Genomic DNA, 60,577 nt, shown 5'->3' with positions numbered 1-60,577 from the left:
ACCACTGGTTTAAATAAAGTAATTTGGCAATGGAACTAGTACTGTTTACATCAATATTAAGTAATTTTTGACTTAAAAATAGTTTATATATCTTGCTGAAAAGTTACATGTAAGTTAGTTTTCTTATTTCAAGTGTACTAAGATATTTGCATTAGAAACTTGGTAAGAATTTGTGCTTTTGCAAGAAAGCAAAAACAGAATAAATTTGTTAGTTATTATTTCACAGTACTTTACAATAAAATAGTTCCCTCTTGTGAGTCCTACACCTCTCATACCAAGAGAAAACATTGATATCCGCCATTTTTGTATGTATTCAAAGACTGTAGATCAACAGAATAAATAAAATTACCAGTGGTTTGCTGATTTATTATTACATAGCTCCCTTGAATCTCTCCTTTTAAAAGCAAAGCCATTTTAGAAAACCAACTTTCAAACACTCAACAGTTTATCACAGCTTTCCTTTGGAGAGGAAGAGGGGTCCTTTCAGATGAGTGATTGCTATGATAAGAAGCAGGCTTCCACTCCAGTATAGACACATGGCTGACAGCTCCAGAAGCTGAAAAGGCCAACAGCCTACAGCAGAAACGCATGGTGTGCCTCATGGGGACAGGTGAATTGGAGCGTGTTAACGCTGAAGCAAAGCACTTGTCAGCCCGGCAGAGGATCCAGTCCCCATCCTTCGTGGTAATTACAGAGGTAAATTCAATCAGCGAAGACGGTTGTCACCAGTAACCTCCTTCAGATGCTTGCTCCTGTTCTACTGGTTTTTTTCCCCCTGTAATTTACTTTTTTTAAAACAGTTATTCACATCTAAAGAAATGAAGAGACTTTACGTAGTTCTGCTGCTTCTTAATGCCACTCCCACTGGTCTCCTGATGATCACGGCTCACTCACGTCAGGCGTTCCTAGTCCTGCTTTTGCGGGCAGATATGTCATTGATTTAGTGCCATGCCTTGTTCTGATACAGCAGAGAAATTTGTTTAGATGTAGGATTTTTATCTTCCTTTCAGTTCAGCTAGATGAGATGATTTACCCAACTAGATACTGAACTCGAGGCATATTTTATTTTTGATCTCCTGTTACATATTTTCCAGCCACAAAGTGTGATTTTATTGCACCATCAAGAAACCACATTGCCTTTGGTTGTTATGGAAATGCTGCATTACGTATTATATTATTTTGACAATATAATAAATGTAAAGGGGCTGCACAGTTGGTGGAGCTGTTGCCTTGCAGCAAGAAGGTTCTAGGTTTGATTCCCGGCCCCGGTCTTTCTGCATGGAGTTTGCATGTTCTCCCTGTGCATGGTAGATTTTCTCCAGGTACTCCGGTTTCCTCCCACAGTCCAAAAAACATGACTGTCAGGTTAATTGGCCTCTCCAAATTGCCCGTAGGTGTGTGTGTGTGTGTGTGTGTGTGTGTGTGTGTGTGTGTGTGTGCGTGTGCGTGTGCGTGTGTGTGTGTGTGTGCGTGTGTGTGTGTGTGTGTGTGTGTGTGTGCGCGTGTGCGGGTGCGTGTGTGTGTGTGTGTGTGTGTGCGTGTGTGTGTGTGTGTGTGTGTGTGTGTGTGTGTGTGTGTGTGTGTGTGTGTGTGTGTGTGTGTGTGTGTGTGTGTGTGTGCATGGTTGTTTGTCTTGTGTGTGTCTCTGTGTTGCCCTGCGACAGACTGGCGACCTGTCCAGGGTGACCCCGCCTCTCGCCCGGAACGTTAGCTGGAGATACGCACCAGCAACCCTCCCGACCCCACTGAGGGACAAGGGTGTAAAGAAAATGGATGGAATAAATGTTAAATTTGTCAAAATTGTTTTATTTATTCTTCAAATTCATTTTTGTTTAGTCAAAAAGTAATTTTCTCCTGACGTTGATTGGTACATAAATATTGTTACACTGCTCTTAACAGTTGGTGGTTACCATAACGACCAGAAACTGACAGCTCCTCCCGTGTTTTCTTTACAAGTATTATATTTCAGCATATATTTTAGTCAAATTTAATTATATACAGGGTTTCATGTGTAATTTTGCCAAGTTTTTTATATGTTTTTTTACTGTTATCATAATTAACGTTGCATATTTTAACTATTGAATTTTACAATTTGTGGCAGTTCTGCTAGGAGGAATTAGGCAAAATTCAAGAAAAAATATTTCTAAGACAAAGCATATAAAACTCTGAATTTTGATTACATTTCAAAGGAAATCTTTACAAAATTCTGTCTGTATCTTATTACTCTTGCATATAGTAAATATTAATAAATTTAGTGTTACTAATTGATCCAAAACAAGAAAGGTCTACTGGAACAAAAACAAGGTATTTGCTTTCGTACAGTAAATACAAGTAGCCATTTTCAGCTGCAACAATAGATAAAGTTGTACAGAAGGATTGTAATTGTTTGTATTTAGTGTATTTGGTATCAGCTGGTTGTGGTTTGATGGTATTATGGCCATTCAGGGTCTAAGCTCTCCGCCGCAGATAAAAAGCTGATTAATTAAACCCCCCAGAGACACATTAATCAGACTCACCTGGCACTGTTCCCTGAACCTTGGTCTCAGTTCTCTCCCCCACAGCTGAACCAGAACCACACCAGACTGCTTCTCATCATCAATACACAACATTACGCATGCTAATGACCCATTTTACCACATTAAACAACAGTGAAAACAGCAGGATACAGGCTGAAATATGTTGTCTGCAGGTTCATATCCAGGAATCTTTTACAGTTGAAAAAATGAAAATAAATTTTTTTTAAAATTGCAATAATTGCGTCTTTTATTCTGATTTCATTACTTTTTCCAACTTTGTCATGATTTAACCACAAACCTTAATGAATTATATTCAGATTTTTTGTTTTGGATCAACAAAAGACATAATTTTGAATAAGACATAATTCTGAAGTGGACAAAAAAAACTATTTTTTCAAAGGTTTTTTAATGAATAAAGTAGGGGTGATTTGTATTCAGTCTTCACTAGTCAGCATAATGTAGAGTAATATTTCATTATATTTCAAATTGAAAGTCTGTTTGTGTTTTGTCTCTACCAGCTTTGGACATTCAGAGAATGAATTTTTTGCAAAGTTGCTCAACCTGTGATAAGGAGCTTCTGAGGAAAAACTTTCAAAGCTCAGATTTTGAATTGAATTCAGATCAGAACTTTGACTGGACCGTTCCAAAATAAATATACTTGATCTAAATCATCCAGATTTTTAAGAGCTTTCAGCGTTATTGTATAAAACCACTTACAACCTCCAATAGATTTTATCTCTATGTCATGTATTCACATTGTGGGAATTCAATGTATTTTAAAAAATCATTTTATTTCTATATTGAGGTTTAAAAGCAAAGAAAGATGCCATAAAGTGGGTGGATACTTTTTTCTTTAATTGAAATTTGTATAAAATGCTATAAGAAGTCATTTAATTCCTCTAAATTTATATATTTATGACAATTGTTTGTACGCTTTGAGCATTTGGCCAGTAAAGCTGATACTGAAACATCCCATAAAATAGACAATGAGATATAAAAACCATTTCTAGTTGTGTTGGAGTCATTATTTTGTGGCAAACCTGCATTTGCTAACATTTTTATTTAAATATATTAGGTAGTTCTTTGTTACTTTTTGCCAAAGTTATTAAGAGCCACCTGTGGATCCTGCTTTACATGTGTTTTCACTGATATTCATACCTCACTTCCAAAGTTTGACAGACATTACAAGTTTGATTTGTTTGACTGTTGGAGGCCACATTAAACAGTTTATTTTTTTTAGTAGATATGTTTTGGTTTAACGGGAAAGCTGGTTTTTATTGGGTTTGTTGGACGTGAAGGCTGACATGTAACTGAAAAATCCTGCAGGTGGATGAAAAGACTGCCAATGAAGGTCAGACATGGAAAATATTCTATTGAAGTTTAGGGAGTGTTGCCATGGAGACCCACATGTTTTGACAGTGTAGGGAGGCTGCTTGTGAAAAAGAGCCCTGGGCAATATAGAGGTGGTAAGGTGGTAAGGAAAATGGATGTGATTATTTTTGATGATGACTTCCTCACATTTTACAAGAACATGTTTGCCATGGATTTTTTTTTTAAATTCATGTTAGTTTTAAGTAAACTTCAGGTTTTTAATTGTTCTTGTTTTTTCTGTAATTGTTACCAAATGTAATACAAACAGAAAAGCAAAGTAAAGCAAGATAATTTGCAACTTTCACAAGCAGGATGAAAGCTTTTTATGAACTAATGAAGAAATTACTTTGCAGTTTGCTTTTCTCTGATCACTCTAAACACAATCAGACATGATCTAATGTGTAACTCTTTCAGACTGCATGTTTAATGGTTTGTTTGTAACATTCCAATAACACATAAACATGTTATTTAATAAAATGTATGCTTTTATGTGGTCACAAATACTAGGATGAAAGTGGCGTATAAACTAGTCTGACTTTACATCAGAGAGCAAGTGAATTATAAATGAATATTTCTGATTCCATCTTTTGCCATTTCGCTCCTCTTCCTCCATTTTGAGCTTAAAAGCAAATGCCCAGATTACTTTATAGACTAATGCTTTGGTTTTGACACAGTGGATGTGTTTTTATCAATATGTTTGCCTTGATAGTCTTTAATGTCATGTATGCAGTTGTCTACAAATGTTCACTGAACATTCATGGCGACTTTCAGGGGACTTTTTCTCCAAGTTTAATGCTAGCTGGGAAGCCACTGCACAGAAGAGGATGATGGCGTCACATACAGCTTTTGCTAAAGTGAATAAAAAATTCTATACTTTTCAATAAAAATAATGCATGTGGTGTCAACTAAATCAAGTTATAGTCTCTTTATTTCTTCCTCAGTCCACTAAAATCCATGGTTGACAGACGACTCCATGGAAAGGCTCATTAGACAGAAACTCCGTCTGTTTGTAAAAATTGACAGAAGCTGAAAATGTCTATTAAACCCTCTTTTATTGCCCCCAGATAGTTCATCAGGTATGTGGACAATTCTTCAGAAACTTTGAAAAAATTTGTTTTCTCTTATTTCAGAATTGAGTACTAATTTGCCTTGGCCTATTACACACAAATCTCTCATAAAATACACTGAAGTTTACAGCAATGCTACAAAAATATAGAAATATTTGAGCAAAAAAACACTGAAATGTAAAAACTATTAAAGAACTAAAAACAACTTGTTTTCATTTTCTCTGTTCTTGGACCTGGTTCAGCATAGCAGCTTATATTAGTGTGTAAAACTTAAAATGCTAAAAATATCAGAAAAACGAAAGAAAATAATTGGATTTTGGAAATGAATTAACCTGCTTGTGAAATGAAAATAAATGGGTTTTAACTGATGTAAACAAAAAGTAAGACACCAAATCAATTAGCCTGCAGTTTGGCCTACTTGGATCGAAATGATCTGCCACTGAAGCGGCAGAAACCCGCAGAAATGAGCAACTAGCCCTGGTGGAGGTTTGGGCACCGATGAGCTGCATGTCACATTAATTATGCCAGATCTGGGTGGGCTGTGTTTCTGGTGTCTCACTTCATCTATTTGTAATAATAAAGTAACAACGAGGCTTCCCGCTAACTGGAAAGCAGCTCTTTGTATTACGCATGGCTGGATGTACTGTAAGAGCTTTCCAGTACAATGCTGTAATTATAAATAGCTCTGTAGGCCTCTGTGGGCTAACAGAGTGTAAACATATACACTGATGTATCCTCAGTGCACATGAACTCCTTTACCTTTTTCTAACCAGCAACAACACAGAGGAATTTAACATCGACAAAAATAGTCAAAAATATTACATTTATTTTCTCTTTTATATTTTTCTGTGCTTGTTCTCTTCCTATCTGCACCTGGAAATAATATTCAAGGCTTCGGCATTTATTGAGACATCAGTGTCAGCGTCTAATCAGAATTTGTGTGCATTTGGTTTATTAATTACATCAGCTGGTAGGAGCTCAGAGCGCTTGACAAAAAAAAAAAATCAAAAGCTGACGCCTGTGTCATGATTAATTTCGCAGTGAACAGTCCCCGCGATGTCAGTGGTAATTAGGCATCACCCATTGCATAACACACCATGTGTCAGGGTGGGTGGCATGTGTGTGTGATTGGGAGCGAGAGGGAGAGTAAATGAGGAATGAAAAGGGAGAAAAAAAGAATGAGGTTATATATATATATGTGTATGTACGTGTGTGTGTGTGTGTGTGTGTGTGTGTGTGTGTGTGTGTGTGTGTGTGTGTGTGGGCGTGTGTGTGTGGGCGTGTGTGTGTGTGTGTGTGTGTGTGTGTGTGTGTGTGTGTGTGTGTGTGTGTGTGTGTGTGTGTGTGTGTGTGTGTGTGTGTGTGTGTGTGTGTGTGTGTGTGTGTGTGTGTGTGTGTTACAGCTTTTGAGTAAAAGTGATGAATTCATGAGAAAATTTTAAATGTGGTCAAATGGACTCTTACTGATTTATGGAAATGACATCATAACGTAATCAATAATGCATTTTTTAATATATTTTATGTTCCAGACCAATATAAAGCTTATTACTATGACATCAAACTATGTGTATTAGAATTTTTTTTACCAGTAAAATTCCAAATATTTGGTTTGCATTTATATTCAGTCTCCTCTGAGTCAATACTTTCCAAATGTTTTAGTTCGGAATCTAAAAACATAAAATTTCATTAATTCTTCTGCAAAGTTAGATTGGATGGGGAGTGTATTCAGTCATATTCAATAAATTACAATATTATTCAAGTTTACTTATTTCAGTAACTCAATTCACTAAACATTTTTGCTTAGATTAATTACACAGACTGATATATTGAAGACAGTCATTTTTTTAATTAAGATTTTCCTTTTATATTTGCTAACACAAAACTTTAAATCAGATAAATAACAATCACTGGAATACATGTTGTAATGCATTGAATATGAATTTTCAAAATCACTTAAAAATTAAGCAAAACATTTCCTTGACTAGCTGCGTTTCCATTGACCTTAAAACTGCGCAAAATGAAATTACAAAAATAAATTTGCTCAATAGAAACATGACAATTTTGAAAAAAACTAACATTTTCTTTGATAAAATAGTTTTTGAGTTAGAAATATTTGTTTTTTTTTCACTCTATCAAAATTAGTGTATTTCACAAAACTTCAATGGAAACAGACATACTTATCAACAACTGAATGTTGATACTGGTGGAAAAGACAAAGACAGCGACAGGAAGTGGCAGGACGATGATGATGCAGCATCTTACTGCATGAACAAACTTATTCACATTTGATTTTAACTAAATTTGTGATTTAATGGAAACACCACAGTTGCAAAATTGAGCTTTTTCAACATTAGCAGAATATTGACAAAGTTTTGTGATCATTTGTGATTGAAACACAGCTTCAACACAGTTGAATTCCCAATAAGATGTGGTAGTCTGTGGTCTGAGATGTATAAAAAGAAAAGGTTTTACGAGTATGAATATGTTTGCAAACCAATGTAACAATTTCAACACAAAAAACATTTACTTATTTGACGTTAATTTAATTCATAAAATGATTGCATGTATTTATTAACATTGTTGCAGTTGAAACACAGAGTTTGTGGTCTCGTGGCTACATGAAATCTTCATTTTCATGTAATTTGCAGTGACCTGCAGGGTGCCTGGCATCCTGCACGTCTCCAAAAACCTATTGGGAAAAACAGAAAATTCCATGAAACAGGCATAACAACTCTGGGTGCGATATTTTCCCGCTTTTTCTTCTTCTTCTTCTTCTCCCCCCTCCCAAAAAAATAAAAAATAAACAATGGCCCATAACACTCAAATTAACACAGATTGGGATTTGATGTGCTTTGCAGCCAGATGGCTTGCTCACTCACTCTCTGGCGGCTGGCAGAGCAGCTGAGGACGCAGGCACTTCCAGAGCGGATTTGAAAGAATCTAGGCCAGAGAGAGCGGGGCTGCTCTCGGAGACTAGCCGACAGTGCTGTCATGTTTTAGTGCACATTTTCTATTTGAGGAAGAAGCTGCTACATAGAAAGTTATGCTCTGTGTGCGTGTCTGTGTGTGTGTGTGTGTGTGTGTGTTTGCGTGTGTGTGTGTGCATTGCATATTTGAGTGGTGACTGGAAGAGAAGGAATGCCTTGATAGAAATGCAGAAAAAAAGAGCTTGTCACGGAGCCACATAAACAAGCTTAAAAAAGTGTCAATATAGACAAAAATCTGTGCAAACACAAATAGTTTGGAAATTTAGCTTTAAGGTCTGAAATCTGAAAAATTGCTTGTATTAATAAATCCACAATCAAATAAAGGTTAAGCAAAGTTGAGGCGGAAGCAGGAGGCCGATTACTAAATATAGAATATGCATCAGTGTTTAGTAACTCACTTATGTGGAGATCAGCATTTTTGTAAACACTGTAGCACAAACATTCTAACGCAACCTTTAGAGCTAGTCATTATTCAAAAGCCGAGCCTCCATCTGGAAAGTGGCAAACTTGGCTGTTTTCCTGGCGTTGCTGTAGAGAAAAACTGGGTCTGTTAGAAATTGCAGGACTTATTGGCTGAGGTGTAAATTTGTCTGGCTTCGATGATCATTTTCTTCACAGACTCACTTCTGCCTGTGGGGAAGAGCTCGAGTTTACAGAAACTTCAGGCTGCGAACACAAGTTCTGTCTCCTGTAAGGGAATGAGGAAGAGCGAGTCCACACAGGAAGGCACAAAAATCGTTCTGTCCATTGCTCTCCTTTCACAGGCAGAACTCTTATTCATGAGGTAAATTGAATTTCAGTCCTTGAGCTCTTTTCTGTCCGTGACGGTATTTCCACGTCAAAATAACTTTATCGCCCCTGAACAGTTCATGTTAGCTCAATAGCAGGCTCACACTAATTACAAACTGGCAAAGTTGTTCTTATAGCTCATGCTATCAAAGCCAGAAGTCTGTGGGAATGACCTGAGGTGCAAGACAACACCTTCTGTTTGAATTGATGCCCCTCAGCATTACACTAAAATATGTACGTGCTCTTCGACTACCTGAAAAGAATCACATTTAACTAACAAACTTTTTCTTTGTTTATTACTGCTCTGATTCATTTGCAACCTCATTATCTCTGTCTTTATGAAAGTCTGCAGATGTGCTGCATCTCCAGGGGATTTCACATATTTATAAGGCTTGGATTAAGGGAAATGAGTAAAAAGTCAACATTTTGAGGGATTCTTGAATTTTTTTAACCTCACTCTTTCTTTTGTCTGCATGGAGTTTTTATAATATGAACTCCTTCATCCAAGTGTTCACTGAGCTACTTTCACAGTAACATTGTAAATATTCAGCTAATGTCAAAAAAACACAATTTCAGAATTGTGGTGATTCCGTTAAATAAGAAAAACAATTAAAATCACACATGAATAAATTTGTTCCCATGACAAGTCATTAATGAACATGCAGCACAATGATCCTCCTTCTACTTCCTGTCATCTTCTTTGTCTTTTCCGCCAGTAGCAGCATCCGGTTGTTGATCATATGAATCATGATGCATTTTTGCAAAATACACAAATTTCAACCTAGTGCAAAAACTTATAGAAAAACAATGTTTTCAAAATTTTGTACTTCCTTTGAGCAAATTTATTTTCATAAATAAATTTATGAAAATAAATTTATTTTCATAAATAAATTTATGAAAATAAATTTATTTATTTTCATAAATAAATAAATTTGTTTGGTGTGTGCACATTTGGTGTGTGCAAATGTGCACACACCAAAAATGGTGTGTGCACATTTGTATGGTGCACACACCATACAAATGTGTGTGCACAATTGTATGGTCAATGAAAACACAGCTAGTGTTACTTCCTGTTTTGCCATGTCAGTAAGTGTGGGGGACCAGTTACTGGAGACTTTAGATCAAATATGTCATTAAAATATGTGATTCTCTTTCCTATAAATATTTTGTTTTGTTTTGTAATTAAAAAGCACAATCTTTCCTTTGTCCATGTTAACCCCTTCTACTCTGACAAATTGAAATAAAATTCAGTTTGGGGTCGAGGATGTGATGCTTGACCATTATGATCGATCGATCATAATGGCAAGGCATTTCAAAGTACTTTACATAATTAAAATAAAAACAGCATGTGACAGTGAACAAACAGAAAGACAAAGAGAATAAAAAAAAGGTTAAAGATAAAAACATTAAAACTCTTGTAGGACTTCAGTTAAACGTCTCACACCTCAGAGTTTTAGTTAAAACGCCATTTAACATAGACAGTGTGAAAGAGAAATAAAAAGGAGTTAACAACTAGATGAAAAGTAAAGATAAAAACATTAAAAATCTGCAACTCTAAACAGGTGGGTTTTAAGTTGAGATTTAAAGGCACCCAGTGTTTCAGCTGTTTTACAGTTTTCTGGAAGCGGAATGCTGCTTCTCCTCCTCCTGATGGAAGAGATGGTTTGAAATTCCTCCTCTCTCCGCTCTCTGGTCGTGTGAGATCTATGGCTCAGGTATTTTTTGAGCTTTAGTGATGCTAACCAGCTGCTCCCAGTTGTAAAAACAATACCATGTTGCCACAGTTGAACATTATAGAACAACTGTCAGAGAGGAAAAAGTAGTAGTACAAGTCCTTCCAGCTGCACAGCATCCAAACCAGAGGGAATAATTGTCAAGGGAAAAAAAGTCTACAAAAGGAACAAATCAGAGCTAATGTAACAGAGCTACATCAACATGTTGCCAATTCTAGAACATGAAAAGCAATGAATAAATGTAAAGCAAGTTTATTTTAATGCTTTCACCGTATGAAACTAGCCAGAATGCAGGCATAGGTAATAAAGGTTTTATGACGATATTTTGTGACAACAATAAAAATGAGGATAAAAAAAGTATCTATAGCTTCTTTTAAGTTGTTTTTTGGTACCTGTAGAGTCTGATTATTTAAATAGCATAACCGTTTTGAAACAGGTCCCATGACATCAGTTACATAAAACAGTGTGACTATTGTCACCGAACTGTACCCAGTGACTTAAAAATAAACAAATAAATAAAAAACAACTCTGACAATACAGTCAGTTTTGTGGTTTTCAAACATCAATTGAAATTTAGAATCATCTTTCTAAGAATGCCGGACTATCAGGTGTGAAAACACCAAAAATCCAAATTCTTCCAGATATAAACATATTCACGATGATGATAAATGATAATTGTAAATGCAAGGCTCTACTGCAATGACCTGGTGACCTCCTACAAGCCTGTCTGAAGTCCAGGCAGTTAAATACCAGCGTTTCTGATAACCTTTGAATTCTAGTGTAAACTTCTTCCTGTACTAATTTATATTACGTGGTAAATGGACTGAGCACATACAGCACAGTTCCAGTCATACCTGACCACTCAAAGTGTCTATACAACAGACAAATTCACACTCCTGAGCGTTTATACTCCAATACAGAGATCTATAGGCAACTTAAAGATTTCAATCACAATTTTTACAGCACTTGCTAAGTAAAATTATCCTCCACTCATTTGGTTTGTGTATCCTCACTCACTTTTCAGCCTACAGGAGCATTTTGCCATATGAATTATCTTTGTTTACTTGTGTGGGAGGAACATTTACTGTAACAAGGAACCTGGGAACAGGATTTACTGTTCCATATGCCCTCAATGACATTACTCCAAGTTATAATGATGATAGCAATAAATTGATCCTGATGACCCACAACAGATAAAAACTACAAAAAGGGGTTTATTTTTGACGCACTGCTGGCCAACAAAGCATTTTATTAAACTGTTTTATCATGTTCAATCAAACCTTTGCTGATGGACTTCTGTGATAAAACATTTTTACAGCAAATTGCATTAAAAAAAACGGACTGGATTTTTGTAAGGCTTGCTTTGTCCTCTGCTCTGTGGTGTTGTTCACAAACTGCCGGTATGCATTTCTCATACAGACATCATTCCTCATCTACTGTGTCATGGAAGTACATGTTCCATTTACCACGCATTAAACTCACTCAGCTTCACATCAGCCCCTTGTCTTTTCCCTCGGGAAGCAACAGCGCATCCACCAAATCTGCCAAATTACAATGTAGCACAATAAAATGTGTTGATCTTAATGAAACTAGAAGAAAGCGTATTGCTTTCAAACACATGCGGAAAGTAATGCACACAACTCCAGTGTTAATAAAACTTCTGAAGAAGTGCAAAAACATGGGAATAACCAGGGTAACAAAGTGGTTCGGTTTGCATTTACCGCTGGTGCCTTAAATATATATCTGATGTATTTAATATTTCTATAGTTGGTCACGATGCTTTAATTCGTGATGCTTTAAAACAAACCTCATTATGCTGGGTTTGTTTGTAGCATTATTTTGCAGTCTACATCTATGCACATGTTTTCAGTTAAAGCTAACACTTCTAAGTCATTAGATGAACACCAAAGTCATTTTTGTCTCATTTCTGGTGAATTAACTGCTTTTAATGTGGGCACAAGCTTTTTTTTTTTTTTCAAAAGATCTCAGTGTTTGGAAATTTACAGTTTACGTTTTATGCAGCTAGTCATTTTATGACAAGCTGGGTTTTTTAAATGTGTGTTGGTGTCTGGAAAATGACACGTTACAAACACATCTTGAAACCTAACATATCAGCAGGCACTGCACCGTTACTTAGCAACCCCAACTAAGCCCAGCCTGTTACCTAGCAACCCCACCAGAGCTCCAGCACGTTTGTTCAGCTGGTTTTATGGATGTATGTGCTGTACAATGACTGCTGGAAAAGAAAAATGTTTATATAGACTTACCATCCAGAAAACCACTTGCTTCATTTTTGTTGGTTATGCAGGAGACTGAACAAATGCTTTTCAGCGATGTACGGTTGCATAATTGCACATCTTTTTGCAGCCATTCTCATGTGTCAGTGTAACCGTTGAGTTGTGTGGGGAGGGGGTGGTGTGGGGAGGGAGGGTGGGGGGGGGTCAACAGCAGTTTATTTGGATTTAAAGTGACAAGTTACCCTAAAACAACTCAGACTAAAATCTCATCAACTAAGATTTTATGCAGAAAAAATTAGTGAACGTATTTTGTATAGCCCATAGATCTATCCTAATCTGCTCCAGGAAGCATAATAGATCAGCTTTAATGAAGCCACTGATAAAAAGGTGTACTTCTTTGAAACGACCTCAGCGTTTGAAAATTTAAGATGCTTGTCCAGAGAGGCAGCGTCCAGGCAAGACCTGTCTCAGAGCTCTTGAACTAACCTTTTGATAAGCCCTCCGGACAGTGTAGATTAAAGGTATTAAATCATCGTTTGGTGGTGTGGAGGTGTGCATGCAGAGACTTCCCCTTCACAGTCTAGTGGTCAGGTTGGAGGTGCGAGGTGGTCGGTGCAGACAGGCCATCCTGCTGCAGTGACGAATGGCTTTCATCAAGGGGCCTATAGGCCCACCAGGAAAACATACATGGAGACTTCTGGCAAAGACGAATATTTACCCACCAGCAGCCCCACTCGGCAGGATACAGAGTCTGAAAGGACGTGTTCACCTCTATCAAAGGCTTTCATTAACCCATTAACACAGACATTGTGCAACTTTGCAGAGAGATGAACCGTCTGGGTGTTATTTCTCCATGAAAACGTGTATAACTGCAGCACAACTCACTGCAGCTCCTTGTTGCTCCAATTCAGCAGCAAATGGAGACATCCTCAGATTGAAATGAGGCGAATTAGCACAGGCACAACTGGTTTTAAAGCAGTGATTAAGGGAGATGTGCCACACTGAATCTAGGATTTATCCCCTCCCCCACCCTCTGCAGACTTGCCTCTGCTCAGACTGCCATTAACATCCCATGAGGCATTGGGGCAAGCTCCTGGCCAGCAGCCAGATTCCCAGTTATCTGTTTAAACAATTTTGTAGGCTATTTCAGGAAGTGGAAGCTTGCTGTCCATGTCTCTCGCCGTTGTTATGGCAACAGCTCAGCTCATTTTAAACACAACTCAGAGACATGACCCAATATCTAAGCTAAGTTAGATAATGTGAGTTCAATATTTTTTTAGAGAAACCCAGCAAATTGCAAAGTAACCATCTCATATGATATAGAAATGATACAGATTTTTATTCTATTAACAGGCAGCAGCAAATCTAGGGTTAAGTCTCTTTTTGGTTTATCTAGATATTCACTAATTTGAGCACTTTGCTGCCAGTTATCATATAGTCATTACAATAGAAACTTACTTGAGTGACTTTAATTTGAATTTGTTCAGCCTCATATAAAATAACTCCTTATCTCTGTAGCTGCTCCTAAATATAGTGTCCCTTAATCCTTAACAAGTGTGTAATTGGTGCTGCATTAGTTAGGCCAGCATATCAAAGCATATGCATATGCATGCTGGAATGTTAATGAATGGCAGGGAGGTTAACAAGAGCTGAACTTCTCTTTCCTGTTTTAAAAATGACCAAAGTGACTGCATTCAGATTTCTGACCTTCTAATGATGCAAAATCTAACATAGAATTTCAATTTATGAACAATTTAGGTTTATCTCACAAGACATATGAGATAAACCTCATATGTCTTGATACACAATACTGGGTTCACATGAATAAGAAACAAATCTGATTTTAGTAATACAATACAAGAATAAGTTTTGTGTTTGTAGATTCCAAAAGAAGGTTTTTTTTGTGCTGTTTTTATGCTTGTTTAATTCTATTTGCCTAACTTTGAAAGACTCCAAATAAACAAAGAAATTCACATGCAAAACCAATACAGTTATTATTTAAATAAGCCAGTTTACACCAAACTTTAACTTCATTGCATCATTTCACTGGTTCTATTATTGTTACTTTTTTAATGTTTTACCAGTTTACTCATTTTCATCATCCTTTCATATTTTACTTAGCAATTTAGTTGATTGTGACTAGCTTAGTGCATCTGTTGATTGAAATATTTAACTGTGAGGTTGACATCTTTTTGTTAATAAACTCTTGTATTTTGAAGATAAGCTGTTTGTGTTTATTTCATATCTGTAATGTCTGGTGTTGGACTTATACCTTAATCTGTGATGCTAAATAACACAATAATCATATTTTACAATTTCTATGAATAATTTCTGGATTACTGTGCTTTTATTTATTTAAGGGTTTTACATTTTTGACCTCCAACTACTAACTGCTTATGACACCACTATGCTTATCTTAGTACACTTTATGGATTTTATTTTATTTTATTACTTTTACAGTCAAACCTGGGTACACGCTGTTCTTCCCAGAAGATTTGAGACTTGGGAGTCAATACATCAACAGCATTGGCATAACCTCGGGCATAGACCTTTGATTTATTGCTTCAATATATCCTTCTGGCTGAGGTTACCATTTTGATCTAAACAGACTCTGATGAGATGATTCTCCCATTTCAAGTATATAACCTAAAAAATGTTTCAATTGAGAGCAGTATGCTTAAGATTACTTTTGGTCATATTAAAGTGTCTTTATAGAGTTAGTAACTATTAAGAAGTTACAAATCCAGGGGGGGGGATAACTTAACGAAAAAATATATAGAGGAATGAAAATATAAAGTAAGGCCTTTAAAGCACCAATAACAAACTGTATATGGCAAAACCTGTTGAACATTAATAAACACAATGAATGCCAACACTGACTGCACACCTGCCCAAGTCAACGTTTACACTCGCACATGAAAATGTCTGCAAATAGATGAGCAATTCTACAACCATACATCATTGAAAAGCAAAAGTGGAGCCTCCTGCACAATCAACAAGAATGCAGCAAGTAGTTTCTGGATGGTTAGTCAACAACAAAACACTTATTTTTTCCAGCAGCCATTGTACAGCATATACAGCGATAAAAGTCAACGATCAGGTGGTTTTTGAAAAGGCTCATTTTCCAGACACCAAAAAAATATTCACTTATTGCCAAAAACTGTCTGGATGTTTTTTTAAATGTTTGGGTTGTTTTTAAAAGCAGTAGAGACCCAAATGGAAGTATAAAAAGTCCAAAATGTGAATTTTGCAAAATAGGTCCCCTTTAACTAGTCATGGTCAACCATCCAAAGCAGCAGGGAGTGCACAAGATAGGTGAAGAAGATGGCAGGCTTGGTTTAGCACATGTTTGCTTATATTATAAACAGCTGCACCCAATTTCACCAGGCTGTAAATATGGGTGAAACAAACAGAGGCTCACAGTTAAAGAGGACATGCAGAAATGAGGTAGAGAGTGGATAAAGTTTTCAAGAGAATCAATAGTTTAGTTCCCTCACAATTGGTGCCGAAGTTAACCACAATCTAATGTTTCAATGAATATTATGAATGTTGTTTTATACTCAATAAAAGGGCAGCAATACTGCATTGGTAGAAATTTGAGTTGAACAGTCAAACAATCCAATCTGTGGCAGCAAGGTTAAATTCAATTTTCATTCCTAAAACTGAGTTCCAGCAGCCCACACACGCAGAGAAATAAAGTACGACTGATGCACAGATGGGCGAGAAGAAAGTGTCTAAGGAAGGGAAATAAAGGTTTAGAGACTCCATTATTCAGATATTTAAACATATTCCTTAAAACAGAGCTCTAATGATAACTTCTGACAACCTTGAGATGATTATCTTGTTGATTTTATAAAAAATTTAAGGAAATACATTAAGCCTCCAGCAAAGTGCCTGAAGAAGTTTACCTAAACTTAGGTCCATAAGTTCTTATAGATTTGACTGTAAAAGTACTTTCATGTAACCCAGAACTTTGTTAATCACATAACACAAATATCAATAGATAATGTATCTGTTTATTAAAATTTCTTAAAAAATAATACCTTCTCAATAATCAATGGTGAAATCTTTACTGATCATACCAATAAACTCTTTCTTATAGTTTCTTAACTGCTGTTTGCAGGTTTCCTCTGGAATTTTGACAATTTGTTTGGGGATGAGGCTGGATGCCATCATTTTGGCTCCCTCCACAAAATCTCTGTTAGATCAATTAGGGTCTGATACGACTTTTCGTCTGAACAAATATTTTGGTAAAATAAAAAAAAACATACTCCACAATTCAATTCAAATTTAAAACTACATTATTTTTTCCCAAAAGGAAATTAAATATTGTAACTCATCATCCAAGTACCTTCCAGGAGTTGTTGTAGACAGAGATGCTGCGGGCAGGGAGGATCTCCTGTAGCAGTTAGTCTTGCAGCAAATCTAAAGAGGCCTCTGACTGAAGACAGTAATCTCTGTATTATTTGAGCTTTTGATATTCTTCTTAGCTGTCCCCAGTTGTAAAAACAATACGTTGTTGCCATGGTTACATGTCAGATGGTAAAAAAGCACGAGTAAAAATCCTTTCAGTTGCACAGCATCCAAAGCCAGAGAGAACAACCATCCAAATGTGCAACAAATATTGAACAAAAGTCCAAAAACAGACACAAAGAACTAATAACATTGAGCTACTGAGCTACTCTAACATGCTGATGCATGAGTGGCACAATTATAAAAACAATACATGAATCCACAGCGATAAATAGGTTTCTGAACAGTTTTTCTTATTGTTTGAAAACTGCAATTTTTCTCACTTTTTTTGCATTTTTACTCGTGTTTTCATTGTTGGATGAATTTCGTGACACATAGCATTTGAATCTAAATTTCTGTTTCACAAGTCAGCCATTGATTGAGGGTTTTAATTACCTCAGCAGTATAATAAAAACATCATTTTTTTCTCTTCGTCTGAACTGTGCTTCACATTAATTATGGTGTAGGAACAGCATCATTTAAAAGAAAATAAAACAAACTAATGATATACAGTATGAGGTTGGAACCGCACACCGACCGAGTGTTGCGTCCCACTCTCCTCTGATCAGCCCTTTCATTTGATGATTAAATCTTGTGATTTACCCCTTGCCATCTGAGCCAGACCTTGAAGCAGCTCTCCCCATTATACGAGGCCATCTCCATAATTACACTACAGAAACAGAGAGACCTGCTGCACATCAAACTCACAGCACTTAGATTGTTAAAGCACGTATGTCAGCTGTTGAATTTGACTCATATCCAAGGCTTGCCGGTAATGAAACAGAGGGGGGACGCGAGGGGTGAGTCAGCCACTGGCCTTTGTTAATTGCATGTCTCACATCATCCTGGCCAGGACAGTTAATTGGAAAAGATCAAGGGGATTTGCAGTGTTAATGAGCTTCCCGTGAACTCAAGTCATACTTTGGATACCAGAGGAGCCTTTACAACTTTTCATTTCTAGGGTAATGTGGTCATACAGCTGTAGACGACTACATCCTCATCTCCTGCGTTTGGCAGAGTCGGCTCATAAGGGAATAGACGTTCTATTATAAGCACCCGACCATTCGTCCTTCTCTGTCTCTTTGTCACTTTGAAATGAGCCCATATTTTGCTATGGTGCTGTTTAATATAAACTTCAATATGTAGTTACGTGGTAAGTGTGTTATTTAGGGGTGCATTAATTTATCAGTGCTGATTTCCTTAATTTTTGGAGATTGGTGTTCACTGATACTTATTTACATGTGAAGCCAATCTTATTGACCTGAGCAAAGGTCTAAAGATCAACGACTGTCCTCTTCTGCTCTTCCGTAAAAGTGGTTTTATTGACGGACCGGCCGTCCTGGTAAAACCTGCATGTTTGCAGTTAACAATAGTCGCCCCACTGTTGCCAACTCAGCAACTTTCTTGCTAAATTTAGTAACATTTTAGACAAAAAATAAATGGTACCAGCCAAAATCAGACCTGGCAGGTCAGGAATTTTAAAAAATGCTAATCGGCAACCGGACAGAAAATTGCGAAAAAACATAAAAACAAACAAGATAAAACTGATCAGAATCAATAGAACCAAGAAGCAAACCAGATTAAATCCAGTGAAAAATATTCATAAAGCTCTAAGCAACTCTTATACGAATCGGTAAATTATTTCACAAAGTCAAAACAAACCACTTCAAACACATGTTTATCATTAAAATTCAATATGGAACATAAAAGAGGATCTGATATTAAAACATTAAAATCTGCCCTGCGGTAACCAGGAAGCTGTGGAGTGGATGACCCACTGCACCTTGTGCAACCTTAGAAATGATCAATCATAGCAAAAATATTTTATTCTATATAAAATAATCATAACTTTATAATTTAAGGTATGGAAACGTGACTGAAATGAAAGCAGTGCATTACCTGGATGTGTTTTGAGCTGCTTTTCTCCTTCCTGTTAGGCACTGACAGATGCCAGCTCTCCTGCCAAAGGCCACATCATTCTTTGCAGCCACACTACCCTTGCTGCCAGCTACACATTGCTACTGTTAACAGCGTAGCATACATGAATCACTCTGCGGCTGTCACCGCTCTCCTGCCCCAACCTTGTTAAACAATTAGGCCACTTGGTTAACAACCATCATCAAATCGATGGAAAAAAACCAGGTTGAGAGAGCTTATGATTCATAATGTGACTGTGACATTTGTGTAGACAACAGACTATATGCAATGTCTCACTTTATGGTAAATACACAATAAACAAAAAGAAAATCCTCCAAAATTATTACAATTGATAAAATGATATTTTTGACTCTATAACAATGACATTTTTGTCCTAATACATGCTCAGGGTCTTTTCACATTTATGTTTGTGCTTTAATTCTCTGGCTAATGTGCTGAATTGTTGCTTTAAAATTTAGACATAACGTTGCACCAGTCCCCCCTGAAGCAAAACACACACTCAACACAATGCTGCCCGCAACCTCCTTACTTATCAGCTATTCTCAACTTTCCCTCTAAAATGAATGCTAACTGCTTTAATACTTTAGACTACAATAACGTAATTCATTCATCAATTCATCCATCCATCCATCCATTTTCTTGACACCCTTGTCCCTCAGTGGGGTCGGGGGGGTTGCTGGTGCCCATTCATCAATTCACATACACATTTTCAGGCAGATGGTGATATGCTACAGTATCTGCATTTAAATTAACAGTAAAACTGCGCAAATTGAAATTACAAAAATATATTTACTTAATGGCAACACACCAATTAAAAAAAAAATCTCACGCTTTTCTATAAAAAGTTTTTGCACTAGCATGAGGTGGTTTTTACTGAAATAGTTGAATTCCGCAGAATTGCAATGGAAACACTTTTTTTACGTCACACGTGTCACGTGGTCAAGATCCAAATGTTACTACTGGCAAAAACAACAAAGAAGACGACAAAACGTAGCAAGAGGATGACGGTTTGCTTTTGTTTTTTTAGACAATGTGCAGCTGGCTCCATCAGAGCTCTCACAGAATCAGTTCATAAAAAGTTGTGTTGAATTCACAGCTCTAATGTAAAATTGTTAAAAAAAAAAGCTGAAAATGCAACCACACCCAAATACAAGGTGCTGAATATGAAATTAGTCAATTTTATGCAAATATCTGTTAGGGTGTTAAATCATAAAATTAAGATTTGACAAGAATCTGTTTTTTTCTGCTGCTGCAAGTTCACACTTTTGAAATAGATAAACCATAAGAGATGCTTCTGCTTGTTTGTGACAGACAAGTTTGAAAATGGTACTATCAGATAATATGAAACCCTTAAAATACAGCTCAGCAGATTTACCATTTGACATGAAAAATGTTCAAAATCATTTTTGACAAAAGCTAAAGATGAGATTTTAACCAGACTGGTGCAACAAACACACAACCTTGAACTGGAGGGGCAGAGCAGGTGGAGAGGAAGAGACTTTGAGAAAGAGTGAGAGTGTGGGTGGGAGAACGAGCTGAGAGAAAGGAGAGAGGATTTTACTGCAAAACGGCCCGGGGGGTTTAATCACAGTAAAACACTGAACTCTTATTGGGAGTCTTAAAATGTTTTAAGAGACCAGCTGTGCCAAACTGTAGCACCACAACAGGACCACATTACAGTATATGGCCACAATAGTCCTCTAGATCACCTCATGAATGTTATGTAAACGCTGTGGAAGCTTCACAAAAAATACGATATCTGGGAAAAGTAAAAGACAAGGCAATGCATGAGCTAGATGGACTAAAACAGAAACATACAGCAACTCAAGAAGAGATTTGTTGATGATCTGATGACCTTATCTTTATTTATTTATTCTTAACATCCTTGTTGTTTTGTGTTTCTACTATATTTCTTCTCTTTATATTTATTGAGATATACTTATTTTATTATTATTTTATCCAGTTATCTGACTTGCTTTCAAGAGTTGCTATTTTTTAAACTTTGTGGTGCTTTATTCATGCACAATGACATTAAAAGGAATTCTGATTCGGGTTTTGACTGAAAGGAAAACGGATTTTACACATTCCATCCATGCATCCATCCATCCATCCATCCATCCATCCATCCATCCATCCATCCATCCATCCATCCATCCATCCATCCATCCATCCATCCATCCATCCATCCATCCATCCATCCATCCATCCATCCATCCATCCATCCATCCATCATAAATGAAACAAAACATCTAGCATTCTCCCTTCTTTTTTTAATGGATATAGATTTCATTTTTGTAACATTTAGGAAGGGTCATGAGGCTGCAGTTTGTAACTTTTATAAAAATATACATACTTTTTACATATACAGTATGCTAAAAATGTCACTATGTTGTGACATTTTGATATGAGACAGATAATCTATGAAAAGATCAATATCTTAAACCTACTACTACTGTCTGAATAAACGCACCACTCCTGGTCAAAAGGCTCTGATTGGTTGTTGATTGCGCTGGCAATCAACCTCGTCGTGTACTCGCTGCTCAATGTGGTAACGGTTGAGAAACAAATCAGAAAAACTGTTTAACCATCAGTTTAAGACATTTCTTTTCATCAAAATGTTTGGTTCAACTTTTTAAAATGTTTATCTTAACCTCTTTCGTTGTCTTTTTTACCCGTTGTAATTAATTGCTTGCTTTGTTTTTAGCTCTTTCTATCTCTTTGAGATCTTATGATGAAAAGGGCATTGTAAACAAAATGTATTATTATTATTTCTTATATTATGGGAATCTACATAATCTCCAACATTTACCGTTTATTTTTATCATACTGAATCTAATTAAAAGTAAACCCAATCATAATTTGGATCATTCATTGACAAAGTGAAAAGCACAACACCAACATCCATGAGCATCTTGCATTGCACTTTTAACAAAAGATGTTGCTTTGTGCTACATATTAGCATTAGTCAATAAAAAAGTCTGAATAAGGTTGCATTTTCTTGTGTATTGTTCTTTTTGTAAAATGTGGCTGTTTGGACAATATTGTGTCTGCTTTCTGCAGGAAGGTTTCTCAATATCCTGAGTGAGAGTTACAGATTTCTGTGCAGTGATAACACTCGGAGATTTTTCTTTATTTCATTTAAAATTATGCCGTTGCTTTGAGGCTTGTCATCAAGGCGAAACACATTTGAAAAGGAATACTTCTAACACTTAAGCACTCTTTTCAAAGCATGTCAGGTTCCCGGGCCAAATTGGGAAGGATAGATAGGAAATGAGCAACAGATGGCTGGAACTGATGAAGAGAAGAAAACAACACTGCTGAACAGAGTCAAACAGGCATTTTGGCACATTGGAGGGCCGTCGTCTCCATCTTCCTAAACCACGTTTTTGACTTTTAGATGAGAACAGCCTACATTTACTCATTATACACAGACCCTACAGATGGTAACAACCTCCTTTAAGTCAGTGATTTCCTGCAGAATCAAAGCAAACCGTTAACTATTCATGCATGAAGATCACAAACTTTAGAAAAGGTGGTTTGTTCCCTTTGGGTTTAGTATCTTCTATTAAGCCAAGGAATATAAATACCTGCATGTCTTATTCAGAAGTGATGAAAGGATGGAGGGGGAGATGGATAGAGGGATCGGGGCCTCGTGTGCAGAAACACATGTGGAGCTTCAGTCTGTGGAAGTGAAGAAACAACGGAGCCAAAAACAGAACGTTGTACATGTAGCACTCTGGACATACATGTAGAAAAGGCACTGTAAATTAAATATATATATATATATATATATATATATATATATTATTATTAATATATTAAAAAAATATAGATTTTAAAGACATTATAATGAGTAATTTTTAAGTATATTTTGTTACATTTAGAATTTTTATATATTTGTATTAATTTATTTTTAATTACAAATATTTTAATAAATATTTACATTTAACTTACAAATATATATATTTTTTACCAAATCATTCCATTTGAAAACAATTATAATTTTTAAATACATTTTTAACTTTTTAAAATAAATTTCAATGAGAAATAAAAATGTACATCTATCCATGTCATTTGAAAAGAAATGAGTCCGCCAGGCATTTCTATTTTTTTTGTTGGTATTTTAAGTTAATTATAGAGTCTCAATCAATCAATCAAGTTTATTTGTTAACACATTTCAGCAACAAAGTGTTGGCCAGATATTCTAACACTAGGTCAGGTCAGGTCACAACAATCTGAGTTTAAATTAAGTGCCTTAAAATGCCCTGGCAGTGTGATCAGTAGCCAAGATTTCCAATATCACTATAACAAAATAAGAAATGACAGTTTGAAATAAAATATAGAATAAATTAAACCTCTCCCTCATTTAATCTTACACTTTATTCTAATAGGATTTCTGCAGAGCGAGGTCTTCCTGCTGTCATGCAGAGCCTGACTGAGTGAGCCAACCCAGGCTGATGGTGGCGACCCGTTACTTAGGAACCACCGTTGTTGTCTCATGCTGCAGGTGGAACCTCCATTAGGACGCCAGCTGCATGTGAAACTCTGCTACTCCTGTCTTTAAAGAAACTCAAAGGAGCTCTGAGTTGTGCTTGTGCACTGGTGGCAACAAGCAGCTGGTGAGAGTCAAGACTTGGGAGGGAATATCATGAGCTCAGGCGGTTTTCCCTGGGATCACACTGACTCATCCATCATGCTTCTCTCTCTCTCTCTATGTCCACACTCTCATATTCTGTGATCAGTGTTATAATTAATCAAACAACACTGCACAGCAAACTTCCTGCTTACGACAACTTCCATGGCACACGACTTTTCAACAATCAACCTTATGCAGATAAAAAATGAACAGAAAAGTCGGATAAAAAAGATTTTACTTCAATGTAAAATTCTATTCAAATTTATATAATCAAGGAAAGCACATTAAACAATGTTACCTGTTAAAATCAGAGCAAACATTGTTTAATACAAAAGTTTTCTAGACAAACTGAGTTTTTGGCTGGACCTTTAATAAAAAAACAGCCAAATTTAAGTTAAATATTCCTCTCACATACAGAGAGAGACACATGCTAAATTTCTGCCACTGTAAACAAGAAAAAACATGAAAGTGGCTATATGCATATGTAAATTAAAATTTTAAATTCACGGTAAAAAAAAAAAAAAAACAACTAGATGAGCTCTCTTATTGCTAAATATGGCATATTTCTACAACTGACTGGATTATTTTAATGAACACAGCAAACATCCACGGCACATGACTGTTCAAAATCTGCAGTTATCTGCAGATTAAAAATGAACAGGAATGTCAGCATTTTTTAAATGAAAATGTAAAATTAAAATTCACATATTTTTAAAATATTTATCATAATCCTGTTCTATATATTCAAACTGATTGAAATTAGCTTTTATGGCTAAATTTGGCACTTTTCCATGACTGACTGGCTTATTTTGATTCATGTTAATATTTAATGTTTTTATGATGTAAAGCACTTTGAACTCTCTTGTGGCTAAAAATGTTCTGCAATTAAACTTGGCTTGACTTAATTGGTTTTAATTTAATTTAATTTATGTATTTTTTAATTAATTAATGCATTTTTGAAGTTATATTACAGAAGAGTTTTTGCGTTTTCATAAGAGTTATGAGGTTAGAAGCAACAAATATTGACATTTTGGGTGTAAAAGCTACAGTATATCAAATAAAAGTTGTGGGGTTTTTTTCTTTCTAATTAACAAACTATTAAAGGAAAAAGGGACAAAAGTGGAAAATCCACCATAGCTGAAGGTAATTGGTTGCCTGAATGTACATGATTTCAAATTAGTTATTTTTTCCAAAAATAAACAAAAAAGTGTTTCACCAAGGCAACCTGAACAATCTGAAAAGTGTGGTGTGCATGTGCGTTCACAATGAAATGCTCTTAGTATCATTCAGCTTTTTGTTACATCCAGAAATTGACATTTTCACCCATCTTTTTGTGAAATAACTCAGAGTTTTAGTGAGATTCCTTGGAGAGCATCTGTGAATGTGGATTTTCAAGTCTTCCCATGGATTCTCATTGATTCCCAACAGTTCCTGCTGTTCCTAACACATCAGTATGCTTTGATGTAAACCCTTTCATTTCGGCTCTGGCTGTATGTTAAAGATCATTGTCCTCCTGGGAGGTGAACCTCTGTCCCAGTCTCAAAATGTTTGCATCATTTCAAACGGTTTTCCTCCAGAATCGCAGTGAGTCCAACACATGGCATAAACAGGAAACAGGACTTGTGGTCGTCTTTCAAAGTGAATGACTGACATGTCTAAAGATTCTCCCACCTGAGATTAAAGATTCCAATTCCATTATCAATCCCGTTTATCTATTTTCATTGAGTTAAAAAATAAACTCCTTAATTCAAAATATGCACCACGTTGTATTTGATTCAAACAAAATTAATACTTGCTTAAAGAATAAGAATCTGTCAATCAAATGAACATTCTAACATGAAATGCAGCTTTCATGTTAGAAAGCACAGTCTTTGTGCTTTTAATATATTAAACAAGCCCCTTTGGAAAATATATTCTAATTTATTGATTATGACTGTAAATGTTAATATGAGATAGAGATTATTCATACAGCATGGCCCTAAAGTGAATAAAATAACCAGGACGGCAGAACCTGGAGGAGTTTAATGTCACCTGGGACATTCATAGCAGGAGATGCTGCTCTCAAAGCTCCGCCCCCTTGAGCCAGCGCCGTTGCTAAGCAACAGATCAAACACTACATTGTACAAATCTGTTGGAGGCTGTGTGGTTAACTGTTCGAGGGTCTTGGTATTTCCTCCTTTTATTATGATTAAAGATTCAAACATGTTGCAACTGGCCCTAGTTTCATCTTTAATTGTGGAAGGTAATAATATTTTGGAGAGCTCTACATCTTGGATAACATGTGCAATACATCCTCACAAATACTTCACGTGTTATGGGAACTGTAACCAAGTAATTGAACCGGTTCCAGTTTCCCATTGCTTGAGATGTAGATCAGCTATCTATTTGCAAAGTGCCTTGAGTCTAAGGAGGGTGGGCATTTATAGTGTAATTTATCAGTAATCAGGTTAAAACTGTCCTTATTTTCAGGACTGACAGTTTCATGGTTAAATACCAATAAATGTGAAAATACAGTTACCGTGTGCAGTTTAGTGACACTTCTTTATGTGACAAAAGCAGCAAATTACAAATGGGAAAACTTTAAGTCCATGTCTCTAATTGGGTGGGTAGCCATGTTTTGGTTGGCAGGTAGGTAGATATTCTCATCTTTTTCCATTTTTAGACAATAGACTGAACAGTACTTCGTCATGATGAGATATTCTAAGTTTGGGATTGTATTTTCTAACATAATCCTGCATTAAACTACCCAGCAACTTGATTCCTGCTCTTTAATGAGTGTTCTTTGTTCTTCATTAAGCTTTGTGTTTTCTAATGTTCTCTAAGACACATTTGAAGTTTGAGGCTGAATACAAATGCCTGCCAAACAATTCAGTATTTTATATTTAATTTACCGATAAATATCCGGCTAACCATAATAAACTGGCTGGAAATTGTAGATTTATCGATACCGTAGTATTCAGACTCATTCAATAAATTCGATTATTATTGAAAAAACAATTTATTCCAGGAACTTTATCACGAAAGGAAACACCATATATATTAGTTACACACAGATAGATATTTGAAGACCTTTTTTTCTGTTACTTATTAATATTTTTCCTCCACAGCTAATGAAAACATGACATTTAAAATTAAAATATTACACCGGAAAAGTCATGATTAACTTAAATTTATGGAAATGATGCTTAATATCTGCTTAAAGATTGCAATCTTTGAATCTGACAAACAAAACTCATTGGTATGTATACTTTAATTTATTGAATATAACTGTACTGTAGATACTTTGAAATCTATGTTTAGAAAACCATACATTTTTTAATTTAATCTTCATTTAATCAGGTAAGTTGTGTGAGAACAAACATCATCTAAGACAATATAACACACACACACACATCCAACAGGCTGTGTGTGTGTGTGTGTGTGTGTGTGTGTGTGTGTGTGTGTGTGTGTGTGTGTGTGTGTGTGTGTGTGTGTGTGTGTGTGTGTGTGTGTGTGTGTGTGTTATGGTAAAATTGCTTCGGATTTTATTTGGCCGGGAATTTTGTTCCAAGTTTAAGGCAATATATTTTTGACTTCAGGTTCCCTGTATAAGCAAAAAAAAGAAGCAAAGGCCTGGGAAACACTGCCATCTACTGGTTGAATGCCTCACTACACCGTGGCATTAATCAGAAGAGCTTTTAGGTTGATTTTATTACCATTTTTAAACTGATGCAGTTTGCTAGTAAATACTGAATGTTCTCCAGTGTCTTAAACATATGCCTCAATTGCTGCCTGGAGGTGTAAATAACTAAAGGTAAATGCAGGCAATCTGGGTCAATTTGTATGTTGGTAAACGCGAAAAGTATCATATATACTCATCAATGTATTTAAATATTACTGGATACTGTCTTTTTTTCTTCAAGAGCTGCTCTGATACTATTCAGCTAGCTTTGTGGGATTTATAAGATCTACTAGAATGAAAGAGAAAATAGAGATTGAATAGTTTACACTGACTTGCCCTGCTAAGATCTTGTTGCCCAAGTTTTTATTTATAAAAATGTTTATTGTTTTACCCACTAAAATGCAATCATAAGCAAATGGGAAACTTTGATTTACAACAGACCTCAGTATATAATCATAATACATCACTGAAAGCAGCAGTTACATAATAGTTATTCAGTTTAAAAAAAAGGTGGGTTAAACACGCATTTCTTCTTTCTACACTTTGATTCTAATCTAATATGAAATAATATAATATACACACATATATTCCAACACAATTCAAAGCGACAGCATGTACTGTTTACTGTATATTTATTTGACCTCCAAATGGCCCAGTTGGCTCAGCAGATGGAAAATACCATTAAAACAATTTAGCTTGTGTACAAACAAGAAGTCACGCTTAAACATAAACGGTGTGTTTCTCTGCATGTTGTGTATTTTTGTTCAAAACATATTTGAAGGTGAGAAGAGTAGCTAGAAATTGTACCCAGGTACTCAGTGTCACTTTAAAAGAATATTACTCAAAAGTAAAAAAGCATTTCGAAGTAAAACAACTCTTACAAGTATGTTTTCTAAAAGTTAATCAAGAAAATATAAGTTAGCTATGCCAATTCCATCAAAAATTAATGCTTTAAAATCCTTTCAAATCTGCAGAAAATTTAAAGATCAATATTTAAAAACTATGAAGTGATAATGAGAGTCTAACTTTCAGTCCATTTTAAGTCTAAGTTATGGATATTCCACCGTAGAGGAAACTGAATAAGTGAATTATTTCTATAACAATTCATTCATCAAATGTTTCCAAAGAGCCTTTGAGTCGGACAACAGCAGACATGTTCAGATGGTGGTGAAAACTTCCAGACTTGCTCTGACATCACAGCGGTCTGTGGGAGTTTGTTACAAGATTAGCTGAGAAAAGACTTATTCACCAGCACTGTGGTTGATATTCACAGTGAAAGACAACCGTCAATGCCCAACTGCTCACTATGCTAATTTCTGACACGTCTCTGTGAATTTTATGCAGTATCTGTGGTGACATCCAGTGACCGGTGGAGCTGTGTATCATAGTGTAGCTTGCATCGTCATCGTGTGAAAGCGGTGTATGTCCAAATGTGTAGTGATGAAATATTCATAATAGCATGTAAAAAGCTTTATTGTTCAGGTTCTTGTTATGTTTGCAAACATTTATTACTAAACGAAGACACTGCAAACATTGAAACCTCAGCTGTTTACCTCTTAGTGGATTTGAGTTTTTTCTCTCGACTGAATTATGTATGACTCATTGATTATTGTTGTGCTTTTAAAGTCTTTATGCAAAATGTAAAGAAAATATTAATGGTGTCCTATTTATGCTTCCCTGAACAAGTTAGGATAGGTGTATGTACAATGGCCAGTTAGGACCATTGTAGATAGAAAAAAGGAGGACATCTCCAACAAAAAACTCTAATTTTGAGGTTAATCACAGACATTTTCTAGAAAGAAACTTGAAAGTTTCTGAGTTTCAAAAGTCTAAAATTTTCACCTTTTAAAACTCAGAAAATGTCCAAGTTTTTTCTAGAAAACCTTTGAGATTAACCAAAAAAATCTCAGTTTTTCCTTGGTAATTGTTGACTTTTTGAAGACTTGTTAGAGATGCATTTAAGTGACTTGAAATATTCAACAAAGTAGCTCAGAAAGAGATTAAATGATGGAGTAGTATTTTTCTGTATACAAGTATGACTAAATTATCTACTCAAAATCATAGGATTAATGAGTTCAGAAAATATACATTTATACATTTTTGAAAAGCAGAAGTGGAGCCTCATGCACAGCCAACAAGAATGCAGCAAATGGTTTCTGAATAGTATGCCAACAGCATAACTTTTCCAGCAGTCATTGTAAAGCACATAAAGCGGTAAAACCAGCTCACCAATTACTGGAACTCCACTTCGGTTGCTAAGTGATCAGCCGAGCTTTGCTGGGGTTGCTAGGTAACAGCTTGGGCTTCACTGGATTGCTACTTGAGGGTCAACCCCTGCTAATTTGTGATGTTACATTCTGAAGGTTTTTGAAACAACTCGTTTCCCAGACACCAAAAAATATGAACTTATTCCCCAAAGAAATGGCTGGAAGTTTTTTATAAGCATGTGGACTGTTTTTAGAAGCTGTAGAGACCCAAATGTAAGTGCAAGAATGTGCTCAATGTGAATTTTGCATTTTCTGTGCTCATCCAGAGCAAAAGTAAAATGTATTAACTCAAGAGTTCCTCGTAAATTTATAAATTAGGCCCGTATTATTATGCTGGTGCCTCGAGATTTCTAATACGGCACTGGAAAACTGATGTAACAACGCCATCTTGTGGTCAGAAGTCAAAAATGTAGTTTTAAAGTCAGTCCTTATGACCGTTTTCTTCTCATTTTGCAAATTCTGCAAAATATAAAATAACTCTTTTCCTTGGTTGGCTTGTAACATAATTCCATTGTTTTCCACATACAATCTGCATGTAAAATTTTATACTGGTTAGATGTGTTCAGGGTGGGAGAACCAAATATAAAGTGATGAAGAATTTATAAGTAGAATTCAGTTTCTATGTTCCTCTAATCTGGATCAAATTTTCAGAAAACTACAAAAAATATTTAAACATTGTTCATTTAAATCAAGTCTTTTTCCAATCTGGATCAGGCAACAGGACAACAATCTTAAATGTAGTAACTTCAATTCAAATTTGACCTGCCCTTGAAAGACTAGAACCCTTAAAAACCAATTTGTATTCATGTTCTGATCTTTTTCTCTATTCTCTTTCAGTCACATCTATAGAAATGTGACTGAAAGAGAAAGTAGCACCATGGTGTAATCAAAGTAAGAGAGCTGTGCACCTCCACTAAGCACATTAGCTGGTTCCGTTCTGGGAATGACTGTGGAGATGAAGATGCAAAGGAGGATTTTACATGAAGTTAAGAAAATGATGGACAACCTGACCTTCCTTTTCATAAGACTATCTTGCAAAAACAGTCTTTTGTCATAAGCTTCTTCAAATTTGCTGCAATAAAGACCACTACTGGAAATTTGAATTAATGAGTTACAACAACCAATAAAGTGTTTAATTGAATTGAACTCCATCCATCCATTTTCTGTACACCTTTTTGTAGCTAAATATATTGCAAGCATAACATTTAGCAATTTTTCTTTTTTTCAAACACACCTCAGGTTTAAACTTTTAAAATTAAAAATACATAAATCACCAAGAAAAGGGTATTGTATTCTGAAAATACACAGTTTCTAAAAAACCTTGTGAAAAAGAAAATCTTATTTGAACAGTCAAGGAAATAGATTATATCATCATTTGTCCTTTATTTCATAGAGACTCGACGAGTCTTTCTTGTCTTATTTTTCTTCTTTAAAACTTTCTTATTTTTCTTGTTTGGATTTGCCATCTCTCCTTTAAAAGACGAGAGGTCACTTGGTTTGGGATTGAAATTTGCTTGACCGGGTTTCCGGGCCCCTCCTGAACCTTTCACAGCATTCTGCCTGGACTTCCTCAGGGCTCCTGTGCTGTTGGTTTTATTCGTCTGCTTTTCCTTTGTCACTGATCTCTTCACACGGATGGACCTGCTTTCCAGCTTTGAGCCATCCAGTGATAGCGCCACCTCTACCGAGTCGGCACTCTGCGACAGGGACAAAAAAATTAATGATTTTTTAATGTTTACGTCTTAAAAACAAAACAAAGCTTTGCTATGGTAATTCTAGGGAATTCTAAAGACAACATCCTAATTGTTGCATTATGGTCAATGCACCTCAAACAGGACATATCCGAATCCTTTCCCAAGTCCGGAGTTTGGGTCTCGCACTAGTCGCACTCCCTCGACTTTTCCACACTCCTCAAAATGCTGTCGAAATGCCAACTCCTTGATATCTACAAAGATCCAACAGATCAGTATCATGCCAATCACATTATATCACAAGCTTTGTTTTGGCACAGCATCTTACCAAATGCCAGGTTCCCAACAAAAACAGAGCGCTTGTGATCATGCTGCAAGCAAAAAAAAGGATGTTTTTAGCAACAGGTCTGCAGAGTGCGCAGGTGAGTTTATTGTTGGGAAGTCTTACTGATGACTTGTCAGTCACTCTGTCCACTCGGATGTGAAAGCCTTTCTCGATCTCCATGCCATTCCTGTGAGGCCAAAGCCAATCATCATTTATGTGCTTGTTTACCATTTCTCTTCTAAGTTTATTATTAGTTTAGAAGCACTGTTAATGTTCTCACCTCTCCAGAGCATTGGTAACTCCCTCTTCATTTTTAAACACCACATAAGCATTTATGCTTTGCTTCTTGGGATGAACTTTGCGTCTGTAAATGTAAAAAAGAGAATCTATATTCAAAAGTGTAACAAAAAAAGAAGAGGTTCTAAGAAGATATTATACGTACTAATTCCCTTCCATATCAAGACTATAGTGACATGGCAATGAGTATATAGAAAAGTTAACAAAAAGAGACTATTAGTCAGGCAAACTGTACGCTTGGTGATATTAACATTTACGTAAAACCACCAACACTGAAAAAGTTAGTGACGTTAGAAATGTTAAATTAGAAAACATAAACAAACTTTTTTTTGGAAATTTATACTAATGCAGTTCAATGTTGTAAGTTAGACTGCTGAATGAGAATCTGACACATGAATGAATTACATTTAACCAGCGGTTGGCACACCGCTAACTGAAAAGACTAACTCTAAAGTAATAATCATAGACATTAGTTCTGCTAATGCTAAAGCACTACTATAACATGGTATTAGCAAAGCTAATGCTACAGTGCTAACTTCAATTCAAATTATACCTGCCCTTGAAAGACTAGAACCCTCGAAAACCAATTTGTATTCATGTTCTGACCTTTTTCTCTATTGATTGTTTTATTTTGTTCATGTGTGTTTCTTGTACGAAATAAAGTTACTGAGAGGAGGTGGAACCGCTGCGTAAACGGTCTCCACCCACTTCAAAATAAGAGCATCAATGTAAGTGTTTATTAGATGAATCCTTAATAGTCAATAACCAAAACATTTCAGATATCATACTTTATTTAACCAAAAGTTTGCAAAACAGCGAAACGGCTATACTTTATTTAGCATTTTATAATTTATTGGAAGTCAAGTGAGCTAAACATTTTCAAAGTTAGGAAAAAGGCTAAATTAAATATTAAGTTTTATTATTTGCACATTAGTGGATTAACAGAAGTGTACACACCACTGTATTTGATGTTTTCTAATTTGCAATACTGTTGCCACAGTGAGACAAATAAACCTGTAACATTGTTGGTATCAGTCATGGAAAACCTGGAAAGTCATGAAATTTTATTTAGGTCATCGAAAATAATGGAATTTGCAAATAAGGACAAAAAATGTTGTTTTTTTACTGTGGTGTGTGTTTCTGTGGGTCTCTGACTCGACTGCATTTGGTCTCGTCTCAGTGTCGGACATTGAGGACTCGGGATTTTATTTCAACAGAAGTCAAGACCACAACTTTGGAAATGTCACTAAATTACCAGCATACTGTCCAATACTGTCCAGTTTATTTCTCTTCATCCTTGTTTTCACCGGATGCAAAACATTCTGATTCAAATCCCTGCAATAAGGCGAGTTACTACGTGTTTCTGTTACCGCTGTCACGCATTGCCTCCTCCTTGCTCCAAGACAGTGCGCAGTGTTTATCTCAGAGAAGGAGAAGATGTCTGTCTAATCGTCCGTATTAAGTGATAAGCATCAGTGAGCAATAAATACAGTATATACAGAATGAATAGAAAACATTGTCAAATTTTTCTTCTTTAGGAATGTTCAGTCAAATATGTAGACATATTCAAGACGTTCAAGTACTTCTTTAATAACTACTGAATGTATTTTGTTTGTAATAATGATCTGTACATTGATTGCAGTATTCAACCGTTTGGCAGACAGACAAAAAAGAAAGCAACGGTGCACTGATTGCAATTTTCTAGTCTGTGTGGGCTTCATTTCCAAATTTTTGTCATTTATATTTCCTCCCTTTCTGCCTGCACTACAATTTTACATGTTTGCTATAGTTAAACTTGGTGGGGTTAGTCTTTCAGTCATATACTTTTCTTTCTGAACTTGTACTGTTGTACATGGGTCATGGAAAATTATACTGAAGGTCATTAAATTTTTTTTCTAAATACCAGTGGGAACCCTGCTGTAAAGTTTTTCTAGAGCTGTAATGTCCTATCAACATATTTGAGTCAAACGCTTACTTAATAGTTGCTTCTTTACGAGACATAGAGGGATCCTCTCTGACCTAAAGTGAAGAAAGAGAAAGATTATTTTGGTAAATAAATAAATGAGAATTTCACTGAATGTTACAATTGTGTATCTTGATTTATTTTTTAATTACCACAGAGCGAAACCGAGCAGATTCAATCGGTCCTTTATCTCTGAAGAGTCCTAGCAGGGTCTAAAGAAAGTTACAAAAAAACAAACAAACAAATGACTACGCAGTAGCTCCTTCATAAAACAATAAGAACAATCTTAATAAATAATTCAGGACTTTGCCTTGCATTTTATCAACCTAAGATCACAAGAATTGGTTTAATGTAGGGTCTGTCTCCAAAAAAGAAATGGAGGGAAGCACAGGGATACATACTATTGCCAAAGATACATGATATATCAACAACAATTACATCAGTATCCGTTTATGGGGCTTTTTTTCATATTGATATCGGTCTGATATCGACATGATATCAGATCGATATCATATCAGTCTCATTTCCATCTTGCATTTCCATCCATTCTTAGAGTACATTATTTTTATGAATTGGTGTACATCATGTGCTTTCTAAAGAAATTGTAAGGCTTTACACTTTCTAATTGTCTAAAGTCTGACCATTGTTCTTGGTCAAACCGAGGAAGAATGATCAAGTCATTTGATCCTCAAACTGTGAGGGAGTTGTACCTTCATTGTGCAGCTGATTGGTAGGTTGCCAACAAACACGGTCCTTTTCATCTTTAAGGCTTCCTCTTGTTTGTTGGCCTTCAGTTTCTGTCGCTTCGTCACCCAGTAATCTGTACTGTTTTCACCAGTAATCTCTGATGCTTTCCTCTTTTTTCTCATTGAACTCTTTTGCACATTCTCATCTGTGTCTGCTGTTAATAAACTGCTCTCCCTAAAACAAATGCAAATAAACAAGAGAGAGAAAAAGACAAAAGGTTATGCTTTTATTTATATATGTTTGATAAGATAGTTTAGAATGATGTGATGGTAAGAAGGAAGATTCAAACAATAAAATATGCATTTGACGGAAATGATTCGTAAACTTCTCACCTGTTCAGCAGCTGCTGCTCAGCCACTGATGTCTTCCTGTTGGGTTTGTTCTTCATCTCCTTGACCTTCACTTCTAAACCATCTTTCTGCTGCTCATTTCTTTCTGTGGTCTTTTGAATACGCTTCTACAGTAAAAAAAAAAAAAAAAGAAGAAAAATATGGAATGCCAAGACTACAAACAAGTTATGTTCTCATTTATAATAATGTACTTTGTTTGTTAGCACCTTTCAAGGCACCCAAAAACCCCTTCCAAGAAAAAAACAATATGAGAACACATAAAAATGTAAAAATATGAAGGAGGGGGAAAAAATTACAACAAATAGACCAACTAAATAATCCTAACCAACTAATAACACCTAAAGCAGTCAATGGAAAAGCCTCTCATAAATTTTGTTTTTCTTAAAAGTTGTGACTTTATGTTGGTATGGTGTTACAAACCAAGTCTGCATTACATTTGATGTCCACTTTTAATTAACTGAAGTTCTTTTGTAACAGAACCTTTGAGCTCTGAAAACCAGATAGTGGTTTGGAGTTCTTGCTGTTCTCATCCAAGCAGATATTCAAATTTAAGAAACATGTTAATGGCCAATACAAACAAGAAAAGTGCTTAAGGGGACTGAATTATGTTTTCCAGGAGCAAGATTTTATTTCTATTTACATATTCGACCTATGGTCGAGTTTAAATACTCTAAAAAGCTAAGTAAATGTCTAACGCAGAAGAAACAAACCTCTGTAGCACAGACACTTTCAGGAAGCTAAGTCGTACTTAAAGGCTCGAGAGGCTGGATTTAAAGACAGCAAAACAACACTAATTGTAATAGGACATAAGCAAGGTAATTGATAATTCATAGTCTGCAAATGACAAAGGGTAAGATCCTGTGGGACGTCCAGGTCTAAACTGATAAACAGGTGAGGACTAACCAACAAGATACCCTGGACAAGACACAAGAGCACCAGATTTGTGAACATTTAAGTTACCCGAATAACCCTGAGGTATTCAATCATCGGGTTGGAAAACACATGATTATAAGGCAGTAAATTAACCCTAGGGTTATAATCCCACCATCAAAAAAACAAACTGCTATATGGACTGTGCAGTTTGGAAACATCTAAGACTCAAAAGGTGTAAAAATGTCCACCTGTAACAACTTTCTTTTTAAGGGAAATCAAGGCGGACAAAAGTGGTGCTTACCTTAGGGACAGGCTGAAACAGAGATGATGACGACGCTGGTAACGGAGTCGTGAATAATGCTGACAATGACCCAGACGGTTCAGAGCTCTGCTGGAACAAACTGCCTGATACCTGGCCGACAGCATATGCAGATGACTCTTGACCGAGCTGCATTTTTTCTCTGCAGAAACAAACATAAGAGTGAAAAAGATGCAAGAGTATAAAAATAAATACATTATAATGCCAGTCTAATAATCAGGGATGGTTTTATGGGCGTTTCGACTGTTTTAGTGCGTGGTTCCTCTGTCCTGTATTCACGTGCCAATAGCAAGGTTGTCGTGAGTAAGTAAACAAACCTGTGGTGAACTTTTTTCTTCATGGCTTCTTCTGAATCACCGCAGTCCAGTCGTATGTCTTTATCTCTGCTTAAATAATGTATTATTTACAGTCGCATGTAGACTTTTTGAACACAAAACACAACAACACGTTCCGTTTATGGTCCGAGCACTGTTCTACCTAGAATTGTGTCCCCGACGGAAAACTGCAAGGAAGCTACAAAGGTACCAACTTATAAATATCCGGAATGAAACTATAAGCGGGATATTTTGGATTTAGATAAAGGGAATATATTTATGACGATTAAAAAAATATTTTTTATTTACTCACTTGATATTTTTATTTATTTAAATGAAAAATATTCGAGGTGAAAACGAGTACGCCGTTGAAATGTGTCACTTCCGGTAAGCCTTCAGTCGGCGTACTTTTTTTTTCTCTTCTCTCTCACTTAAAGTTAGATAAATTATATTTAACTGCTTAGAGAAAACATCTCCCGTATTATTTAAGTAATAAAAGTTTCTGTAAATGTCCAAATGTCAAAAGAGTTCACGTTTTTACAAGTATTTACAATAGCGAGCACAAGTAATGTTATACGTAAGGTTGAAAAGCAGGTGGCGGTAATGCGTCTTTGCAAACCGTCAAAAGACACCAAAAGAAGACATTTTAGCTTGTTAAGCTGTCATGTTTCTCAAATCAGCCCGCTACTAGATTTGGACTTTATTTTGAACTCTAATGCTCAAAGTTTCACTTGTGAATCTCTGGAGGTATTTAAGGCTGGACCGTTTCTCAAAACTACCACATACATAACGCGCGATCTATAGCGGTTGTAGTTTTAGTGTTTTCTGTCTTCTGTGGTCGGCTTAATGGGAACGGATCAGTCCGAACGGGATAAGATGCCGCTGGACCCCGTGGGTAGGCGGATCTCCTGCGGAAAGGAACGGGCCACGGTCCGCTACGTTGGGCATGTATCACCATATGAAGGTACAAAAATAAAGAAACACAGTTATTCTCATTTCTGAGTTGTTTAAGTAGCGAATTCAGATTCTCATTTTTGCTACCTAATAATTTGCTAAATTTTGCATCCTGATGGTATTGAGTAGCACAAATATAAAGATCTAACCTGAAATGGGACAAATTCAGCATATAGTCAAACGAGCTGTTGTACTTAAAAAAACAAATGTGCACAAGATTTAATCACCAATTCTTCAATGGACTGTTTGTTTGTTGTTTAGCAGTTCCTTCAGGTCAGGGTTTGTTATTGGGGAAGCACCCATCTGTTCTGATGGGAATCATGTTGTCCAAACAGACAGCGATGCCGTTTCCATGTGGTTGGAAAAATGCATCCCAGTCTGTGGCTTCAAATCAACCCAGCAAGGTTTCTTCAACTTCCTGTGACCATCTTCTCACAGCTCTTTTTTAATGACAGGTTTCCTCTCTGTCAGGGGTTTATAACAAGGATGCATACATTTTTGATATTTGCATTTTAAAAATCTAGTGTCCTATTTTCTGTGGTAGAGCAGCTAAAAAGTGGTTGAAATGTGTAGCAGAGAGTGAGGCAAAATCACCAGCTATTCCCACAAACACATCGACAATATCTGTCTGTAGTTTAGCAACAGCTAATTTGATGACCCCACAGACAGTGTTGGTAATAGATGGCGGTGAAACTTATTTTTGTGAGTGGTTGAGAGTTGTTTGGAAGCAACAAATAAAGAACAGGAGATTACTTTAAAGTTTAAATATTGCATCTTAAATCCAGATGAGAAATAGTCTTGCGTCTTCAGCTTTGCCACATTTGTGTGGCAAAGTTTAAGCATAAACATGCAAATTACATCAAATTTATAACCATGACAGTGCAAAACTTATGTTTGTTTTAAGGTTGCACAATTAGGCAACCAAATATCCAACTTTTACATGTTTTTCAAATGCAGCAAATACATTTTTAAAAATTAATTTTACAAAATGTCAACCATTTAAGACATGTTTTTAGTGATTACATAAATTCAAGTAATCACTTTATTGTACATTCTTTCTATGGCTTATATTTTTGTTTCAGTTTTCCTTATTAAATACAGCATAGTATTAAAAAGGCCTTTGAGGTATGAGTAATGTGTATAAATCAGTTTAGCATAGAGATATTTATTTTTGTTGTTGTAGTTCTAAACTTTATAAAAGCCAACATATGGTGCTGGAGTAGATATTAACTTTTTACCTGCGTAATCTTTGTTTATAGGGCTGTGGCTTGGCGTGGAGTGGGATAACCCAGAGAGAGGAAAACATGATGGCAGCCATGAAGGAGTGCAGTATTTTACATGCAGGTAGTCTCTGACAGCTTATTTCAATTTTATCATTGTTGTTTTGTTTAGTATCAGGGATTTTAAATGATGGAAATTTGGCCCTGGCAGTATAATTTCTGTTTGTAAGTCAAGAAAATAAACTTTGAACAGTGAGACTTGGACAACCTTTTCCATTCAGCTTTTATTATGACTTTATTCTTGTATTATTTAAACTTTATTGTTGTGCGACTTTATATTCTGACTTTGTTCACAGATTATTTTTCTCTTAGTCTCACTCTATTATTCCATCATATGCAAGTGAATAATTATATAGATGAATACTATTTTCTTCTCTTAGAAATCCTAAGGGAGGATCCTTTGTTCGTCCGCAGAAAGTGAGTTTTGGAGTGGACTTCCTGACTGCTGTTTATTTGACCTATCAGACAAACGCAGAGGAGGTGCTGAACGAGGAGATCTTCATTTCCTCCAAGAAGCTCGAATGGTTTGTTGTTGAGGAGAAAAGGTACGACAATTGTATTTGCACGATTTTCTCTAAGGTGTGCTTGTTTTATGTGATTATTTAGCTGCTCTGCTGCATGTTTTCAGGTGTTGTTAGACTAGGGCAAGTGAAGCTCAGACAAATAAATAAGAAAAAGTTGCACAATATTTTTGCCAACCACTTGAAAAAATTTGAATTGGATTGGAAAACATGTCAACAAATCTTTAGTAATCTTCCTTCTAAGTATCTTATTATTAATTTCAATATTAACTGCATTGTTATATCTGCTTTGTATAGAAATGTCTGCCAAATGAATTTACACATCAACATAAACATGTTTTTGTTATTACAGGTTTGAGAATCTTCCATCAGTTATGTTGTACCATCGCAATGTCAATGGACCCGGGGTGGCTGGAGATATCAGGAAAACAACACCCAGTATCCTGTTCTTACCAACCTAACAACTACAGATGTAAATTTTGGCTGAAATAATAATTGGAATATTTTAGTTCAGCTTTATTTATTCAGTTCAATTTGAAATTTGAATTAATCCCAAAGTTGAATGTTGTCGTAACTCTTGTCATCCAAGTATTTTCAAACAGTCGTTGTGGACAGTAATACCTTGACTGAAGGAAGTATGAGGACTGTCATGAAATCCTAACAGCTCAATTTCTGGGCAGCAAAGATGATATTTCACAGTAAAGTCCTGGAGGACATCATTAGTTGTTGCTGCTAATCCACCTCATTTGCTTTTGCTGCTTCTCTTTAAATCTCTGTCTGGCTATATGGTCAGAAATCCTGAAACTAGCGTCTTAATCAGGTCTTAGCTGTGCTAACTGTGAATATTGGAGTAGTTGGAGGCCTTAACAGCTTGGATCAGACGTTCAGTGGTTGGACCTCTCTGGGTCTCTGTTGTCCACATGGAAAGATGTGGCTGCCATCACAGAGCAGCTGGACAAACTGGAAGGCCTGCAGCTCAGGTACAACCTCCTCTGGAAAGTCTGTGTTTTAACAGCTGAGTTCTGTTTTAGCTGATTTAAAACCCTTTCAATTCTGTTAGTGTCAACAGAATTAGCTTGACCTCTGACCCCTGGGCTCACCGTCAGGCGTTCAGCAACCTCAAACTTCTTGCCCTCAACAACTGTGACTTCACCTGGCTGCAGGTAAGCAGTTCCTCCAAACACAACAGGTTTATAGTTCTTGAAATTCTTTCAAATTTCTTTTAGGTGTTTTTAGGGTTTGGAAAGTGCTTAATTTCCTTATAAAAGTCCTTTAAAGTGTTTTATATTCCAACTGCAGTTTTGTAATAAATTGCAATCGAACAGTCAATTTAAAAACTAAATTTTGAAAACATTTACACATTTTTTCCCCACTGTTTGAAGTTAAATCAGTCTAAACTTTTGTTGTTTTAGATTAGCTAGAATCAGCGTGGATGAAGTGAAAAGGAGATCTGAGAAACCCTTGCTTAATACATTTATTAATTAAGAATGGTAGTTTACCAGGCAGAGGAAAGATTTTTAAAGCATTTTAATTGTGCTTATAAACATTTTTTTCTCCAAAGGCCAAATAACGCTTGACATTTCTGTGGTCAGATCCTGGAGTGCGCCGCCATGTGGCCTCAGCTGGAGGATCTGTCTTTAGAAAATAACAACATAAGAGAACTACAGAGGTAGCATTCCCGTCATCCATTTTCAATTTTGCAGTATCTTTTTCCTCTCGTATCTTTTTGAAACTTATAAAAGTATGTTCCCTGAAGGCCAGAGGGCGTCCTGCAAACACTGAAGAGTCTCAATCTGTCTTGTAATCCTTTGATGCAAGAAAGCGTGTCCAGGTTATCATCTCTGCCCAGGTATAGTCAGGAGGAAGTTTAATCGTCTTCATTTTTAAGATGTAAAATATTAACTGATTTCCTAGAATATAATAACACCATGGAGTAAAAAAATTTGGAACATCACATCCTCTCTTATTTCTACACTTTCATTTGTTAGGACATAATAATATGAATTCTTCCATGTTCTACAATGATTTTAAGCTTACAAAAACACAATAAAGGTTTCACGGTCATTATTTATTAGACAAAGATGAAAACAACATAAAAAACTGCATGTGAAAAACTAAATCTGATTTAATATCTTGCTTAAATACTTATATTTTTATCAATAACAATGATCTTCCTAAAATAACTTTGTTTTCTTTTACATTGCAGACTGGAGTGGCTTAACCTGTCTAACACCAAACTGTCAATTATTCAACTTGAAGATGCAACTCAAGGTTTATTGACACATTTTCTGACATACACATTTAAATATTTATATGAATATACAGTTGAAACCAGAAGTTTACATACATATTTATCTCAGTCAGAATTTAAATAGACCAAACTTCTCTTGTATTAGGTCAGTTAGAATTACGAAAATTATTTCTATTTGCTAAGTGCAACAATAAAGTCAGATTTATGTATTTTTTTTCACGATCAGAATGGATACTGTCTCTTTAAACAATGAGTGAAAGCCCAGATTGTGACGTCACGGCTTTGGAGGCGCCTGATAGGCTAACTGAGACATTTGAGTTAATTGGATGTATTTTAACACTACATATGGAACCAACTGCTTTCTAGAAATCAGCCAAAATATCAAGGGAATAATGGTGGAGACGTACCAGCATAACTGTGAGGTATGGTGGTGGCAGCATCATGATGTGGGCCTGTTTTTCTGCAGGAGGGACTGGTGCACTTCATTAAATAGATGACATCATGAGAAAAGAGCATTATGTAGAAATATTGAAACCTCTGGAAGGAAACCCAGAAAGTTTGATCCAGGTCAGACATTTCAGAGACAACGCTACAAAATACTGAGAAAATGTGTGTAAACTTATGATTCTGAAGACATTAATAAATAAATCTAAAATAAAATTGTGGCATTTAGCAAATAGGAGTAATTCTGGATGATTCTAACTGACATAAATTGAGGGAAAGAAAAAAAGATGTACAAGTCTTTTTATTTGGTGGATTTGTGAATCACTGAGTGCATTTTGTGTTTAAACTCCATAATTCTAAAGTCGTTAATATTTTTCTCTGTAGCTTCTACTACAGACGTCTTTCCTGCTCTGAAGAATCTCAATCTGGACCACAACAACATCTCTGAGGTCAGGCTGTGTTACAGCTTGAAATTATTAAATTTTTTATTACTTTCAATTATACACAGCCTCATAGATGACATAAAAAATCTTTTACATTCCCTCGCAAAAATATTGCGTTCCCTTACAATAAATTCAAGTATAAAGTAAAGTATACCTTGATCTGTTTTGCATACAGTCACAAATGTCAATTGAAAATTGCACATTTAAAGAGCCTCTGAAAACATGTTTATATATTATTAACTCTTTGGTGCAAAAAATTGAAAATTGATTTATTCACTGCAGTTTATGTTTAAGGTGGAGATGGAACTGCACATGAAAACGGTTCTTTATTAACCATTCAGACTATCAACACAAAAAAGACACAATCAAAACTGTCAGATGAATTTATTACCCCGTGAAAATAACTGAGAAATAGTCCAAATATTTTGGATGCATTTCTTCTTTCTTTCCTTATTACAGAAAGTTTCTGTTTATATCTTAAAAGGGATGAGATGGGCTGTTTTGCTTTTACTTTTGTGATGCACTTCGATCCTAAAGAAAAAGAAATCAAACCTCACAAATGAGATGTTAACATACATGGAAAAACCTTATGAAAACCTTATATCACAGCAGAAAGACTCTCAGTATTCAATTATGCTGCATGAACTGACCAGTACATTATTGCATTCCCACTAAATATTATTGTGATTGAACACAAAATATTTTTTTTCCCATGGCCCCTAGGAGGCTCTGTGCAATCATAAGCACTAATTATGCTGACAACACATTTTCGTTTGAACAGGCTCTCTCTGCTTTATCTTCCAGTGGAGTATGGTTAATGAGCTCGCCAAACTTCCCTGCCTTGTTAAATTATCATGTCGTGACAACAAACTGGTGAGCAGCGATGGAAACCCAAAAACTGTCAATCAAATGATTATTGCCAAACTTGGACATCTGCTCTACCTGAACAACAGTGAGGTATGTGTGCGTGTTTTCCGTCACCGTTAGGTGTTTTTGTGTCTTTATTTTACTTCGGATGTTAACTGGAAGAGTGCATTGTAGTCATTTCTACACATGCATGAGTCTTTGAGGTGAAGTTATTCAGCTGCAGAAGAATATTTTATAGTGGGATAGTTGCAAATGACAGTGAGACTTAAAGATGTAAAGTTTTGCTCTTGAAGTTCATCCAGAAAGTATTCACATGGCCTCACTTTTTCCATATTTTGTTACACTGTATTACATTGTTATTTGAAATTATACTAAAGGGAACCTATTAGGCAAAATTCACATTTTGAAAATTTTTATACATCCACTTTGGTTTCTACTGCTTCTAAAAACAACCCAAGACATTTTTTGGCAATAAGAAGTTAAAAGTTTTGTAGTGTCTGGAAAATGAGCCGTTTCAAAAACCTCCAGGTAATTAAGTCACACTAGGGGCCCTGCAGCGTTACCTAGCAACCCCAGACAATCACCTAGCAATCCAAGCTGAGTACCAGCATGTTTGGTTATTTTACCGCTGTATGCACTATACAATGGCTGCTGGAAAAGGCAAGTGTTTTGTTGTTGACCCACCATCCAGAAACTGACGTACATTTCTGCTGGCTTTTAGATCAGCTTTGAAGAAAGAAAGGGGGCGGAGCTTGACTACATCAAGATGTTTGGAGAGGAGTGGCTGAAGGCAGGGGGTGCAGATCAGCCCAGCACGGCGTTAATCTGCCAGCACCCACGTTATCAGATGCTTATTGAGAGTAAGGCACTTTGGCTTTGTTAAAAATGGCAACTAAGCATAGTTATGCTTAAACATTTCTATTATGTTCATTATTGTACATTCTATTACCTTAATGTATCAGGCTCCAAATTGGAGAATGCAAGTGTTCTAGTGATTGGGAATTATAGATCCTTTACTCTGCTTATATGTTTTAACAACTCTTTCCAAGTTGTAAATTCAGGTTTTACCCATGTTTTCCTAAATTCTGAATTGATTAGTGTCTGCTAGTTTTTCCAGTAGAGACATGTCTGTTATCACGCTCCTTCGTTATTTCAAATAAAAGAGTTTAGTTATTGATTGATCAGGCAAAACCAAGATGAAAAGGTTGAAAATGTAAGAAAACTAAAGTCTTAAATAAAAGATAAGAAAATTATGGGATGTTGAGATGTGACCAAAAATTCAGGACAAAACATGGAGAATATATATAAAAAAAAACAACAAGCAACCATTAAAAGACCGTTTATGAAAGAAAATAAACTTTTCTGTTAATTTTGTTCTGTATTCAGGACAGAATGCGGCTAGAACGAATAATAAGGAAAAAGCAAACCTCCTTTTTTCTATGGTGACAGTTTTTATTCAGTTATCATTTATTGTGTGTTTTTTTTTTTTTTTTTTTTAAGAGTATGGAGCCCCGGATGAAGGCGAGCTGAAGAAGCCAGAGCCATTTGCCCTGAAAAATCAGCTGATAAGTCAGTTCTGCTTGATTTTTTTATTTTTTTATTTTTTTCTCCTCAGTTGACTCCACAAAAAAATATCTTTCTGGTTCTAAAATATTGTGCTTTCTGTATATGTTTTTGTTTTCCGTGTGTTTTCTTAGACATTACATTTGTTTTTCCTGATGATGCCGATCGGGAACCTATAAGCAAGAAACTACCAGGTAAAAAACAAACTGCTTGAGCATTAATTCAGCAGTTATTAATGAATTAAACCTCATGTAAAAATTGTTTTCTGGTTTTATCCAAACATTTGCAGCCTCTATGGTTGTTCAGAAAGTAAAGGGACTGCTGCACAGGCTGCTGAGGATCCCACCTGCAGATCTGAGGCTAACCTACACCAGCCACAAGGTAACACTGGATCACACATCTCTGCTTTATTTCTACACACAATCCACAAACCAAGCAGGCCTAAATACTTGCAATTGGCATCTGCTTGTATTTGCATTTGAACCAGTTCATAAACACCTGGTGGCATTGTAATGTAGAAAAGTGAATCATCTGCATAGTTGTGGTGGCTAATTTTACTTAATATTGCTTAATATTACTTGAAATAAACTAATAGCTAGAAGCATGTAATTGTTAATTTATGCAAAATTCACATTTTCCACATTTTTGTATCTAAAAATAACCCAAGCATTTGGTGTTTAGAAAATGACCAAATTCAAAAACCTCTGAAAGGAAATGTCACAAATCAGCAGGCACTACCTGTTACCTAGCAACCACAGCATCACATAGCAACCCAAGCTGGGCTCCAGGCCATTTGCTTGCCCAGCACATACAGTGGTAAGATGAGCTGGCCAAAGTTTTTTGTTGTTGACTTTCCATCAAAGTTTTTTGTTGTTGACTTTCCATCCACTGTTCCTAAATTCTTGTTTGTTGTGCATGAGACTCTACTTCAGTTTTTGAAAGTTGTATGGTTGTATAATTGCTCATCTCTTTGCCACTACTTTCATATGCAAGTGTAAACGCTTAGTTGGGTGGGTCCAGCAGAAGCTTATTTGGATTTAAAGTGACAGGAGGCCCTAAAACGGCTTACTCTGAAAAAGCTCACCTGTCAAAAATCTCATTATCTAAAAATTAATTCGTGCAAAAAATGTAATAAACATGTTTTGTAAAGCCTATATACTTGTCCTAACCTGGTCTAGGAAGCATTATAGGCCATGATGTGACAAAAAGCAACAAAGAGGCTAATACTTTGTGTATTTTAGAAAGAAATCAAATTCAATATTAAGCGAAAACGAATATCAATGAGATAAAAATTAGCAGTTGCGGCATTTTTTTTTACAAACTAACATTCTATAAATTGAAAAATGCTTGAAGATGCAGCTTTCCTGGAAATCACTGAAATATTTGGGTATAAAGCCACGTTTTCTAAACAACAAAAAGAAACAACCACAAATCATTTTGAATAAAATAATAGGAATAGTTTGATGTTGTTAATCACTCAATTAGGACCTAACGAGCCGTTCTGGTTTCAGGTGTCGGGGACAGAGTTTCCCATCGACAGTGACTTAAAGACGCTTCATTTTTACTCAGTGGAGGACGGAGACCAGGTTCTGGTTCGCTGGTCCTGACTTGATCCAACTGCATGTTTCCCAAACTTTAACACAAGCTGAAATGTGATTTTGTAATATCTCATTGTTCTGTGTTAATTTTTCTAATTAAGGCAACTGCAGACGTTCAGAACAACATAATCACTTTAATTTGTGCCTCATTTCCAAGAAGGCAGCGATTCTTCTTCTGCCTTAAAAACATTTTAATTTGGAAACGGGTCATCATCATAAAACTTTCACAAGCCTGGAAGAAGTTTACATCCTTCATGTGTGTTTAGTTTCAGACTAAAGTGCAGCAGAAAGAAACAGCAGCTCTAATTCATGTGTGTGTTCTGCCCGAGTCTGTTATTACTGATCATTTTTTGTTAAACAGCTCATATTTCCAATGTTTTATTCTTGTTTCTATGTAGAAACTACAAAAGTGCATTTAGGGAGATAAAACGGCTCGCCAGAAACATAGAACACCTTCTTTGGATAACTATTTAAGTTGTCTTTTACACGCCAAATTGTGTATAGGTATTTTGAGAATTATCCAATTTTCTTTGTTGTGGAACAAATAAAGACTTGGAAAAATGTCTTTGCTGCTTTTGGTTTATTGTGATAAAAGTTCACCATTGCTGCTACATTTTGTTTGCTTTCCTAAACTTTTTATTTAACACTTTTATAAATAACACCTTATGTAATACCCTTGAGAAAGAATAGAGAGGCACATATTTCAAAATCCTTTAAGTCTATGGTGAAAATAATTTAGGGTCTTCTGGTTCTGGTCCCCTGGGTTTTCTGAAATCCAGTTAACACAGGACATTGACCAGAACATTTTAGAGGAATTCATGCTGTCATTCCATGTATATATATATATATATATATATATATATATATATATACATATATAGTTAAATGCAAACCTATCGCATTGCGGATAGAGCCCTCTGTACTTAGGTCGTGCTCTCTACCCACTGCCACACCCGAGAAAAAATATCTTAATTCCAGACATCCTTGTATGCTGAGACCACTCTGCTTACCACACTACCATGTAGTGTCACTAAAAGTGCTTCTTTTTACATTGAATTAGTTTACCTTATGGGAGTATGCTCTAGTGTCTGTTTCAGTGCTTGGGCGCTGGCCTAACAGGATGAGCACTCAGTTACCTGAGAAATTATTTAAAGATGTGGCAACACTAGATGGAACTCAAGAACATTATGAAACTTCAGTTTTTGACCCAAAGAGATAAATATCTCATCAGCGCCACACAGGGAATATTACCTTCCTTTTAAAGGAACACAGGTTCAGATTGGCAGGTAGTCATGACATCTGAGACGGGACTGCGATTCACAAAGCAATTTATTATGTTCTATTTTAAAATACTCTTAAAAACACAGTACCCTATAGAAGAAAAGCAAATTAGAAAACAGAAGAAAAACCACAGTAGCTGAGGTTACCAGCAGAAGGGGCCACAATAGGGACAGTATACACCAAACACAGCAAACAAAAAAGCCCTTTAAAGCACCAGAAGCAGTGAGACGACCCAAACTCGGGAATCACGGCACACAGAAGAGGAAGACACCGTCACCACACCACCACTGCCACCGGACCTCAGCAACTGCTGAGGAAAGACAGTTAATAAATATTACAACCCTGAACCTCATATAACAATGTCAGCCCAACATAAACAATTGTAAAAGGAATCAGAAAGACTGTCAACAAAACAAATAAGAAACTACTTAAAGAACATAGAACAAAATATTAGGACCAGGTGTGACCCTCTGGCCACGCCACAGCAGGAGGCAAACTGGGCACAAACACCACTTCAATGGAGGCAGGTGACCTCCACTAGTCTGAATCTGAAAGCAGTTGAACATGCAGAAATCCGGGAGACAAAATGAGTAGCAGCGGTCCAGATATGGGGGAGACCAATAAAATTCAGTTAGTCACTGTTTCAAAGAAACTGCAAGAAACTGGAGCTGACAATGGTATTCATTGCTTACCTGCCGATCCACGCACTCACAGGACAAGGAAGAAGAGGAGAGCAGCGCAGTGGTGTTTACCTGTGATGACACTCCTGTAGTTTAGTGGTTTAGCCTGGGGCAGAGACCCAGATTTGCTTCCCGCTGGCTACAGAAAGCTTTTATTTTAAAGTGGAGGAGGTCTTTTCAAATATATATATGCATTTCTCTCAATAAGATATTGTAATATTTGTGAAAATGCTTGCCTGTTAACTTACTTTTAATCCTAGTTCTTGTGTATATCGTTTTTGTGTATTGCCAAAAATTGTAGAATGTCGTTAGGGAACTTTTTTGAGGCAGAGCGTTTTGCACAATAGAAGTATTTCATTTAAATACTACTATTTTTTAAAGTTATTGATAAAACACTCTTTTATCAATTTATTTTATACATTTCTTTTGTCTTATTAATTTTATTGTTTAAAACATTATGTCTAGTTACGTTTGTTCAAGAGCAGAAGTTTTACGGAATTAGAGCTGTGTTCTACGTGGCTGTTTTTGTACCGGAAGCAGTGTCAGTTGTAAAGTTGTAACTAGAAGTAGAAACTATGTAACAGTTTTTCTGTGCACCAATGCTGGCTGTTCCAGAGAGAACAATTCCAAGAAAAATACACAGAGTGGGACAAATCTAGTTGCCGAAACTAAGAAGAACTCCTGTCTGTTTTGAGTTCAACACAATCACAGAATTAAAATACTTAAATAAATTTCAGTCGCCGTTACCTTGTTCCCGTATTGAAAGAAGCTAAATTTAGATTTGCTTTTTATGCGTTTTTCTGACTTGATGTTAAACTATTCTTTCTTTGCAGTTCCGGTAAAACTATTTATTCTATCGGAACAAGAAGTTCTGGTAGAACTGTTTGTTCTGTTAGCATAGATACTTTATACAGAACACTGAAAAAAAATAAAAACCTGAAACTTTACTTGCAGTTACCAGGAACAAAGTAACTACATTCAATTGACCTTTACACAATGTTCTGTATGAATTATCTCTCCAGAGCTGCTGCTTTATAAACCACAGTTCTCAGCTCAGCACACTTGGAAACATTGCTTGTTTCAACTGAACAGGTAAGACTTTTTAATATGCAGAGTATCTTTGTTTAGAATACACTGCAGCAATTAAAAAATATTGTGTTTATTGAGTTATAAAAATATATTTATAGAAAATATTTATATCAGGAATTTATTGCAGGCTTCTGACTGATCCCTGATTACAAATCTAGGAAGAAAGTTGATGAGTTACCAACAGTGGGGTGACTATTGTTAACTAAAAACATTTAGAAATGATCTATGGTTCCGGTCTGCTAGTCAAATCTCTCCCACAGCAGAGCAGAAGATAGCAGTTGATTTAAATACCTTTGCCAAGGTAGATAAAAATGGTGGATAAGATTGGCTTCACATGTAAAAATCGCCCGATTACCGATTTCCTAAAATTAGGGAAATCGACACAGATAAATTGTATGGGCTATGAATCAGTGAACCACTAGAAATTATAATTTCACTAATATTAATGTGGTGGAGGTTTGTGGCTGTTTGCTGAAATCAAAGATCTGTGGATCTCCAAAGCTGCATTTGTTTGTTCATTGCTGGGAATCAGAATTCTGGAAACCAAAAATGTTGTAACCTCACAACAGAACATCAACATTGTTGGGAATCAGAACTCGCTTCAACGTTTGGCTCATGTAATTATTACGAATTGTAATCCATAATTTATTATTAATTAATTAAGCAAAGCTCAGTCTCTAATGAAGGAATGAAGAAACTCTTCACACAAGGAATGATCACTGATATGCTTATTTCTAATCGAGTCTGAGAATTTATTAACTAAATAGCCAAACTTAACAGCTGAATTATTATGTGAATAACTTATTTCTACTGGCATGTAATCTAACTACTGATAAGACAAAAGAAATATATGAAATAAGAAAATGGGAATAAAATCAGATTTATGAATGAACTTCATTGTGTAACTGTTGCTCCCATGAACAAATATGCTCTAACTCAAAAATGTGATATTTGCTTACTCTAAAATATGCAAAAATAAAAAATAACTGAACAAAAATACATATGTAAAAATGTACATAAAGGTTCAAATAGATGTATGAATTAAATAAATAATTGTTTCAACAAATATTCAAGTATATTTAATGCATGGGCAAGTAATAATCCCAATATGCTTAAACAATATTTAACCATTAAGTCTTAATTTTTATTCAATTCAGAATAAAGTCATATGTTGGCAGCATATAGTGAATTTATTTCATGTCAGCCAGATCCTCCAAATTCATTGGGTAATAGTGCTGTACTGTTAAAATGAATGGCACTGTAAACAGATGTTTACCCATGTATTAAATACATTTAGATATTAACTGAAACAATTACACATTTAATTCATACATGCATTTGAACTTTTATGTACATTTTTATGTATGCATCTCTAATCTGTTATTTATTTTTGCATGTGTTGGCATAACCCTAATAAAGCCTATATTTATGACATCACCAGTCATAAATATTCATGAAACCTTAATCATGTTCATGACATGTGTTGTGTCTTGTCAATCTTATTCACACCCCTTCAAATAAAGTGTTAACTAACTTTCTTATATGATGATGTACAAGTAAGTCATAAAAATAAGGAAAATGCCATGCATTATGTAAAAAACTGTTTAATTCCTTTTTTTCTCTAACTTTTATCTTCTGACTACAGCTATGCTGCCCGATTCAACTTCAGCTCTTCTTCTCCTCAGCATCCTCCATGTTCACTCCTCTGTTCTGTCCTGTCGGATCGGGACCCAAACAGAGTGTGATGCTGCTCCTTTTGTACCAGGCCACGACCTGGTGGGGCAAAGTTTTGATATAGTCACACTGGAGAGGAAAAGACTTCATGTGATTGATGTGAATACTTACCTGAGCCCCACCGAAAGCTGTATTCTCTGCTCCAACCCTCTTCAAAAACATGCCCTCCAAAAAGTAATTAGAAATGCATAAATTAACAGCTGCACATCTGAGTTGAAGGGATTAACAATAATGTGACTTCATTTTAAGCTTCCATATTCTGTTGTGGACTGGAGTTCCAGCAGTGAATGCAGTGATGACATCTTCAGCAGTTATCACACCTCTACCAGGTAGAGTATTTAAACCGCATTATGAACACTGTAAAAGATGAATTCTTAATTAAACTAACAATTAACAGATTTTTTTTACATGTTACAATTACATGTTCCAATCAACCATGTCTGTTTATTGGACCTTTTTGTGGTAGACCAACACATAGTGGATAATTCTGAAGTGGAAGCAACATATGAAAACTGTGGTGTGCATTTATATTAATATTCTTATCTTCATAGGTTACCTAAAATAAATGTAATTTTAAAAAAATCAATAAAATTCACCTTTATTCTCAGTTAAGTTCACAGTTATGGTTACAAACCGCTTCATCAAAACAAAAAGAAATGTGGTAAAGTTTGAAGCAGAGTTAAAATAAAAAATAACTGAACAGAAATGCATCTGTAAAAATGTACATAAAAGTTCAAATGCATGTATAAATTAAATAAATAATTGGCTCAACAAATATTCAACTATATTTAATGCATGGGCAGGTAATAATCACAAAGTTCTTAAACAATATTTAATCATTAAGTTTGACTTCTATTCAATTCAGATTAAATTCCTGTGTTAGCAACATATCCTGAATTTATTTTATCTGCCAAGACCCTCCAAATTCAATGGGTAACTGTGTTATATCGTTAAAATAAATGGCACTGTAAACAGATATTTACCCATGTATTAAATACATTTATATATTTATTGAAATATTATTTATAATAATATGTATACTTTAATTACATTAATATTTATTGAAACAATTACACATTTAATTCATACATGCATTTTACAAATGTATCTCTGTTCAGTTAATTTTTATTTTTGCATGTGTCAAAAACTCTTATAAAGCCCATATTTATGGGCCCATATTTATCGGCTTTATAAGGCCATAAATATGTGCGTTACTGAGGCCCATAATTATGGACCTTATGGGCTTTATAAGAATAGTTCTGGATAACGTATTTCTTTAACTACTGGCATGTAACCTAAATACTGATAAGACAAAGAAATATAAAGTGGGATTTTGTGTTTTTTAGATTTTTAACCTAAATGTATGAGTTTGTGGAAGATAAACTTACTGTAGTAAGCCATGGTAGCATTTTATTAATTTTGTCAATCCTAAAAAAATTGAAAAAAAAAACAACAAAAACAGTGTTTATAGGTTAGCACTAAAAACACTGAACGAAGTTTTCTTTGTTCAGTGTTTGGGAACTATTTCCCAGAATGCTTAGAGTGTTTGGAAACTATTTCCCAGAATGCTTAGAGGCATGTTTTTGTATCCTGAGATGGACGTGTGTTGCATTGATCTGACTCTGGTGTGTTATTATGGCAAATGTTTATTTTAATAAGTTATAACTTTCTGCTAAAAGTTTTTGAGCAGAATTTGTGATTTTATTAAATTCATTAGCAAATCATAACTTTTGTTCTAATCAAGTTGAAACAAGTTTTAATTATTCTAAAATAAAATACATAGTTACTCTAACTTGTTAACGTAAGTGAAAATAACACAGAAATGAGTGTTCTTTAACTAGGTGAAGGCTGTTTTCTTTTTTGCATATTGTGAAATGATTATTTGGTTTACATTACAGTATTAAGTTAAAACTCGATCCAAGATTAATGCGCTAACAGGCATTAAAAAACAATGTTTAGACGGCATATCTCTTCTTGGTAAATCAACTTCATAAACTTTAATTTATGAGTTAAAACCTAAAAAAAATTCTTATTGACTTTAATTGCATTTCAAAGCAGCAGATGGACTTTAATTTTTAGGGCCGTCACATATTTTATGGTGTAAACTGTAAGTCAAAAATGTTCTCTCTAATCAAACCATTTCTATGTTTGGAAAGAAGCAGAGAGGGGTTAATTGCATGTCCATTTCACTTTGTCTGTTGTGGCAAGACAACTTAACATCTTTAGTCTGTGCATATAAAAACCTGACTCTGACCCTAAACCCGACCTAAATTCAAGTCACTCCTTAGTTTTAAACTTAGTCAAAGACAGCACTTCTTCTGGGGACGTACAAGGTGAGAAATCCTAAAACACACACACATTTATTCACACACACAAAGGGACATGTGCTCAAGGACCATCCTGCAACAATGAGAATCAGTTTGACTGTGAATAACTATAAATAATTAATTGGGAAAATTATTAAACTAGAAATTTTGATTAAAATTACCAAGTAAATAAAACTGGCAAATACAGACCCATTCACTAAATTCAAACATTGAAAAGTCCATTTATTTCATAAGTTTTATCATTAAGTAAAAATATTATATAGAATAATTCCACATATATACATTTAAAGTATTTATTTCTGTTAATTTTGATGATTTTCGACATAAAAGTAATGAAGATCTAACATTGAAAATTGGAATAACACAGCAAACCAATAAAAATATTTTCTAATACAAAAGTGCAGGTTTAATGAAAAGTGTGTTTAATACCTGCTTAGATGTTATTTTCAAAAGTACTTTGAATCTGAAAACCGAGCCACATACGGAAGCACTTTCTAATTTATTGAATATAACTGTAGTTTATAAATACCTGCCTAATAAGGTTCATGTATTAAAATAACAATAGTTAAATGCACAATTAAGCTTAACTACCTAATTAAAAATATGAAAATGAACTGTATAGATGTTTTATAATAATTACTTGTCCCAACAGCTCTCTAATTAAGTCTTACACATCCCAAGATACCAGTGATTGGACGGTAAGAAACATCTCAAAACTGAACATTTCAGAATATTTTCAATGCTGCCCTGAGTTTTGATAACAGAAACCTGATAGAAACCTTTCTGGTTGATTTTCTTTCTTTCACCATTTCATTTCAGTTAATATGTGCTCTTCCAAGAATTTTATTATCTTTTTAGTTTGCATTTAGTTAGAACTGTGATAGAAAAATATGTCCTCTTGTTTAACACCTTATAAATTACATGTGTTTTCTGAATTTCATCAGTTTGGATTGGAAATTGAAAAGGATTTGACTGACAACTTTGATGTGGAAGGAAGCCGCTCCAAAGCCCACGAGTTCCTTTCAAAAAAGATCAAAGATGATCGCTACACTTTCAGCACACACAGTGTCACCTGCAGCCGTTATGGGTAGGATGGAAATTTGACTTTTCTCATTGAGTTCTGACAGGTCATGGTTATTGAAATAATTGTCTCATTTTATTTTGGTGTCTAGTTTTATATTATCAACCACACCTCCCTTAAGCTTTAAATTCAAAACGCAGTTGGACATGCTACCAAGTCACTTCAATTACTCCACCAAGAATGACTACCAAGAGTTCATACACACCTATGGTACACACTATTTCAGAACGGTGAGAACTTTGGCACACACACATTGTGAATTAGTTACAGACATTAATCTGCAGGGAAGCATTTCAGATAACTTTCAACCTGTTTTAGGTTCATCTTGGAGGGCGACTGAGACGAGTGACATCTTCACGAAGCTGTTTGGTCTCCATAAATGGGTTAACCTCAACTCAGGTAACAAAATGCACAAAACAGATTTTTACACAACCATATGTGAAACGTCCATGATTCTAACTGTCAGGAGTGAAAGTAAGTCAAAATGGTCCGGTACTGTGTACCGGTAACAGTCTCTGGGTCGGTACGCATTACCAAGAGAATGGCACAGTAAGGTTGTCAGCCAGAATGGCTGCAGTTTTAGCTAGCAATACGTAGTTAGAAACACGAGTTAATCTGTTTATAAATAGTTTTTTTTCTCTCATTTCTTATTGTTTCTGAACTGTTGGTGCTGTGTGATGGAGCCTGTACCCCTCCAGCCCCCCCATCTCTCTCTCTCCCCTTCACCGCCCTCCCGGCGCTCGTAGGTTTCTCAGCAGCTTATAACATCTGTCTGCCTATTACAAAATGTTCCAATTGAAAGCAAACGGTGATTATCTACACTGAACAAAATTATAAATGCCCCATGTCAAATATAAGAGTTTATGAACATTTGGGTTACTCAATATATAGAGAAAGTCAAAATATATTTTCTGTAATTACTGATCTTCATATCGGCATTGATAACATAGTTGTATGGCCATTTGTAGTGGATTGACAGTGCTTTGAACATGACAGGGGTCAGGTTGAGAAATTATATTTTGACCAAGTTGGCTTCATGCAAACGGTTACTGACAGTCTAAGTCAGTGTTTCAATTCCGGTCCTCAGGCCCCCCTGCCCTGCATTGTTCTAGGCGTTTCCCTTCTGCCACACACCTGGATTGAATATTTTGGTGATGAACAGGCTTCTGCAGTACTTGATGGTCATACAGTCATTTGAATCGGCTGTTCTGGAATGGAGGCACATCTAAAACATGCAGAGCAGGGAGCCTGAGGACCGGAATTGAGAAGCACTGGTCTAAGGTGTGATGCGTCTGTTGTGCAGACCAAAGTCTCATCAGCTGTGTGTGTTGCTGGTCTTAGCCGATCCCGCAGATGGACAAGCCGGATGTCCGACTTGTGGTGGAGTGGTCACATGGCCGACAAGTATGAGGTCAATTTGCAGTGCCAGTCTGTTGGAAACAAACTCTTAAACAGCCTATGGACCGATAACGGACATTGAGCCATGCAGCTACTGGTCTGGTTGGAATCCTTGTATCCAGCATGCCGATGACATGCTCCCGCATAACTTGGGACATCTGAGGCATTTTGACTTGTGACAAAATTTGATGTTTTGGGGTTGCCTTTAATTTTCACCAGTCCAAGGATTGTCTAGTTGTTGCCCATTTTGCCTGATCACCCACTGGACATGCCCCATCCATGCAGAGTAAAAAAAAAAAAAAAACAACTCAATGAGTAATGCTCATTGAGTTGCTCAGTGACAGAAAGTTGGATTAAAAATTATGCACAAATCAACAGAAATATTCCTTTTGTTCAATAAATGTCAGCAAATGCTCATTTACAGTTGTTAACTCCACATGGCAACAATATTTGACATGAGGTGTTTATATTTTTGTTTAGTATAGTTGTGTTTAATGTTATTCTGCTCATTAAAACCTCACGCACACCTCGACAACAACTGCTTGTTAACTTATATAAGACGGTGCTTACTGATCGAATTGGTGTGTTTGATTTACAGACTGGGACATTTTACACAGGTGGTTCACAGAGACATAAAAAATGCCACTTGCAATGGGACAGGACGAACAATAAATTGCTTCTCATTTTTAAATAAAATAAAATAAGAATAAAAACCAGGAAAACACAGTGGACAGTGACTTTTTAGTTCAAGCAAAATCAAAACCTGACAGAAGTGTTGCAATACATAGCTAATTTGTTCAAAAGAAAAGACATTGATGAAAAAGCTACTGTACATGCTAGAAAGTAAAATTGTTTATTGATGTTTATACATGCTAGCTGTGGTGGAAAAAGTACAAAAAATAATGTAGGCTACTCAAGTAAAACTACAGTTAGTATTAGTATTTTGATACTTATTTTCACATAGTACCTCATTAAAATTATTGTTATAGTTTCGGCAAGAATTTAAAACGACTTTCACCCATGATTATATTATTTCCAAAGACAAGAAGCTGCAAAAATATGAAGTTCATCACCTCCAACAACCTACTTTAAGTATTTTTAAGTGTGATTTTTGTTTTGTTTTGTTTATTTTAGTTTCCAATGATTTCTATATAACTTTATTCGTCTCTGCTTGTTTTTGGGTCTTTATGCAAATGTCTGGTGTAAAGCAGTTTTTTTAAAAGTCTCTGTGCTGTTCTTTTACCCAGGTCCACTCCTGTTTATCTATGGGTGTTGCTGTTGGCTTGGGGAAGGTGCAACTCTCTAGTGTCCCGAAGTCTTGCATTGGTGTCCTACAAAACAAGGACTCTGCCACTGGCTACAGATCTGGTCTCCACCAACACTTCACAAAGGTGTCAGGAGGAAATGGTTGGTTGGGGAAATTTTCAATTTCCAAAAATGATTCCATGGGCTTCATGAACTGGCTAAAGAGCCTGAAAGAACATCCAGATGTTGTTTCATACTCCCTTCGACCTCTCTATGAGCTTGCGCCAAGCATGCTTCAAAAGGCAGAGATGAAAGCTGCTATTGAGAAGTATTTGGAGGACAATGCTGTGAAGAAATCACTCAAAGAACCACACTGTGAGGGTAAAACTCCTAATGTGGCATCTAACTGCTGCCCTCTGCATGCCTCAAGGGGAACTCTATCAGTGACCATTGTTCGAGCCTGGAAACTATACGGAGATTTTATTGGAGTAACTGACGGGTGGGTTGATGCAAAGGTAAAATACAAAGACCTTATGGAACCTGATGAGCACACCATTTAAATGGCTCCTCTTTTGTTCACAGCTATGCCAAGATGTACTATGGTTCCACACAACACAGTACCAAAATCATCCAGTCCAATAATCCTCAGTGGAACGCTGAGTTTAATTTGGGCAAGGTCAGTAAATGTTGTCATCACAGATTAGCTGAAAAGGCTCAACAACAGACAAACTGATCCATTTATGCTGCTGATGCAGCAGAACTTAAAGAGTTAATACCATCATCTATTTTTGCAAAAATATATATTCAATTACCAGAAGTGAGGAAATTTGGGTTTTTATGCATCAGTCTAGAAAGAAAGCTGATCTTTGTTGCCACCAAAATTATTTGTTAGCAAACATTTCATATTGGGTCAAATATCATTTAATATCAGAAATGTGTTGTAGTTTCCATTTCAACTAGATGATGTTAAATTATTGATCATGAACTAATCTGTCCTTCAACTTGTTACTTGCATCAGACAGCAGCCACAATAACAAGAAAAGAGAACCTCCCTTTAGGCCCGACTCGTTCTTGTTTCGGTTCTCTCAGAACCAACCTGGGTGTCTGTGGACATGCGGCTCCCACACTCACTGCTCTGCTTAACCTGTTGATGAGTCAGGAAGTGCTGACCCTCTCTTATTGCTTTTACAAATCAATCATGAGCATAAAAACTTGGCTGACCGAACAACAAATGTACAAAATGAACCTTGAATGTCAAAGTAAAACCTTTTGTCCAATTGTTTTCTCTGACTCACTGATTGCTTATTTTTTGTTTTTAAAAACCTGGTTGAAATAAATAAATCAAATCAAATAAGACAAATCAAAGTATACAATGATATGTAATGCAGACAAACAGAATATTGTGTAGGCAAACTTGGGAAATGGACAATCAACTCCATTTGTAGATCCAAGCCAGGCTGTAGACTCTTTATGTTTTGGGATACTGGGTCAGCACCTGCATGAAAAAGAATTTGGTTTTACTTGAATAGACCATGCTAATCATGGTGTTTATGGTCGAGTACAAATAAAAGTAAAAGCAGAAAAAAATCTGAAAATATTTGAATAGAAACCACTTTAAACATATATTGTGTAAACAGACACAGCCTAGCTGATGTATTTCATATCTTGTGCTGTTGTGTTTTGGCTAACATTACACTGCATTTATCAACTTTTGAGATGCATGGAAAACAGTTTTATTTTCTATATCAGCTAAATAATTTGATTTTCAATGCGAAAATATGCATCTGATTGATCCTCCATTCAACTTTTCTCATGAAGGTTGACACCAACCTGGCTCTGAAGATTGAGGTTTGGGATAAAGACTGGATAAAATCCGACGACCTTCTCGTACGGTGCGAGAAGTACCTGATCCCTGGCAGTCACACTTTCACGTGCGCAGGACAGTATGGAAACGTTGAGGCTAAATACACGCTGACCTGTGACCCGTATCTGACTGGAGAAAAGTGCAGCCGTTATAAACCATCTCCTTAGTGACAGGAGATTTGTGAGTTTTGGGAATGAAAGCATTTCATTTCTTCACGTAACATTAACTCACTAAATCTGGTAGAAACTCACAATTTAAATTTAATTGCTTGACTTTGTTAAAGGCCTAGCTAAATGTGTATTTATCATATAATGAAAAAATTTTTTGATTCTTTGTAACATTTAATCACAAAAAATAACTATGCTTTAATATATGCAAACAGAAATTGTGTTCCCTTTAATGACAATAAAAGTTTTGAAATTGCTACAAGTTGTTGACTTTGTATATTTTTGATAAATCTTGTATTAGTTGTATGAATTATGTCTTATATGTGTTACTATAAAAGAGAGAGAGACGTAGTTACGTTACAGGACGTGTCACAAAACTATTTGGTCAAGACCTTCTGTATGCAGCAAAGCGGAGAACCAGGGGACATATTTTCAACCTGATCATAGTTTCCTTACAGTTTTATGGTTAAAATCAAGAGGCGCTGATTAAATTTATGAATTGAAATTATCTTCCATCATGTAGTCATGTTTGAAACAGTGAAGACTTCTCATGAGCCAGAATGTTCAATGTTTTTTTTTTTTACGTGGCAAACTGGGGTGGATTTTCTTTTTATTATGAAACAAATATAGGATATCAAAGTTTACAATATGGGAAACCAACAATGCCACCTGGAATAACACCAAGACAATGGAATGGCAATAAGGATACAGGTAAATTCTGCTGAAAATGAGACAAGATTCAGTAAGTTCAACAAAAAATTAAACTTGAATATGTTTTTAAACTAACAATAACCTGAAATTGAATGGTTAAAATGGTGAATGCATTTTTAATAAAATTGATTGCAATAAAATGTTTAAATTTCAAAGGAAACCAAGGCTTACCAATGGGTGAAGTAGTGATGAAAGCCGCAACATCCAGTGAAGAAAATGGATAACCCTGAACATTACAAAAACACAGCAAACAAAATAAAAAAGGTGTTTCAACAAAACAAACAAGACAAGACACCACCACCACAGAAGCCTCAGTCCCTAAAAGAAAGACAAAAATTAAGCAATATGATTAAAACAGTGATACAATAGCACTACAGTATTGCACTTTATCCTATTAGTAGTGCCATCAATGCTCCTGGCAGCAGGGAAAAGTTCAGATAGGTCTTTTAAAAAATGTCTTTATGGGCAAAACAGCAGTGAGCATCA

The 60,577-nt window shown here is 35.7% G+C and overlaps 3 protein-coding genes across 6 annotated transcripts; 2 read left to right on the top strand and 1 right to left on the bottom strand.

Moving 5' to 3' along the window:
- Positions 1-30,821: 30,821 nt before the first annotated feature.
- Positions 30,822-36,787, bottom strand: rbm34 (RNA binding motif protein 34). The gene is made up of 11 exons (XM_008420350.3): positions 36,597-36,787; positions 36,262-36,421; positions 35,070-35,194; positions 34,701-34,911; positions 34,143-34,202; positions 34,003-34,046; positions 32,011-32,094; positions 31,854-31,917; positions 31,734-31,776; positions 31,541-31,659; positions 30,822-31,411 (listed from the first exon to the last, which is right to left on the bottom strand). Exons 1-11 carry the CDS (start codon positions 36,617-36,619, stop codon positions 31,097-31,099), a joined length of 1,248 nt encoding a protein of 415 aa, XP_008418572.1. The 5' UTR covers positions 36,620-36,787; the 3' UTR covers positions 30,822-31,096.
- Positions 36,788-37,131: 344 nt separating this feature from the next.
- tbce (tubulin folding cofactor E) lies at positions 37,132-47,079 on the top strand. 3 transcript variants are annotated; one of them, XM_008420363.3, is made up of 16 exons: positions 37,132-37,557; positions 38,807-38,891; positions 39,208-39,372; positions 39,701-39,786; positions 40,229-40,328; positions 40,409-40,511; positions 40,941-41,017; positions 41,105-41,197; positions 41,555-41,619; positions 42,428-42,492; positions 43,291-43,443; positions 44,075-44,213; positions 44,854-44,922; positions 45,051-45,110; positions 45,206-45,297; positions 46,428-47,079. In XM_008420363.3, exons 1-16 carry the CDS (start codon positions 37,440-37,442, stop codon positions 46,521-46,523), a joined length of 1,566 nt encoding a protein of 521 aa, XP_008418585.1. In that variant the 5' UTR covers positions 37,132-37,439; the 3' UTR covers positions 46,524-47,079. The 3 variants fall into 3 exon arrangements, with proteins under 3 accessions (XP_008418585.1, XP_008418603.1, XP_008418592.1); XM_008420381.3 differs by lacking the exon at positions 37,132-37,557 and having other exon boundaries at positions 39,293-39,372; XM_008420370.2 differs by lacking the exon at positions 37,132-37,557 and having other exon boundaries at positions 39,242-39,372.
- Positions 47,080-49,471: 2,392 nt separating this feature from the next.
- Positions 49,472-59,642, top strand: LOC103471430 (perforin-1-like). Of its 2 annotated transcripts, none has more exons than XM_008420429.3 (10): positions 49,472-49,567; positions 51,210-51,472; positions 51,548-51,627; positions 54,278-54,323; positions 54,570-54,712; positions 54,798-54,936; positions 55,025-55,105; positions 57,352-57,848; positions 57,932-58,025; positions 59,168-59,642. In XM_008420429.3, exons 2-10 carry the CDS (start codon positions 51,212-51,214, stop codon positions 59,378-59,380), a joined length of 1,554 nt encoding a protein of 517 aa, XP_008418651.3. In that variant the 5' UTR covers positions 49,472-49,567; positions 51,210-51,211; the 3' UTR covers positions 59,381-59,642. The 2 variants fall into 2 exon arrangements, with proteins under 2 accessions (XP_008418651.3, XP_081467121.1); XM_081610995.1 differs by lacking the exon at positions 49,472-49,567 and adding an exon at positions 49,719-49,752.
- The last annotated feature ends 935 nt before the right edge of the window (positions 59,643-60,577 follow it).

This window comes from Poecilia reticulata, chromosome 1, assembly GCF_904066995.2.
Source record: "Poecilia reticulata chromosome 1, P_reticulata-male-v2, whole genome shotgun sequence".
NCBI classification, from domain to species: domain Eukaryota; kingdom Metazoa; phylum Chordata; class Actinopteri; order Cyprinodontiformes; family Poeciliidae; genus Poecilia; species Poecilia reticulata.
The sequence above is the reverse complement of the archived record's forward strand: the minus strand, read 5'-3'. Positions and strand labels throughout refer to the sequence as shown.

Bases quoted from the DNA above. Each gene is read 5' to 3' on its own strand.
- rbm34 (XM_008420350.3), bottom strand. From the start codon at position 36,619: ATGAAGAAAAAAGTTCACCACAG. The intron at 34,047-34,142 runs GTAATTAAAAAA...TCTTCACTTTAG, and splicing joins CTGCTCGGTTTCGCTCTGTG to GTCAGAGAGGATCCCTCTAT. The intron at 32,095-34,002 runs GTAAGCGTTTGA...TTACATTTACAG, and splicing joins CGTAAAGAAGCAACTATTAA to ACGCAAAGTTCATCCCAAGA.
- LOC103471430 (XM_081610995.1), top strand. The intron at 54,937-55,024 runs GTGAGAACTTTG...AACCTGTTTTAG, and splicing joins GTACACACTATTTCAGAACG to GTTCATCTTGGAGGGCGACT. The intron at 58,026-59,167 runs GTCAGTAAATGT...TTTCTCATGAAG, and splicing joins CTGAGTTTAATTTGGGCAAG to GTTGACACCAACCTGGCTCT.
- tbce (XM_008420363.3), top strand. From the start codon at position 37,440: ATGGGAACGGATCAGTCCGAACGGGATAAGATGCCGCTGGACCCCGTG. The intron at 39,787-40,228 runs GTATCCTGTTCT...AGCTTGGATCAG, and splicing joins TATCAGGAAAACAACACCCA to ACGTTCAGTGGTTGGACCTC. The intron at 45,298-46,427 runs GTAACACTGGAT...TTCTGGTTTCAG, and splicing joins TAACCTACACCAGCCACAAG to GTGTCGGGGACAGAGTTTCC.